Source organism: Nicotiana tabacum, chromosome 4, assembly GCF_000715075.1.
Source record: "Nicotiana tabacum cultivar K326 chromosome 4, ASM71507v2, whole genome shotgun sequence".
Taxonomy (NCBI): domain Eukaryota; kingdom Viridiplantae; phylum Streptophyta; class Magnoliopsida; order Solanales; family Solanaceae; genus Nicotiana; species Nicotiana tabacum.
In genome coordinates this window covers 16,086,891-16,158,979 of record NC_134083.1, presented here as the reverse complement: position 1 = coordinate 16,158,979, position 72,089 = coordinate 16,086,891, and the positions used below count along the sequence as shown (strand labels likewise).

Below are 72,089 nucleotides of genomic sequence, written 5' to 3'. Positions count from 1 at the left end.
CCACCTTTCTTAGGCACACATTGGACTGGGCTGATCCAGTTGCTGTCGGAAATGGAGAAAATGATCCCCGCATCTAACCACTTTATCACCTCCTTTTTTCACAACTTCCTTCATGTTGGGGTTCAACCTTCTTTGATGTTCTCTGGAAGGTTTGTGGCCATCTTCCAGTAGAATCTTATGCATGCAGAAGGGCAGGCTGATACCCTTAATGTCTGTAATGGTCTAACCAATTGCAGTTTTGCACTCACTCAATACCTGCAAAAGATGTTCTTTCTACACATCTAACAACCCAGATGAGATAATAACAGGTAAAGTCGAGTTAGGTCCCAAGACAGCATACCTGAGGTGAGGTGGTAGCGGCTTCAGTTCCAACTTTGGTGGCTCTTCTATCGATGGATTAGATGGAGGAATTTTTCTTTCTTCTAAGTGCAAAGGCTCAAATTCGAGCTCTCTTTTCCAAAACCCTTGGCCTTCAAGATCCAGCACCCACTCCGCCAAATCCTCTCCATTTACTTCATCTAAGTTCAAGAAACAGGCTGCTAGAGGGTCTTTAACATTCAAGGTCTCATCTGCCTCCTCCAAAATTACATCCACGGCTTCTATTAGAGAGCAGTTAGCAAATTTAGTTGGTCGCCGCATAGATTTCTGCATGTTGAATGTTATTTCTTCATCATTTAGTCTCATTTTGAGCTCTCCAGTTTCACAGTCAATTAAAGCTCTCCCAGTGGCCAAGAATGGTCTTCCCAAAATTATGGGAATCTCCTCGTCAACCCGGTAGTCTAGAATGACAAAATCTGTTGGGAACACAAACCTCCCAACCTGTACTAATACATCATCAAGGATACCAGAGGGCCTCTTCACTGTCTGGTCGGCTAGCTGTAGTAACATGGACATGGGTCTACCAAAGCCTAACCTTTTGTAGATAGACAAGGGCATCAAGTTTATGTTTGCCCCTAAATCACACAATGCTTTAGCAAAAGCATAGCTGCCTCTCGTGCATGGGATTGTGAAACTCTCTGGGTCTGACAACTTCTCAGCTATGAGTCTCGTCATGACTGCACTACAGGTCTGTGTCAATGTAACAGTGGACAAGTCTTGGAAGTCGAATTTGCAAGACATTAAATCTTTCATCATTTTAGCATACACATGCATCTCCCGCAACGCATCAATCAGTGGAATGTTCACCTGTATTTGTTTTAACATCTCCATTAATTTCTTATATTGCTCGTCCTTCTGATATTTGGCCAATCTCTGCGGGAATGGTGCTGGAGGTCGCTTCTTTCCTGTGATTTAAGTTTTATCTTGCTCAGGCACTGCTTCTACTGTCGTTTCTTGTGCTACCTCAGTCTCCTTCGCAATATCTTTTTCTTTTCTTGTGCTCTCTTGTGCATGTTGTACCGTCACCTCAGTTAACCCTGTTGAATCATCTATCTCAATGGGTACTGGCACAAGTATTTCTGTAGGTCGGCTTTCGCGAGCAATCTCTTGCTCCAGATCTAGGTCTCTACCATTTCGTAGACTCACTGCCATAAGTTATTTCTAGCCCTGATCTTTTGGATTGACTTGTGTGTCTGCAGGTAACGTCCCTTGGGGATGATTGTTTAGAGCCATAGAAATCTATCCTAATTGAATCTCGATACCCTTTATCGCAGATTCATGTGAGTCCACTCTCTCTTGCATTTTTCTAGTGGACCCGATCAGTTGTTGCAATATTTTGTTGTTGCTGTCCAGCATTCCCTTAAGTTCAGCAAACCCATCATCTTGTCTCATAATCTGTTGTTGTTAAGGTTGTTGATAAGCTAGTTGCTGATTTTGTTGGTTGTAACCTTGTTGCCTTTGGTAAGGCACCACTTGACTCTGTGGTCGCATAGCTCCAGGATTGTTGTTGTTATTGTACTGTTGCTGTGCTGGTCTATATTGTTGATTCTGTTGTCCCCAATTGTGACCACCTTGCCTCTATCCCCCATAGTTGGCTACATAGTTTATATCTTCCTGATAGTGCTGATTGTCACCTTCCGCACTCTACGAGCATACATAAGGTTGGTTAATGCATGGTGTACATAAGCCCCTATTAGTCGCATAAACTATGTGTACATGCTTCTTCTGGCATGATTCATCGATCTTCTTGGTGAGGATACTCATTTGTGTCATCAGAGGGGCCATATTTTTGGCTATAGAGTTGTTTGGGTCCAAAGCCACAGAGTGAACTACAGGAGTGATCGTTGAGTCTCTTGTCATCCATCCTGAGTTTTGAGCCATTTTATCGAGTAGGATCTTGTATTCTCTGAGTGATTTGCTCAAAAATGCTCCACCCGCTGAAGCATCAACATTGGACTTTAAGTTGTCTGCCAATCCTATGTAGAACCTTTGCCCCAACATTTGCTCTGGAATGCCATGATGTGAACACTTAACCAGCACACCCTTGAACCTCTCCCACGTTTCGTGTAGTGTTTCTGTTGGTCTTTGCATGAAGCTCAATATCTCATCAATTTGTTTGGCAGTCTTATTGGGTGGGTAGAACTTGTTTACAAATTACTTGACTAATTCCTCCCAAGTAGTGATAGAGTTTATGGGGAGTGAATTAAGCCAAGTCTGAGATTCTCCTGTCATCGAGAATGGAAACAATAACAACTTTATTGCTTCCGGTATCACATTAGGTTGCCTTTGTGTGACACATATCGAAAGAAAATTTTTCAGATGCTGCTGAGGATCTTCAATGTAAGACCGTGAAAATAGTCCCCTGTTCTGCAACAAATGTAGAATGTTGTTTGTGATTTGAAATGATTTCGCTTGTATTTGAGGGACTGCAATTACGGTTGCCAAATTTTTGGCGGTGGGTTGTGCCCAATCATACAAGGCTGCTTCTGGCACAAGAGGCGCTATACCCTGATTGTTTGGGTCATTCGCATTATTTCTGTTATTTGGATTTTCTATTACGTCATCATCCATGTCTGGATCGATTTGTTCTATTGAGTTCTGTTGTTGTTTTCCCTACTTGTTTGCACGATTCAGTGCCTTAAAAATTTTCTCAGGATTTGATAATGCTTCGAACAATTCATCAATTCTTGAGGAGTTTCTAGGCATGCACCTGTAGCACCCAAGACTACAAACGTCAGAATTTTAATGTATTTGGTTCAAAATGAAGAAAATTGACTACACTAAGAATTCTAGCAATTAATAACACCGTTAAATCCCCGGCAACGACGCCAAAATTTGATTACACCCAACTATGCCTTATAGAAAGGACTAAGTGGTCGTTGCAAATATATTCCGGCTAATAAGTCCGGAGTCGAATCCCACAGGGAATTAACCTATCAAACACAACTACTAGACTCGCACGAACTCACGCAATCAATCTTCAGAAATATTTAAGTAAAATTTAGATGTTTACTAACTAAATATTACGTAATGAAAATGCAACAATTAATAACTAACTACTAACGGGTTGTAGACTAGTTGTGGAATGATCTAAGGTTGTGATTTTCCCTATTGCCGGAATCTTTTTCTCTACGTTTTCTATAAATTCGCCTAAGTCTTCTCTATCGATCATGAGCACTCTGACTGTCGTAATTCTCTCTCGAGTAATTACCACAATTTACTAGACATATTCTCTCGAATTACGCTAGCTGTCATTAAGTACGGCTCACTCGGATCGTACCAAGGTTTCGTTATCCTTAATCCCACCTTTAAACCCTTCGTATTGATCCCTCATATACGCTAGGAGTGATGTTGTTCAACAACTACCTAAATATGCACTCTCTCCCGAGTAATACATACTAAATAGGCACAACCAGTTGAGGGCCCTTCAATCAACCATAATTATATTGTAGTTGAACAAATAGAGAAAATACTACGGCAAATCTATATTAACGTAACAAGAAAATCATCCTTTAATAGGTTCCATCAAAATCTTAGATTAGGAGTTTAGCTACTCATGCTCATAGTAACAATATTCACAATATTTTGCATAATTAAATTACAAAGTACGGATAAAGGGATGTAGAAATCGATGAGTCTAGCTCCCAACAGTTGTTCCACGAGCTATCCTTGCCTCCAATTGCCAAGAGTCCTTCAAAAGTGGTGTTTTAGGTCTATTTATATGTGTAGGAAAAGATCTAAATGCGTACGCCAAGTCCTAGTCAAACCAGGAGATGAAATAAGCCTTCAAAGTTCGGAATGTGCGCGCCTCAGACCTGGCATCGCGAGGCTTCACGCGAGCTGAAGCTCGCCCCATACCTAGCCTCGCCAGCCTTAACGCGAGGTGTAGCTAGCCCCAGGCCTGGCGTCGCCAGCTCCCACGCGAGCTAAAGGGCTCGCCCAGCCTGCTCTAACGCCTGGCTTCGCCAGCGTTTCATTTGTCGGCTGCTCATTTCTTTCTTTCTTCTTTTCAATTGTTTTCGAGCCCGCTTTAGACTTTACTTATTCCTTTTACTCTACTTTCATCTTCAATTCACCTACACATAAAATAGACTCCATTACGCGCAGATAAAGTGTAATTTATCATTAAAGCATATAAAATACAAGGCGAATAATGTGCTAAACTATGGAATTATAGTGACACATCAGGCAACTTAACATGACACTGTGGAGAACAACTATGGCATATTGAGTTATTCTCCACCACAACCTCACCCCCCAATATAATGAAGCCCTATTTTTTTGCTCTTCAGACATTATGACAAAATGCAAAATAACTTAACGAACAAATATTTCGGAAGACTTGAAGGATCCTGAATGGATTTTTATAAAATCCTGAAACTCTTTAAATAAGAAAAAAATCAGTCTGGGGGATACAATTATTTGATGTATAGCGCCTTAAATATGCGCGCTATACCCCTATGAATTATTGGTATGTCAGTTTTGAGCAGATGAATTATTGGTGGGCCCAACTTTTATATATAGTGCGGTTATTCACCGCGCTATACCTTAACGGACAAACGTACCGTTAAGATATAGCGCGGTGAATAACCGCGCTATATATAAAGTAATGTCCAATCTTATTTTTTTTACCTATTATGATCGCTTCGGTAAAAAAAAACCACAATTAGGTTTCGGACTCCATTATTATTACCCTTTCTTTCTCCTTTCTCCTTTCTCCTTTTTGGCTTTCAGTTTTCTATGTACTTTGAATGCTTTTTTTCCCAAAGGTGAACTGCCCTGTCATTAGTAGAGGTGTGTGTATCAGTAGGTAACATCATTGTCCGTTAACATGTTTTAGCCTACTTATACATACATTTAAGGATCACTTGGTTCGCAATACCGAAATTATAATGCCAAATTTACAATACGACATTAAACAATAACGTAATTGTTTTATTGATATACTTTTATTGTGGATATTTGATTCATTTGATTGAAAATATAGAGTATAATATAAACACATGTGTTTGCTTTTACTCTACATTTGAAAAAATAAATTATTTCAAATTTATCGTCGACTTTCTTAATAGACTTTAAGAAGTGCTTTGGAGAAAGTCAGATCAGTATGTAATTTTATTGCTTTGTTCCGAAACTATCATCTTAAATTGATTACACAAAAATAATAGAAGGGTTTCTTCCCTTAATTAGTTGTCTCACCTGTCATGTATCTCTATCTATATACATATATAAAAGAGGGCAAAAAGAAGATGACTTGGCACATATCTTCGGCCAAGGAACTCATTTATCTTTTTTCTCTTATTTTTTCAGCTTTCCCACTCTTTTTTTTTATTTATCTTATTTTTAATAGCTAAAAAACTGTCCTTAAGTACAATTACTTAACTTTTTTCCTCCTCCATAATTGTGTCTTTATTGGATACTTAATGTCTATTTATGTTCTCTTTCAAGCTTTACCCCACCATCTATCTTCCGTTCCGTTGCTATATCCTTTAATTTGGTGATTATATATGTTAATAAATCCAAATATTGTTTAATATATAATTTTTTTGCATCCTTTTGTATTCGCCATATATGCCTATATAAGCTCACTAAGTGCATTACAAATCCTAAATCATGATTTGTTGGTAAAACTACTTTCTATTCAAGAATTAATGAAGTTTCTTTTGGCTTAAATAATACTAAAATGGTACGGCCGTCACACATGCACTTGCAATTTGGTTGAATTGTAAAATCAAAGAAATTGGTTTGCGACATCAGCCGTGCATTTCAATATCGAGGCTTTGTTTGGCGTTGTGTCCAAGGAAGGTATGCGGCGCTAGAGAAGATGTTGATGAATGTATTCATACATTCGAAGTTCTCAATTTAGGTAAATTATATGGATACTATTATTTTTTAAAGTCTTTCTGCAATTTTATAAATCATGCCTGAAGTTTGACTAAAATATTTTTATTTTATATAGATTTTAGTGTTATAATGAACGGTGATTGTCACGGGCCCAAATCCATACATTGGGTAGCGGCACCAGCTCGCCCGTGCGGCGCCTGCAGTTCCCCTCGCTGCAGGCCAGCATATTTCCTTTCCCAGGATTCCCAAGCACGATCCTGTGCCTGTTGGTGGGGCGAGCCTACTTGTGCCACACGTAAGATGTCTAGGCCCTTGGCCCTAGACATGTCGTGGAGCTTCATCTTAGGATCACAATCCATGCGCGCCCTGGAGGATTGTCTTAGGACATGTCTTGTCCCTCGCCCAAGACTGAGCATCGCTCCCGCGTGCACAGCCCAATTCTCAAGCTTGACACTCGCCTAGTGCATCCGCGACTAGCTCGTGCCTCGCCCGAGTAAGGCAACCTTTAGCCCTTGGCCATTGTCATGCGCGTCTTTCGTGCCATGCCCATACATTGCCCTCGCGACACGCTTCCATCCCGAATAGTGCAGTGTCGACCCACAACTGCACCTTTAGGCCAACGGACCATTGCTTGCATGGTTGAACCCAAGCCATGCTCACAAGTCGACACATGATGCCCCTATGACAGGTGCGTCAAGTATCCAATCGGCACGGAGGTCGCGTTCCAACATTCGGCAGCCCGCGGGGCTGGCCGTCCCACACATCAAGCCTCCAGCACCACTTTGATGCCCAACGCTAGCCCGAAGGCGTTGTGTCGTCCATAGAGTTCCTAAACTCATATGGATATCTTTGACACTCCTTTGAGTCATCTAGGCAGGCCCTTGAGGTTGCCTCCAAGGTAGCTCGTTCGATACGGCTTGGTGGCAGCACGTATGGGAGAGGCAGGTCAGAGCTTTCATCACCTATATCCCCCTTATATATGCTTAAAATTAAAAAGCTCAAGTTGCCCGAGTAAACAGTTCTACGTCATACCATCAGAAGGACCTTTTCTCACCAGTTCTTAGCCAAAATCACAACTACAAAGTGCGAGTTGTGACAGTGATGGTGCAATGCAAGTATTGTCTGCTGAATTATTGTCTGAAGTAAAGTAACAGAAAGTATATACAAAAGAAAGACTTCGGGTGTTGCAGAACGGGCTCGGAACGCAGCTCACCGCTAAGCCTCGATGTATCAGAAGTGCGCGCCAAGATGATATCCAGATGCACCTGCCTCAGATCCTACACGATTAGTGCAGAAGTGTAGCGTGAGTACATAAACAACATATACCTAGTAAGTATCTAGTCTAACCTCGAAGAAGTAGTGACGAGGAGTCAACTTCGACACTTACTATGGGCTAACAATAGAATACCGAAATTCTAAATAAGCATGAGTTATGTAAACAACCATAAATCTCCATAACAAGCAGTAAATAAATATTTCTTTCACTAATAATAATAATTTCCAAGTCAATTTCCATCATTAATAATAGTAACCTCTCAAGCCAATAAAAATCGTATCAAGAAGATTAGGCTCCAAGTATTATTGCGCACGATTCATGTCGAGGTCGTACGACCCGATCCAAAATATATGTATATACTATGTGCACTGCCGAGGGTCGAACGACACGAACCATAGATCCATCTATAACATGCCGAGGAGAACGGCCCGCTCCCATGAGAGTAGAGGAAATTTACCTCGCTCGTGGAAATACTTGCGACGCGAGTGAACATAGATTTCTCAAAGTTATTATAAAATTCTTTCATTCTTCCCCACACATAAGAAATTTAAACGAGAGACTTTAAATCTTAAAATCTTTAATCTCAACTCTAGTTAAGACAATTAATATGTATGACCAACATAATAGAGCAAACAAAGCATGGTGTAAGCCTAAGACTACCCGGACATCACATAGGATATAGCTACGCACGGACTCTCGTCACCTAGTACGTACGTAGATCCGTACACATATAATTCACAACAAAAATACACCTAAGGGGAAGAGTTCCCTCTTATAAGGTTAGGCAAGAGACTTACCTCGTCTCAAAGCTCGCTTTCCGGTCTCAAATTCGCTCTAAAGCCTCAACTCGGTGCCGAAAAATCCGAAACTAGTCAAATATTGTATAAATAAATCAATATATGTTCCAAAGTTCATAATTTAACTATTAGAGTAATTATCCAACCCAAATTGGAAGATTCTTAAATTCACCCCGGGCCCACATGCCCGAATTCCGGAAATTTTTGAAGAAAAATTTTACTCATAACCTCACGAACTCAAATATATAATTTTCACTCACTCCCATAACTATTTTTTTCGTGGGTAAATCCCATTTTTATCAACACCTAGGGTTATTCATCTAAACCAATAATTTTTACAAATTTACATGTTAAAACCTACCCATAATTTATGTATTTAACTCATATTGGATATAAATCACTTACCTCAAAGTGATAGGCGAATACACCTCTCCAAAACCTCCAAAAATAGCCCAATGAATGAAAGAAAATGAGTCAAAAATAATTTAACTCCCGACTTAAATGAACCTCACTGCCTTCAGGACTTTCGCACCTGCGGTCACTGGGCCGCATCTTCGGCACCGCTTATGCGGGAAAAGGTCCGCTTCTGCAGAATTTCCCAGGCCCAGCACTGGCCGCTTCTGCGGATCGAATACCGCTTCTACGGATGATCAAGCGCGTCTGCGGCCCCATCACACCTGCGGGCTATTCCTCGCAGAAGCAAGGCCGCTTCTACGACCACTGTCCAAGTGCCCCAAAGCCGCTTCTGCGAGTTCGCACCTGCGGCCATAAGCTCGCAGGTGCAGGCACACCAGATCTTGTGCACCAGCAGCCCTTTTGAGTCCTAATTCGATCCGTGCACCGTCCGGATTGCACCTGAGGTTTCCGAGGCCTCGTCCAAACATACCAACACATTTGTAAACATAAAACAGACTCGCTCTCACCCTTGGAACACATATAACAACATTAAAACTAAGAATCATACGCCAAAACCAATAAAATCAACTTATTAACTTCAAGTTCTTCCAACTTACTCCGAACGCAGCGAATCATACTTGTACTACTCGGAATGACTTCAAATTTTGTGTGCAAGTCATAAATCACCATACATAATTATTTCCACGCTCAGAATCCCAATTTTACCTCGACAACACCAAATCCTACTTCAAACCAAATTTAAAGAACTTTAAAAACCTTTAATGTGCCAACTTTTAATATTAAGCGCCGAAACGCTCCCGGATCATCCAAAATCTGATCCGAATATATGCCCAAGTCTAAAATTATCATACGAACCTATTGGAACCATCAAACCCCAGTTCTGAGGTCATTTACTCAAAACGTCGACTCAAGTCAAACTTAGCCCTTTTAAAGTCAAACTAAGAAACCAAGTGTTCCGATTTCAACCTGAACCGTTCCAAATCCCGAACTAACCACCCATGTAGGTCATAAAATAGTAAAAACACATATGAGAGTCTTATTTAGGGAAATAGGGATCTAGAAAGTAAATGACTGGTCGGTTCGTTATAAAATATTTGCTGATTGTGGGTTTGTTTCTTTTACGTATTTTACTTCTAAATTTAATACAGACACACAATTTGTTTCCCGCTAGATACTTCTATATTTAATGTATATATTGTTGTAGTTCTAATACAACTATTGTTGTTTCTCTTCATGTTGTGAATGTGAAATTAGTAATATGAAAAGTGTTGGACCATCTGAGAAGATATTTATTGTTGTGATTTAGTTGACTTCTGCAATTAATTGTTTTATGTACATACTGTCACGACCTCAAATTTACCCTTCATAGGATGTCGTGATAGCACCTAGTCTCTAAGACTACGTAAGCTTAACAATTTTTGCAGAAATACATCAAATAAAATTGAAACCAAATTCTCAACATATGAAATAAATATAAACTGCATTCCAATAATTTCAACTCCCAAAACCCGGTAGAAATAAGTCATAAACTTCTAAGAATTTATTATGAGTGTTTCAATACATCAGAGTCTAAAGAGAAATCAAGAAAACAACATAATAAGGACAAAGGGGGACTCCGATGTCTGCGGACGCTGGCAGATGTACCGTGAAGTCTCTGTGTACAGCTAGTTCACTGATACATGGTCTGATAGGAAGTACCTGGATCTGCACAAAAAGATGTGCAGAAGCGTAGTATGAGTACACCACAACGGTACCCAGTAAGTGCCAAGCCTAACCTCGGTAGAGTAGTGACGAGATCAAGTCAGGCACTACTGAAAATAATAGAAAATAAGCCAGAAATTTATAATAGGGTAATGAAGTGACTGAGAAATAAACGAAATTTACAGAAATATAACACAACAATTAGAGGTAAACAACATACTCTCTAGGTACCGCCACGTAACCCCATAAGTAAATATGCAGTACATGGGGATCTCTCGAGGAACCGCCTTGTAGTCCCAAAAGTAAATATTCAGTACAAGGGGATCTTCCGAGGAACCGCCTCATAGTCCCAAAAGTAAATATGCAGTACAAGGGGATCTCCCGAGGAACCGCCTGGTAATCCCAAAAGTAAATATGCATTAGGTAATCAGAGGAACAACAAATTTTCAGCAAGAAATCTTACAGTTAAATATTTAAATCAAATCGAGGAAAGCAGGTAATTCAGCTAAGCATGATGCACATATTGGAAGTAAGAGTTAAGGCACGTAGACATGTGATACTAGGCTAATCATGATCACTACATATAAAAGGCAAGTCAGTTAAAGAATTTAAAAGAAGATTACTCAGCAAGAATCGATATTTCCAATTTAGCCTGTGTATGCACTCGTCACCTCGCGTACACGACGCTCACATATCACAAAATGTTACAATATTATCAAATCCTAGGGAAATTTCTCCCAAACAGAGTTAGACAAGCCACTTACCTCGAATCACGCTCAATCATTCAAGTAGAATGCTTTCCCTCGATTTTTCGACTCCAATCGGTTCGAATCTAGTCATAATTAATTCGATTGAGTCAATACAAATTATATATGAAAATACAAATTTTCTAACATAATCCAAAATTTAACTCAAAATTTTTCCGTGGAGCCCACGTCTCGAAACCCCAAAAAAGTTACAAAATCCGAAAGTCCATTCAACCACGAGTCTAACCATACCAATTTTACCAAAATTTGACATCAACTCGACCTCCAAATCTCCAAATCTTATTTTCAAATCCCCTACGTTCAAATCCCCAATTTACACCTCAAAAACATGTAATCTAGTCGGATTATTGGATGATAATTCAATATTATGGATTAGAAATGATCACAAGTAACTTACCTCAAGAATTCCTGTGAAAACCTCGCTCAAAATCGCCCAGCCCGAGCTTGAATTGCCCAAAAATAGCAAAAACTCGAAACCCATATGTTTTTTTACTGTCCAGGGGTTTCCGCTTCTGCGAGATTTTTAGCCGCATCTGCGGTCTCGTAGATACAAGAATTCCTTAGCTTCTTCACCTTCATCGCTTCTGCGGACAAGAAGCCCGCTTCTGCGGACTCGCTTATGCGAGAAGCTGTCCGCTTCTGTGAAGCCGCCTGGCCCCCCTCATTTCCGCTTCTGTGATCGAACCTTCGCAGGTGCGACGCCGCTTCTGCGGACCACCCGTCCGCACTTGCGACCAATGCCTCACCAGCCCCTCGTCCGCTTCTGCGCTTGCCATGCTCGCTTCTGTGAGCTCACACCTGCGAGCCAACTTTCGCAGGTGCGATTGCATCATATGGCAAAAACTTTCATATTTTTCTTCAAAGTTCGAATTCAATCTGTTAACCATCCGAAACTCACCCGAGGCCCCCGGGACTTCAACCAAATACACAAACAAATAAGTCCTAAAACATCATACAAACTTAGTCGAGCCTTCAAATCACGTCAAACAACGCTAAAACCACGAATGATACCCCAATTCAAGCCTAATGAACTTTGAAATTTCAACTTCTATATTCGATGCCGAAACCTATCAAATCAAGTCCGATCGACCTCAAATTTTACACACAAGTCATAAATGACATAACAGATCTATACAAATTTCCAGAATCGGATTCTGACCCCGATATCGAAAAGTAAACTCCCCGGTCAAACTTCCCAACTCAAATTTCTATTTTAGTCATTTCAAGCCTAATTTAATTACGGACCTCCAAATAATTTTTCGGACACGCTTCTAAGTCCAAAAATACCATACTAAGCTATTGGAATCATCAAAATTCTATTCTGGGGTCATTTACATAGGTTAACATTCAGCCAACCTTTTTAACTTAAGTTTTAGACTTTGGAACTAAGTGTTCCAATTCACTCCAAGACCTCACCAGACCCGAACCAATTACCCCGGCAAATCATATAACAACTGTAAAGCATAAATTGAGAAATAATTTGAAAAATAGAGTTGTAATACTCGAAACGACCGGCCAGATCGTTACACATACATGAAAATTTTATTATGTTATCTCAATTATATTTATAAAAACTGTTAAACATTTCATAAATTCATTGATTTATATAATGACCACGTGAAATGCGGATAAATTCACTAGTTAATCCATGAAGTTGAGATGAGATGTTAGACTTTTACTATTACGCGGCGCCTTCTTGAGATACATTGGAAGGGCGACGTAAGGCTAAGAAGCCGATGTTAGTGCAGTTACTATCCGCCGTACGGGAAAACCAATGTCAAGAGCAATTGAGAGAACATAAATGTGAATTGAGAATAAAAGAAAGCTTGATTGCATTAATAAAGCTATTATAGAAAAATAACACAGTGTCGAGGGGGAGAGACACCAGTACAAAGAATTATTTGCTTGCTAGAAAGTTTGATTGCTTGATCCCTCCTAATAGTGCTTAAAAAAATAAACCAAAGTTGCATGATTGACCTAACTAAGCTAGAGAGATATAGAGCCCGTTTGGATTGACTTGTTTTAAGTGCTCATGGCATTTCATCAGAAGAGTCCCGGGCCTCTGCTCTCTTGGGACCCCAATACAAAGGCGTGACTTTCTTCAAGAGTTCTGTCAACGGCAATGCAATGAGAGAGTAATTCTTCACAAATCGTCGATAAAAGTTGCATAGGCCAAGGAACGCCCTCAAGGCGTGGATATCCTTAGGTGGCAGCCAATTTGTGACAGTCTGAATCTTCTATTGGTCCATCTTTATCCGCCCTTCCTCGATGACATGTACGAGGGAGTCAATCTTCTTTTGGGCGAATGCGTACTTGGACAGCTTCGCATATAGATTGTGATCCCGCAGTCGGGCCAGGACCTTCCGCAGGTGCTCCAAGTATTCCTCCAATATTTTGCTATATATCACAATGTCATCCAAGTAGACTACTACGAACTCGTCAATATTCTCTCGGAAGACTTGGTTCATCAATGTGCAAATTTGTGGCTGGAATATTAGTCAAGCCGAATGGCATGACCAGGAAGTCGTATGACCCATATCTTGTCACATATGTCGTCTTGTCTTCATCTCCTTCAGCAATTTGGACTTGCCAGTAACCTGTCTTCAGGTCTATTTTGGTGAACACTATGGCACCATCCAACCTATCGAACAAGTCTGCCATGAGCGGGATAAGGTATTTGTTCTTCACGGTAATTTTTTAAGGGCCCGATAATCCAGACAGAGTTTTAGGGTGCCATCATGTTTCTTTTGGAATAGAACAGGGGACCCATAAGGGGACTTGAAGGGTACAATGATCCTTGTGTCTAGCATTTTCGTCAATTGTCTCCAAAGCTCGGTGATCTCGGGTTGTGACATTTCATGGTCCACAGTGAGCCTAGGCGGGAGTCGCTTTGGCATATCCTGTGGCATGACGTCTTCAAACTCCAGTAGCAACTCATTCACGGGTGCATGAATGGGACTTGAGGAGCATTCTATTTTTTCAATACAGAGAGTAGCTAGGAACGTGGGTTCATGTATTTTGACTCCCTTCTTCAACTGCAAGGCTGAGATATTCTCAACGGCCATCTTTATGGTTGTACATGGAATAATACATGTCTTAGACCCATTTGCTCCCATCGTTAGTAGCATGTCGGCATAAGGTACTGGAATGGTGTTGATGTGCCTCATGAATTCCAATCCAACTATCAGCTCGAAATCATCTATGATCACCACGCGTAAGGTAACTTTTCCTTCATAAGGGTCAAGCTTCACTAGCATTCCTTTGGCGATTCCACCCACCGGCTGAGGTGGTGAGTTAATAGCCTTGACATGACCTCTGCCCTTTCTTACAACTAGACCAAGGAGTTCTACCAGAGTTGAGGCTAAGTAGTTGTGAGTAGCGCCCGTGTCTATCATCGCCCGAATGGGCTTGCCATTAATTTTTATCTCGATGAACATAAAGGTCTTACATTGGTTAAGAGAAGGCCTTTCATCCACCTTATTTTTCCCTTTCTTGGTCATTTGGCATAAGTCCTTCTTCTTACGGATACCAGCACTGGTTCTCGCTAAGGCCTCAGAAATAGAACAAACAAGTGCGTTGAAGACACATATTGGTTCGGTCTGGTCAGCATCATCTGTGTCGTCATCAGTCCCATCATCAAAAGTTTGATAGGCGTTCATCTGTGCATGTGGGAATTCATTGTTTCAATGTGGCCCACCGCAATGACGACATCCTAAAGGGGGCTTTCTCGCCCCTCCCCCCCCCCCCCCCGAGATTGTTGTTGTTTGATGCAACACTATTGCTGCCTGAGGAATGAGCCTTAGATTTGGTTGCATTCCGATCTCCTCCACTTCTGCTAGGGCCACCATTGCTAGGTTGACCCTCTTTGTATCCCGCTCGGACAAGCGGTTGAGGCATATCCTTCCGATCTTCCACTTGGTATTCCCCAAGGCATTCCGCTGCTTGGATCGCCTTGGGTAAGGTGTCTACCCTTTGTCTTTGCAGCTCCATACGGGCATAATGTTTTAAACCTTCAAGGAATGTGAAGAGTTTATCTTTGTCCCCCATATCCCGTATGTTCAGTATGAGCACGGAGAATTCCCGCACGTAATCTCGCACTGACTTGGTCTAGCAGATCTCCCGTAGCTTTCTCCGCGTATTGTACTCAATGTTTTCGGGAAAGAACTGCAGGCTTCATATTTTACCCGCCACCAGAGTTTAGCATCACCCTGAAAATACATGGCAGCAGTTGCTACCTTTTTTGCTTCTTCTAAATCCCCCACGGCATCAAAGTACTGTTCGATGTCGAAGTTTAAGTTCTCCACTTCTTTGGCATTCCTAGATCTACTGTATGGTTTTGACTCAGGAATCTTCAGCTTTTGTGGCACAAGGGCGAGGTTCACAGCACCCCCGGTATGGTTTCCACCTCCTCGAAGTAGGCCTTGTAGTGTAGTATTGACGACATTGAGCTGGCCTGTTAAATTGTCTATAGTTTGCTGCATAACAGTCACCCTGTCTGCCTCTTGTGCCCTGTAGACTAAATCTTCGGTACGCTCATGTTGGAGGCTCTCGAATTTACCAAAAATTTTGACTGCCTCTGTGGTTGTCGTTTGTTGGTCTCCCTCAGAGTCGCGACTGATGTTCGCAATGTCACATTCGGCCTGCCGCATCCTGCGGTCTAGGTCATTCAACCGTTGCAATAGGTTCTTAGATCAGGCACCATATTCACGATGGGTCGTAATACGTCAACCGTCTCTTCACGGGCCACAATGCGGTCCCCGTGATTCACCATGGTCAGAAATGGTGGTAATGGCAATGTGTTCCCTCGTCCGATGTCGAGCCTAGTCTCTGATACCAACTGTTACGTGGCGTCTTTTTGAGATTCCTTGGAAGGGCGACGTAAGGCTAAGAAACTGATGTCAATGCAGTTACTATCCGCCAACTGAGGTCCCGTCCGTACGCTAGATGAGATTGTCAGTGTCGTACGGGAAAACCAATGTCAAGAGAAATTGAGAGAACAGAAATGAGAATTGAGAATGAAAGAAAGCTTGATTGCATTAATGAAACATATTACAGAAAAATAACATGGTGTCGAGGGGAAGAGACACCGGTACAAATAATTATTTGCTTGCTAAAAAGTTTGATTGCTTGATCCCCCCAATAGTGCTTAAAAAAATAAATCAAAGTTATAGGACTTGACCCAAATAAGCTAGAGAGACATAATGAAAATATATGAAATAAAACTGCTCTATATTTACAATGAAAATGATTAGATTTCTACAAAGTAGAAGCTAGTCAATTGGCAACAACCTTGTCTTTAGCATCAGGGTCTGCGCGCACGGCGCTATTGGCATCTGTCTGCGGCTGGGCGCTGGCGAGGACTATCGGTGGGGCGACATAGGCACATTCGCACTTGTCACTTGGCGCGACCAAGACCACGGGGCCGACCATGGCGCTAGGCATTGTGAGGCTTGCTAGGATGACATGGGGCATGTCCAAGGGATCATGGAGCATGGCCGGAAAGCCGCCCATGACATCGCTTACTCGTGTAAGGACATATTCTCTTCAAATTAAGGTGTTTCTCTTAATTAATTGCCCCATGCGTCATATATTAATAATGAGATGCGATCTTAGACCTTATGTAACGTGCTCCCCTCAGCAATGTGCAAATTTGTGGCTGGAACATTAGTCAAGCCGAATGGCATGACCAGGAATTCTTACGACCCATATCTTGTCACACAGGTCGTCTTGTCTTCATCTCCTTCAGCAATTCGGACTTGCGAGCAACCTGTCTTCAGGTCTATTTTGGTGAACACTGTGGCACCATCCAACCTATCGAACAAGTCTGCCATGAGCGGGATAAGGTATTTTTTCTTCACGGTGATTTATTTAAGGGCCCGATAATCCAGACAGAGTTGTAGGGTGCCATCATGTTTCTTTTGGAATAGCACAGGGGACCCATAAAGGGACTTAGAGAGTACAATGATCCCTGTGTCTAGCATTTTCATCAATTGTCTCCGAAGCTCGGTGAGCTTGGGTTGTGACATTTCGTAAGGTGCCCGGGCGGGTGACTTCGCACCCAGCATCAATCAATCTCATGGTCTACAGTGCGCCTAGGCGGGAGTCGCTTTGGCATATCCTGTGGCATGACGTCTTCAAACTCCAGTAACAACTCCTTCACGGGTGCAGGAATGGGACCTAAGAAGCATTCTATAATTTCAATACAAAGAGTAGCCAGGAACGTGGGTTCATGTCTTTTGACTCCCTTCTTCAACTGCAAGGCCGAGATGTTCTCAGCGGCCATCTTTATGGTTGTGATGGGAATAATGCAGGGCTTGGCCCCATTTTCTCCCATCGTTAGTAGCATGTCGGCATAAGGTACTAGAATGGTGTTGGTGTGCCTCATGAATTCTAATCCAACTATCAGCTCGAAGTCAACTATGATCACCACGCGCAAGGTAACTTTTCCTTCATAAGGGCCAAGCTTCACTAGCATTCCTTTGGCTATTTCACCTACCGATTGAGGTGGTGAGTTAATAGCCTTGACACAACCTCTACCCTTTCCCATAACTAGACCAAGGCGTTCTACCAGAGTTGAGGCTAAGTAGTTGTGAGTAGCGCCCGTGTCTGTCATCGCCCGAATAGGCTTGTCATTAATTTTTATCTCGACGAACATAAAGGTCTTCCCTTGGTTAAGATAAGGCCTTTCATCCGCCTTATTTTTCCCTTTCTTGGTCATTGGGCATAAGTCCTTCTTCTTATGGATACCAGCACTGGTTCTCGCTAAGGCCTCAGAAATAGAACAAACAAGTGCGTTGGAGGCACATATTAGTTCGGTCTGGTCAGCATCATCTGTGTCGTCATCCGTCCCATCATCAAAAGTTTGATAGGCATTCATCTGTGCATATGGGAATCCATTGTTCCAATATGGCCCGCCGCAATGACGACATCCTAAAGGGGGCTTTCTCCCCCGATCGTTGTTGTTTGATGCAACACTATTGCTGCCTGAGAAATGAGTCTTAGATTTGGTTGCACTCCGATCTCCTCCACTTCTGCTAGGGCCACCATTACTAGGTTGACCCTCTTTGTATCCCGCTCGGACAAGCGGTTGAGGCATATCCTTCCGATCTTCCACTTGGTATTCCCCAAGGCATTCCGCTGCTTGGATCGCCTTGGGTAAGGTGTCTACCCTTTGTCTTTGCAGCTCCATACGGGCATAATGTTTTAAACCTTCAAGGAATGTGAAGAGTTTATCTTTGTCCCCCATATCCCGTATGTTCAGTATGAGCACGGAGAATTCCCGCACGTAATCTCGCACTGACTTGGTCTAGCAGATCTCCCGTAGCTTTCTCCGCGCATTGTACTCAATATTTTCGGGAAAGAACTGCAGGCTTCGTATTTCACCTGCCACCAGAGTTTAGCATCACCCTGAAAATACATGGCAGCAGTTGCTACCTTTTTTGCTTCTTCTAAATCCCCCACGACATCAAAGTACTGTTCGATGTCGAAGATGAAGTTCTCCATTTCTTTGGCGTTCCTAGATCCATTGTATGGTTTTGGCTCAGGAATCCTCAGCTTTTGTGGCACAAGGGCGAGGTTCACAGCACCCCCGGTATGGTTTTCACCTCCTCGAAGTAGGCCATGTAGTGCAGCATTGACGACATTGAGCTGACCTGTTAAGTTATCTATAGTTTCCTGCATGACACACCCTGTCTGCCTCTTGTGCCCTGTAGGCTAAATATTCGGTACGCTCCTGTTGGAGGCTCTCGAATTTACCAAAAATTTTAGTTGCCTCTGTGGCTGTCGTTTGTTGGTCTCCCTCAGAGTCGCGACTGATGTTCGCAATGTCACCTTCGGCCTGCCACATCCTGCGGTCTAGGTTATTCAACCTTTGCACTAGGTTCTTAGATCAGGCACCATATTCACGATGGGTCGTAATACGACAATCGTCTCTTCAAGGGCCGCAATGTGGTCCCCATGATTCACCATGGTCAGAAATGGTAGTAATGGCAATGTGTTCCCTCGCCCGATGTCGAGCCTAGGCTTTGATACCTACTGTTACGTGGCATCTTCCTGAGATTCCTTGGAAGGGCGACGTAAGGCTAAGAAACCGAAGTCAGTGCAGTTACTATCCGCCAACTGAGGTCCCGTCCGTACGCTAGATGAGATTGTCAGTGTCGTACGGGAAAACCAATGTCAAGAGCAATTGAGAGAACAGAAATGAGAATTGAGAATGGAAGAAAGCTTGATTGCATTAATGAAACATATTACAGAAAAACAACACGGTGTCGAGGGGAAGAGACACCGGTACAAATAATTATTTGCTTGCTAGAAAGTTTGATTGCTTGATCCCCCCTAATAGTGCTTAAAAAAATAAAATAAAGTTACAGGACTTGACTTAAATAAGCTAGAGAGACATAATGGAAATATATGAAATAAAACTGCTCTATATTTACAATGAAAAGGACTAGATTCCTACAAAGTAAAAGCCAGTCAGTTGGCAGCAACCTTGTCTTTAGCATCAGGGTCTGCGCGCGCGGCACTATTAGCATCTGTCTGCGGCTAGGCGCTGGCGATGGCTATCAGTGGGGCGACATAGGCACATATGCGCTTGTCACTTGGCGCGACCAAGACCACGGGTCGATCATGGCGCTAGGCGTTGTGAGGTTTGCCAGGACGCCATGGGACGTGTCCAAGGGGTCATGGAGCATGGCCGGAAAGCCGCCCATGACATCGCTTACTCGTGTAAGGACATATTCTCTTCAAATTAAGGTGTTTCTCTTAATTAATTGCCCCATGCGTCATATATTAATAATGAGATGCGATCTTAGACCTTATGTAACGTGCTCCCCTCAATTTTGTAAAAAGGAAAAAAGCTTATATATAATAAAAAAAATCTGTTGTAAAGTACGTAGAATATTTTAGTTATAAATTGCACATATTTCAAATGCTTTAAACTGAACTTGATTGAGTAATTAGGACAACATTGTGCAGATTAACTTATTCGAATTTGTTATCAGAACTTTCTTTAGTCAGATTTAGATAGGTACTAGATTATAGGCCTTCCATCTCAAATACTATTTTACTCACTTAGGACAAAATAGTGTAGAGGTCTAAATTCAAAAGCGCAGCCAAATGAAAAAGATGAAATTTTAATGCCTTTGTTGCACCGCCCCCTCCCAGGCATCTACGCTAGGGGGACCAATCACTTTTTGCACGTTTATTTAGCAGTGGCATATGATTTATGTGTAAACTTATGAATGCTTATATTAAATTATTTTATTTTATAATAATTAAATAATAAATTAAGATAAAAATATATAGTATTATGTAATATATATTATGTATTTATTAAGTTGGTTAAATAGCATGTGCAAAAAATGTATGCACCATGACCGGCTACTATGCAACTATTACTTTTTGATTGTCACACTTTTTTTTTTACAAGGAGACCATTAGGGGCAGAAATAGCATAAACTCTGTATTTTTTATATGGAACATAAATTTATATGTAAAAACTATTAAAATTATAAATAGTATATTTGAACTCATAACTTTAATATATAATAGATTTAATGCTAAAAACTTTAAATATTAGATCAATAAAACTTAGATTGGAAGATTCTACAATATTATATAAGTTGTACACAAAATAAAAAGTTGCTCCCAACACTTTTAGAAGGAATCAATTCGGGCCCAGTCAATAGTTGCAGTGCTGTTGGTCGGTATGCACTTATCCAAAGTAGAAACCGTGCGTACTCCATAGTAGGCGCTTTTTGGATCTCATTGTAGTCGACTTTTCTTGGGAGACAAATTTATAATTTAAATTTAATGAATTTAACTTTTAAGATTATTCGGTCTGTACCCAATAGTCGACCTTGAATCAACTTAACCTTTTCCAAAGCATCCTGAACCAGGTATGTACCCAATAGTCTAGCTTCGCTCGGCTCGAACCAATCCACTGGAGACCGGCACCGCCTACCATATAAGGCCTCATACGGTGCCATCTGAATGCTTGACTGATAATTGTTGTTGTATGCGAACTACGTAAGTGGCAAGAACCGATTCCAAGCACCCCACAAAATCTAACACACATGCACGAAGCATATCCTCCAATATCTGAATAGTGCGTTCGGACTGCCCGTCTGTCTGAGGGTGAAATATTGTACTCAACTCTACCCGAGTACCCAACTCACGTTGTACGACCCTCCAGAACCGTGATGTAAATTGTGTACCCCTGTCAGAGATGATAGATACAGGTACGCCATGCAGCCTAACCATCTCGCGAATATAAACCTGAGCCAGCTACTCCGAAGAGTAAGTAGTAACCACAGGATTCAAATGAGCTGACTTGGTTAATCTATCCACAATCACCCAAAATGCATCGAACTTCCTCTGAGTCCGCGGGAGCCCAACAACGAAATCCATAGTGATCCACTCCAATTTTCATTCTGGAATTTCTAACTTCTGAAGCAATCCACCCGGTCGTTGATGCTCATACTTCACCTTCTGGAAATTTAGGCACCGAGCTACATATTCCACTATGTCTTTCTTCTCTGCCTCCACTAATAGTGCTATCTCAAGTCCTGATACATCTTTGTAGTACCCGGATGAATGGAGTACCGCGAACTGTGAGCCTTTTGGAGAATCAATTCACGCAAATTATCTACACTGGGCAGACATAGCCTGCCCTGCATCCGTAATATACCGTCATCTCCAATAGTGACTTTCTTGGCATCACCGTGCTGAACTGTGTCCTTAAGGACAAGCAGATGAGGATCATCATACTTACGCTCTCCGATGCGATCATAAAGAGACGACTGAGAAACCACACAAGCCAAAACTATGCTCGGCTCAGCTCAGAATCATACAATCTAACAAACTGGTTGGCCAAGGCCTGAACATCCAAGGCTAAAGGCCTTTCTGCTACCGGTAAGTATGCTAAGCTGCTCAAACTCTCCGCCTTACGACTCAAGGCATCGGCCACCACATTGGCATTTCCTGAATGATAGAGAATGGTGATATCATAATCTTTAAGCAACTCCAACCATCTTCGCTGCCGTAAATTAAGATCCTTCTGTTTAAACAGATGTTGTAGACTCCGGTGATCGGTATAAACCTCACAATAGACACCGTACAAATAATGCCGCCAAATCTTCAAGGCATGAACAATAGTTGCTAACTCAAGGTCGTGGACTGGATAATTCTTCTCTTGTATCTTTAATTGTCTAGACGCATTGGCAATCACCCTACCATCTTTCATCAACACTGTATCGAGACCAATACGTGACGCATCACAATACACATTATAAGATCATGGACCTGTAGGCAACACCAATACTAGGGCTATAGTCAAAGCTGTCTTGAGCTTTTGAAAGCTATCCTCACATTCCTCGGTCCACTTGAACGAAGCACCCTTCTGGGTCAATTGAATGAAGCCCTTATCAAGAAACTCCTGTAATTGCTCTTTTAATTCGTTCAACTCTGCCGTGGCCATACGATATGGTGGAATAGAAATGGGCTGAGTGCCCGGTAATAAATCAATGCCAAAGTCAATATCCCTATCGGGTGGCATACCCGGAAGATCCGCGGAAAATACATCAGGAAAATCCCTTACTACAGGAACTGACTCCACGGTAGGAGTATCAACACTAACATCTCTCACATAGGCCAGATACGCATCACATCCCTTCTCAACCATTCGTTGAGCCTTAAGAAATGAAACAACCCTGCTAGGAACATGATCCAAGGTACCTCTCCACTCTAGTCGCGGTAGACCTGGCATAGCCAACGTCACCATCTTGGCGTGACAATCAAGGATAGCGTGATAGAGTGACAACCAGTCCATGCCCAAAATAATATAAAAACCCACCATACTAAGCAATAATAAATCAGCTCTAGTCTCAAAACCAGTGATAATAATCAAACACGACCGATACACACGGTCAACAATAATAGATTCACCTACGGGTGTAGATACATAAATAGAAGAACTCAAAGAATCACTGGATACGCCCAAATACGGGGCAAAATAAGATGACACATAAGAATAAGTGGAGCCTGGATCAAATAAGACTGATGCATCTCTATGACAGACATGAACAATACCTGTGATAATAGAATCGGATACAACTGCCTCCGTCCAAGCAGGAAGGGCAAAATATCTGGCTTGGCCTCCCCCTATAGGGCAACCTCTACCTGTCCGACCTCCACCTCTAGCTGGTTGTGCAGGTGGAGTAGCAACTGGTGCAGTGATCATGACCTAAGAAGCCTGAGGGCCCTGTGGAATATGTGGGGCCTGCGAAATATGTGGAGGTGCACCCCTCCTGAATCTGGGGCAATCCCTAACCATATGACGAGTGTCACCACACTGAAAATAAGCTCTCGGAGGACGTGGTTGTTGTGAATAGCTCGGGACTGATCTACTGGACTGAACACTGGAAGTACCCCGTACATGAGGTACACTAGACACTAGCGGTGCATAATAAGAATCCTGGGGCCTAGGAATGGCCGGAGTACTACTGGCGGCTGGAAGTGCTGAATGAACAGGACGACTCCCATAACCCCTACCCTGACTAGCTGTAGATGGGGCACGAGAAATGTTATACGTGCCAGAATCTCGGGGTCTCTTAGCTTCCCTCTCTTCTCTCTCCTGGATCCGCATATCCTCCAATCTCTTAGCAATATACACCACCTGCTGGCATGCGATGTCCATTTCCAACTATCGTGCCATACTGAATCTGATACTAGGGTGGAGACCCTCAAAAAATTGACCAACCCACTTTCGAACAGTAGCAACCAAGGCTGGTGCATGCCTAGACAAATCGCTGAATCAGACCGCATATTATGACACGGTTATAGAACCCTGGCATAACTGCTCAAACTCTGCACGACAGAATCTCTAAGACTCAAAGGAACATACTCCATCAAGAACATATTTGAAAACTGAGTCCAAGTGAGTGAAGCTACCTCAGCCGGACTATCCAACTCGTATGCCCGCCACCGGTGGTAGGTCGCTCCTCTAAGCTGGAATGCCATGAAAGAAACCTACTTGAATCCACAATACCCATAGTATGAAGGACGCAGTGATATTCCGTAAGAAAACCCTGGGCATCCTCTGAAGCTAAACCGCTGAAAGTGGGAGGGTGGTACTTCTTGTACCTCTCAATCCTGAGTTGCTCCTTCTCCGAAACTACTGCCCTAGCCTCGGGCTGAACTGGGACAACTGGCTGCACTGGTATAACCTCGGGAGCATGGTCAACCTAGGCATGTGGCTCTGGGGTACGGGTGGCGGAAGTTTGTGCTCCTCCCCCATCCTGAGATGTGGCAAAAGCAAGTGGAATTAACTGTACCTGATCTAGAGTACCAAACATGCTCAAAAACTAGGGAAGAGTCTCCTGAAGTGCAGGGGTAGTAACAGGCATCTCAGGTGTCTGCCCTCTAACTGGAGCTACTGGTGGCTCTGCTGCTGTAGCTCGTGCAGGTGTTCTGGCTGCATCATGTGGTCTACCTCGGCCTCTGCCCCGACCCCGTTCTCTTACGGCTCCAACATGGGGTGTGGGTGTCTGATCATCGGATACAGTTATGCGTGTCCTCACTATCTGTGAGAGAATAGAAAGACAAGAGTTTAGAATTTTGACGTCAACAATGCGCACAATAAGGAATCAAAGAAGTGAACATTTTCCTAACAGTTCCATAGCGTCCCGAAAATAAGTACAGACGTCTCCGTACCGATCCGCAAGACTCTACTAAACCTGCTTGTGACTCATAACACCTATGAACCTAGAGCTTTGATACAAACTTGTCACGACCCCAAATTCACCCTCCGTAGGATGTCATGATGGCACCTAGTCTATAAGACTATGTAAGCCTAACAATTTTTGCAGAAATACATAAAATGAAATTGAAGCCAAATTCTCAACATATGAAATAAATATAAAACTACATTCCAATAATTTCAACTCTCAAAACCCGGTAGATATAAGTCACAAGCTTCTAAGAATTTATTCTAAGTGTTTCAATACATCAGAGTCTAAAGAGAAATCAGGAAAATAACATAATAAGGATAGAGGGGGACTCTGAGGTCTGCGGACGCTGGCAGATGTACCTTGAAGTCTCCGTGTACAGCTAGTTCACTGATACCTGATTTGATAGGAAATACCTGGATCTGCACAAAAAGATGTGCATAAACATAGTATGAGTACACCACAACGGTACCCAATAAGTGCCAAACCTAACCTCGGTAGAGTAGTGATAAGATCAGGTCAGGCCCTACTGAAAATAATAGAAAATAAGGCAAAAATTTATAATAGGGTAATGAAGTGACTGAGAAATAAATGAAATTTACAGAAAGATAACACAACAATTAGAGGTAAACAACATGGGCGCTCCCGAGGTACCGCCTCGTAACCCCAAAAGTAAATATGCAGTACATGGAAATCTCCCGAGGAACTGCCTCATAGTCCCAAAAGTAAATATGCAGTACAGGGGATCTCCCGATGAACCGCCTCGTAGTCCCAAAAGTAAATATGCAGTACACGGGGATCTCCCGAGGAACAACCTCGTAGTCCCAAAAGTAAATATGCAGTACAGGGGGATCTTCCGATGAACCGCCTCGTACTCCCAAAAGTAAATATACAGTAGGTAATCACAGGAACAACAAATTTTCAGCAAGAAATCTTACAGTTAAATATTTAAATCAAATCGAGGAAAGCAGGTAATTCAGCTAAGCATGTTGCACATATTGCAAGTAAGAGTTAAGGCACGTAGACATGTGATACTAGGCTAATCATGATCACAACATATACTAAGGCAACTCAGTTAAAGAATTTAAAAAAAGATTACTCAGCAAAAACCGATATTTCCAAATTTAGCCCGTGTACGCACTCGTCTCCTCGCGTACACGGCGCTCACATATCACAAAATGTTACAACAGTATCAAATCCTATGGAAATTTCACCAACACAGGGTTAGACAAGTCACTTACCTCGAATCACGCTCAATCAGTCAAGTAGAATGTCTTTCTCTCGATTTTTCGACTCCGATCGGCTCGAATCTAGTCATAATTAATTCGATTCAATCAATACAAATTATATATGAAAATACAATTTTTCTAACAAAATCCGAAATTTTAACTCAAAATTTGTCCTTGGGGCCCACATCTTGGAACCCAACAAAAGTTATAAAATCCGAAAGCCCATTCAACCACGAGTCTAACCATACCAATTTTACCAAAATCCGACCTAAACTATACCTCCAAATCTTCAAATCTTATTTTCAAATCCCTAAGTTCAACTCTCTGATTCACACCTCTAAATCATGTAATCTAGTCGGATTATTAGATGATAATTCAATATTATGGAGTAGAAATGATCACAAGTAATTTACCTCAAGAATTCCCATGAAAACCTCGCTTAAAATTGCCCAGCCCGAGCTTGAATTGCCCAAAAATGGCAAAAATTCGGAACCCCTCTATTTTTGTACTGTCCAGGGGTTTCCGCTTCTACGAAATTGTTAGCCACATCTGCGGTCTCGCAGATACTTGAATTCCTTCGCTTCTGCGGCTTCATCCTTTCTGCGGACAAGAAGTCTGCTTCTGCGGACTCGCTTATGTTAGAAGTTGTCCGCTTCTGCGAAGCCGCCTGGCCCCCCATTTCCGCTTTTGCAATCGAACCTTCGCAGGTGCGACGCTGCTTCTGCGGACCACCCGTCCGCACCTGCAACCAATGCCTCACTAGCCCCTCGTCTGCTTCTGCGCTTGCCATCCTCGCTTTTGGGAGCTCGCACCTGCGAGCCAATTTCCGCTGGTGCGATTGCATCATATGGCACAAACTTTCAGATTTTTCTTCAAAGTCTGAATTTGATCTGTTAACCATCCGAAACTCACCCGAGACCCCCGGGACTTCAACCAAATACAAAAACAAACAAGTCCTAAAATATCATACGAACTTATTCGAGCCTTCAAATCACGTCAAACAACGCTAAAACCACGAATGATACCCAAATTCAAGCCTAATGAACTTTGAAATTTCAACTTCTACATTCGATGCCGAAACCTATCAAATCAAGTCCGATCGGCCTCAAATTTTACACACAAGTCATAAATGACATAACAGACCTATTAAAATTTCCAGAATCGAATTTCGACCCCGATATCAAAAAGTCAACTCCCCGATCAAACTTCCCAACTCAAATTTCTATTTTAGCCATTTCAAGCCTAATTTAATTACGGACCTCCAAATAATTTTTCGGACACGCTTCTAAGTCCAAAATTACCACACAGAGCTATTGGAATCATCAAAATTCTATTCTGGGGTCGTTTACATAGGTTGACATTCAGCCAACCTTTTTAACTTAAGTTTTAGACTTTGGAACTAAGTGTTCCAATTTACTCCAAGACCTCACCGAACCCGAACCAATTACCCCGAAAAGTCATATAACAACTGTAAAGTATAAATTAAGAAATAATTTGGAAAACAGAGCTGTAATACTCGAAACGACTGGCCAGCTCATTACACATATATTAAAATTTTATTATGTTATCTCAATTATATTTATAAAAACCATTAAACATTTCATAAATTCATTGATTTATATAATGACCACGTGAAACGCGGATAAATTCACTAGTTAATCCATAAAGTTGAGATGAGATGTTAGACTTTTACTGTTACGCGGCGCCTTCTTGAGATACCTTGGAAGGGTGACGTAAGGCTAAAAAACCGATGTCAGTGCAGTTATTATCCGCCGTACCGGAAAACCAATGTCAAGAGTAATTGAGAGAATATAAATAAAAATTGAGAATGAAAGAAAGCTTGATTGCATTAATAAAGCTATTATAGAAAAACAACACAGTGTCGAGGGGGAGAGACACCAGTAAAGAGAATTATTTGCTTGTTTGATCCCTCCTAATAGTGCTTAAAAAAATAAACCAAAGTTACATGATTGGCCTAACTAAGCTAGAGAGATATAGAGCCCGTTTGGATTGACTTGTTTTAAGTGCTTTTAAGCCAAAATAACTTTTAAGCTTTTTGTAGTGTTTGGATAGAGTAAAAAAATACTTTTAAGCACTTATTTTTAAGTAAAAATGACAAAAATAAGCCAAAAGCCCAAAGTTAGAATTCCTAACTTATGACTTAAAAGCTATTTTGGCTTAAAAGTCACTTAAAATAAGCACATGAAAATGAGTTCATAATGAAAATACATGAAATAAAACTACTATATGAAAAGGACTTAGATTCCTACAAAGTAGGAGCCGGTCCGTTGGCAGCAACCTTGTCTTTAGCATCAGGGTCTGCGCACGCGTCACTGTTGGCATCGGCCTGCGGCTGAGCATTGGCGATGGCTATCGGTGGGGCGACATAGACACAAGCGCGCTTGTCGGTGGGAGGCTTGCCATGACGCCATAGGGCGTGTCCAAGGGATCATGGGGCATGGCTGGAAAGCCGCCCATGACATTCTCCCCCACTTGAGTTGGCGACGTTATCGACGCCTTACTTGCAAGATAATCACCGATCATGTTCTTGTTGGATTTGAGGTTTGTTCCCTTTTCCCAATTATTCCCTTCTATATCACAACCCTGCCATTTCAGCAAGAACTCTTGGTGATCTTTCCTTGAAGCATGAACCACTCGATCATCGAGAATAGCTTCTACCCGCCTTTTTCAGGTTGAATTACGGCCTCGAATCTTCCCGAAAAGGTTTCAGAAGACTGACATGGAAGATTGGATGAATCTTACACCAGGTTGGGGTATCCACCCGGCATGTAACTTTCCCAATGCGCTTCTTAATGGACAAAGGTCCAATGTAATTTTGCAGTAGACGAGGGTCACGGACCCCTGCAAACAAGTATCGCTTTGGAATTTTCACCATCACTATGTATCTTGCTTGGTATTCAACAAAGCGACGATTTTTATCAGCATATTTCTTCATCCGCTTTTGGGCTTTGACCAGATAGCTCCGCACTATCTCCAAATTTCGCTTCCATTCCTTCGAGAAGCTAGTAACTCGAGGAGATTTCGACATGTTTGGGACATTCACAGTGTGTAGGAGTAGCGGTTGTTGTCCGGTAACAATTTCAAAAGCACTTTTGTTTGTAATAGAGCTATTTTGTGAATTGAAACACAGTTGAGCAACATCCAGAAGTTTCACCCAATTCTTCTGTGATGCAGTAACAAAATGGCGAAGATATTCCTCCAGCATGCCATTGAACCGCTCCGTCTGACCATCAGTTTGCGGATGAAAACTTGAACTATGGCTCAATTTGGACCAGAGGCACTTAAAAAACTGAGTCCAAATATTGCTAGTGAAGCGAGAGTTGCGATCACTAACGATGTCTTTAGGCAGACCCCAATATTTGAGACCATGAGAGAAGAAGAGTTGAGTTGTATCTTCTGCTGATTTATATTGTGGGAAAGCTATAAATGTAGCATACTTGGAAAATCGATCTACCACAACTAAGATAGTTGTGAGATCTCCGACCTTGGGCAGGCCGGTGATGATATCTAGTGAAACGCTTTCCCAAGGTCTCTTTGTAACAAGCAATGGCTCCATAAGGCCCGCTTGTGTCAAGCGGTCTGACTTGTCTTTCTGGCATACTAAGCAAGTCTTCACATACTGAGCAACATCATCAGCCATTGGAGGCCAATAATAAGCACGGCGTAACAACGCCATGGTGCACTCTTCACCTGGATGGCCTGCCCACAAAGTATCATGGCATTTCATCAGAAGAGTCCTTCATATATCTCCTCCTCTAGGAACATAAAGTCGATTCCCTTTCACTTTCAGGAACCCATCTTCCATGTAGAACTGGCGAGTCTTGCCCCGTCTTACCAAATCGACCAAATACTGTGCAGCAGGATCCTTTGGGAGTAGATCTTATATCTGGTCTCTTATAGTGGTGGCCACTTTGCTACCCTTTAGGGTGGCGAGTAGGCAAACCGATGCTAAGTCGACCCTTCGACTGAGCGTATCAGCAACTTGGTTGGTCTTCCCGCTTTAGTACTCCAGGTTGAAGTGAAATTCCGCTAGGAGTTCTTGCCACTTGGCCTGTCGGCCATTCAGCTTTGGTTGGGTCATGAAATGGCTAACAGCTATGTTGTCTGTCTTGACAATTAATGGGGTTCCTAGCAGATAGTGCCTCCAAAGGCGTAAGTAATGGACAACATCCAATAATTATTTTTTGTGGGCAGCATAGCGTCGTTCTGCATCCTTCAACTTCCGGCTCTCATACGCCACTAGATGCCCCTCTTGTAGCAAGACTCCGCCCATAGCATAGTCAGGGGAATCCGTCTGTACTTCGAATGGCTTGGCAAATCAGGAAGGGCCAAGACGGGGCTACTAGACATAGACGCTTTCAATGCGTTGAAGGCCTCTGCTCGCTTGGGACCCCAATCCCAAGGCGCGACTTTCTTCAGGTGTTCTGTCAACGGCAATGCAATGAGAGAGTAATTTTTCACAAATCTCCGATAAAAGTTACATAGGCCAAGGAATGCCCTCAAGGCGTGGATATCCTTAGGCGGCGGCCAATTTGTGACAGTCTGAATCTTATGTTGGTCCATCTTTATCCGCCCTTCCTCGATGACATGTACAAGGGAGTCAATCTTCTTTTGGGCGAATGCGCACTTGGACAGCTTCACATATAGATTGTGTTCCCGTAGTTGGGCCAAGACCTTCCGCAGGTGCTCCAAGTATTCCTCCAATATTTTGCTATATATCATAATGTCGTTCAAGTACACTACTACGAACTCGTCAATGTACTCTGAGAAGACTTGGTTCATCAATGTGCAAATTTGTGGCTGGAACATTAGTCAAGCCGAATGGCATGACCAGGAATTCTTACGACCCATATCTTGTCACACAGGTCGTCTTGTCTTCATCTCCTTCAGCAATTCGGACTTGCGAGTAACCTGTCTTCAGGTCTATTTTGGTGAACACTGTGGCACCATCCAACCTATCGAACAAGTCTGCCATGAGCGGGATAAGGTATTTGTTCTTCACGGTGATTTATTTAAGGGCCCGATAATCCAGACAGAGTTGTAGGGTGCCATCATGTTTCTTTTGGAATAGCACAGGGGACCCATAAAGGGACTTGGAGGGTACAATGATCCCTGTGTCTAGCATTTTCATCAATTGTCTCCGAAGCTCGGTGAACTTGGGTTGTGACATTTCGTAAGGTGCCCGGGCGGGTGACTTCGCACCCAGCATCAATCAATCTCATGGTCTTCAGTGCGCCTAGGCGGGAGTCGCTTTGGCATATCCTATGGCATGACGTCTTCAAACTCCAGTAACAACTCCTTCACGGGTGCAGGAATGAGACCTAAGAAGCATTCTATAATTTCAATACAAAGAGTAGCCAGGAACGTGGGTTCATGTCTTTTGACTCCCTTCTTCAACTGCAAGGCCGAGATGTTCTCAGCGGCCATCTTTATGGTTGTGATGGGAATAATGCAGGGCTTGGCCCCATTTTCTCCCATCGTTAGTAGCATGTCGGCATAAGGTACTAGAATGGTGTTGGTGTGCCTCATGAATTCTAATCCAACTATCAGCTCGAAGTCAACTATGATCACCACGCGCAAGGTAACTTTTCCTTCATAAGGGCCATGCTTCACTGGCATTCCTTTGGCTATTTCACCTACCGACTGAGGTGGTGAGTTAATAGCCTTGACACAACCTCTGCCCTTTCCCATAACTAGACCAAGGCGTTCTACCAGAGTTGAGGCTAAGTAGTAGAGCCCGTGTCTATCATCGCCCGAATGGGCTTGTCATTAATTTTTATCTCGACAAACATAAAGGTCTTCCCTTGGTTAAGATAAGGCCTTTCATCCGCCTTATTTTTCCCTTTCTTGGTCATTGGGCATAAGTCCTTCTTCTTATGGATAACAGCACTGGTTCTCGCTAAGGCCTCAGAAATAGAACAAACAAGTGCGTTGGAGGCACATATTAGTTCGGTCTGGTCAGCATCATCTGTGTCGTCATCCGTCCCATCATCAAAAGTTTGATAGGCATTCATCTGTGCATATGGGAATCCATTGTTCCAATATGGCCCGCCGCAATGACGACATCCTAAAGGGGGCTTTCTCCCCCGATCATTGTTGTTTGATGCAACACTATTGCTGCCTGAGAAATGAGTCTTAGATTTGGTTGCACTCCGATCTCCTCCACTTCTGCTAGGGCCACCATTACTAGGTTGGCCCTCTTTGTATCCCGCTCGGACAAGCGGTTGAGGCATATCCTTCCGATCTTCCACTTGGTATTCCCCAAGGCATTCCGCTGCTTGGATCGCCTTGGGTAAGGTGTCTACCCTTTGTCTTTGCAGCTCCATACGGGCATAATGTTTTAAACCTTCAAGGAATGTGAAGAGTTTATCTTTGTCCCCCATATCCCGTATGTTCAGTATGAGCACGGAGAATTCCCGCACGTAATCTCGCACTGACTTGGTCTAGCAGATCTCCCGTAGCTTTCTCCGCGCATTGTACTCAATATTTTCGGGAAAGAACTGCAGGCTTCGTATTTCACCTGCCACCAGAGTTTAGCATCACCCTGAAAATACATGGCAGCAGTTGCTATCTTTTTTGCTTCTTCTAAATCCCCCACGACATCAAAGTACTGTTCGATGTCGAAGATGAAGTTCTCCATTTCTTTGGCATTTCTAGATCCATTGTATGGTTTTGGCTCAGGAATCCTCAGCTTTTGTGGCACAAGGGCGAGGTTCACAGCACCCCCGGTATGGTTTTTGCCTTCTCGAAGTAGGCCATGTAGTGCAGCATTGACGACATTGAGCTGACCTGTTAACTTATCTATAGTTTCTTGCATGACACACCCTGTCTGCCTCTTGTGCCCTGTAGGCTAAATATTCGGTACGCTCCTGTTGGAGGCTCTCGAATTTACCAAAAATTTTAGTTGCCTCTGTGGCTGTCGTTTGTTGGTCTCCCTCAGAGTCGCGACTGATGTTCGCAATGTCACCTTCGGCCTGCCACATCCTGCGGTCTAGGTCATTCAACCTTTGCACTAGGTTCTTAGATCAGGCACCATATTCATGATGGGTCGTAATACGTCAACCGTTTCTTCAAGGGCCGCAATGTGGTCCCCATGATTCACCATAGTCAGAAATGGTGGTAATGGCAATGTGTTCCCTCGTCCGATGTTAAGCCTAGGCTTTGATACCTACAGTTACGTGGCATCTTCCTGAGATTCCTTGGAAGGGCGACGTAAGGCTAAGAAACCGATGTCAGTGCAGTTACTATCTGCCAACTGAGGTCCCGTCCGTACGCTAGATGAGATTGTCAGTGTCGTACGGGAAAACCAATGTCAAGAGCAATTGAGAGAACAGAAATGAGAATTGAGAATGAAAGAAAGCTTGATTGCATTAATGAAACATATTACAGAAAAACAACACGGTGTCGAGGGGAAGAGACACTGGTACAAATAATTATTTGCTTGCTAGAAAGTTTGATTACTTGATCCCCCCTAATAGTGCTTAAAAAAATAAAACAAAGTTACAGGACTTGACTTAAATAAGCTATAGAGACATAATGGAAATATATGAAATAAAACTGCTCTATATTTACAATGAAAAAGACTAGATTCCTACAAAGTAAAAGCCAGTCAGTTGGCAGCAACCTTGTCTTTAGCATTAGGGTCTGCGCGCGCGGCGCTATTAGCATCTGTCTGCGGCTGGACGCTGGCGAGGGCTATCAGTGGGGCGACATAGGCACAGACGCACTTGTCACTTGGCGCAGCCAAGACCCCGTGGTCGTCCATGGCACTAGGCATTGGGAGGTTTGCCAGGACGCCATGGGACGTGTCCAAGGGGTCATGGAGCATGGCCGGAAAGCCGCCCATGACATCGCTTACTCGTGTAAGGACATATTCTCTTCAAATTAAGGTGTTTCTCTTAATTAATTGCCCCATGCGTCATATATTAATAATGAGATGCGATCTTAGACCTTATGTAACGTGCTCCCCTCAATTTTGTAAAAAGGAAAAAAGCTTATATATAATAAAAAAAAATCTGTTGTAAAGTACGTAGAATATTTTAGTTATAAATTGCACATATTTCAAATGCTTTAAACTGAACTTGATTGAGTAATTAGGACAACATTGTGCAGATTAACTTATTCGAATTTGTTATCAGAACTTTCTTTAGTCAGATTTAGATAGGTACTAGATTATAGGCCTTCCATCTCAAATACTATTTTACTCACTTAGGACAAAATAGTGTAGAGGTCTAAATTCAAAAGCGCAGCCAAATGAAAAAGATGAAATTTTAATGCCTTTGTTGCACCGCCCCCTCCCAGGCATCTACGCTAGGGGGACCAATCACTTTTTGCACGTTTATTTAGCAGTGGCATATGATTTATGTGTAAACTTATGAATGCTTATATTAAATTATATTATTTTATAATAATTAAATAATAAATTAAGATAAAAATATATAGTATTATGAAAATATATATTATGTATTGATTAAGTCGGTTAAATAGCATGTGCAAAAAATGTATGCACCATGACCGGCTACTATGCAACTATTACTTTTTTGATTGTCACAACTTTTTTTTTTTTTTTTTTTACGGGGAGACCATTAGGGGCGGAAGTAGCATATAATTATCGGGTTCAACTAATAAACTCTGTATTTTTTATATGGAACATAAATTTATATGTAAAAACTATTAAAATTATAAATAGTATATTTGAACTCATAACTTTAATATATAATAGATTTAATGCTAAAAACTTTAAATATTAGATCAATAAAACTTAGATTGGACAATATTATATAAGTTGTACACAAAATAAAAAGTTGCTCCAACACTTTTAGAAGGATTCAATTCGGGCCCAGTCAATAGTTGCAGTGCTATTGGTCAGTATGCACTTATCCAAGTAGAAACCGTGCGTACTCCATAGTAGGCGCTTTTTGGATCTCATTGTAGTCGACTTTTGTTGGGAGGCAAATTTATAATTTAAATTTAATGAATTTAATTTTTAAGATTATCAGTATTGACTTTATTATCTCACACAGTGGTTTCGTGGGGATTGCGGATATATCTAATCTTATGCGTGCGTGACACAGACATGTTCCTTGTGCAGCTTGTCTACGTTTGAGGTTATCATATTGAGCACTTATTTGAATTGTCTATGTCCACGTCGTTGCCACCTTGCCATGATTTAGCAGGGACCCACTCAACCAACAACTCAAATTATATACACACCCCTACGGTTCAGGGGTGTTAAAACCCGAATCGAAATCGAAAATCGAATCAAAACTGAAGCTTAATGGCTTATTCGTATCGGGTTAACGGTTTAACGGACGAGGAACAGATTGAATTTTTTTTATTAAGGGCTTATCGGTTTGGGTACGGATTATTCAATTTTCTTAACGGATAATCCGTTAACCCGTTAAGTCCACTTCTTCCCGCACTCTACTTCTAAGTTCTAACGCCTAATTCCTAAATAATCAGAACCCTTACGTACTATGCATCAGAAGATCCCGGGCTTGGCTTAGCTTATCTTATTCTCCCACCCTACAACAAGATTGTTTCAACTGCTGTCTATGGTTCACCTCTACTTTTATTTTTTTAAACTAATGCATGTTGTCAATGTGTAATTTCCTATTCTGAATTTGTATGTTAGGCGGTCAGCAAACAGTTATTGCACGTAATATGGATTGAATTAGGCCGATAAACCGCCCGATAAGAGCTAAATCGATACTAATCTGTCCGATATCTTATCGGGTGGCTAGCGGATTAATACATTTAAAAACCGATAACCGTTAAGCCAAACCGTTAAGAGTAATTAACCGCCCAATCCGCCCGATAAGCAGCCCTACTACAGCTCACGAGAACAAAGACAAACACTGACCCATTTTGGTGCTCCAAATTTCCCCATTTAATCCGCTATAAAATAAGGATCCGTTTTATCATAGATTTTGCCAAAATAAATTTGGATTTTATTTGTTAAACACATGTTTGGCCATAGATTTTGCCTATATTTTGGCAAAATCCCAAAACTAGCTCAATAGCTGGGTTTGGGCTAAAATATCACTATTATATTTTTTAAAAATTGCCCCAAACTTTTATATTTTATAAAAAAGCCCACCATTTATTATTTTGTAACAATGTTGCTTCGTCTTCTCGGTCACTTGATAGCGTATCATGTAGTTCATTATAAAAATGATAATTTTGTATCAAATTTATTTATGTTCAGGATTATAGTTTGCGATAATATAATGAATGTTATTGATAATGGTATTGTTGGGTATTTGTGATAGTTTTTAGAACTTGTGGATATAAGTCATGTTTCATATTTTTCCAAAATAAATTTGGGAAATATCTTTTGAAAACTGATCTTCAAACATATTTTCATTTTTAAATCAAACTTCACCCAAATCAAATTTTTCAAAATAAATTTGAAAATCTATGCCAAACGCCAGCTAAGAAACGTGGTTGTCACCCAATTTTTTCTCTGAAGATCATGCCAAATGAAAAAACTTCATGTCTAAAAAAAGAGAAAGGGAAAGAGGAACCATCAAGCATGGGTTAAAGTTACCAATAAATGGTCCTCGAGGCTCGTCTGAAGTCAAGCCAAAGCAAAGTTAAAAGGAAAATAACAACACCAACAACAATAATAACAATCCAATAAAAATTACTAAAATAATTGCTTTAGGCCCGCTAGAATTGAAGGCTCCAAAATTTTCAAATTGTATACTATTACATATTAAAAATTAGTAATAAAAGATACTAGCTAGATTTTATACCTTATTGTTTGAAATGTAATAGAGATTATTCAAATGAATAACTTGAGTTAATAAATATGTTATATATGAAAATAAATAATTTGATGACGACTTTGTTAATTAAAGAACGAAATCTCTTGCGATATCTTTTAGAGTTTATTATTTCTTATAAAGAATGGATTAAGCTATTTATTTTTTCGAAATAGGCTTGAACTATTTTAAATGTATGAAATTATATTGACATCTATCTAGTATTATAAAATTGAGATTATTAGATTACGAGAATTTATAAAAATATTATCTTAATCGTCATTATATGTTTCTTATAAAATATTATGTAAGTCTTAGGGAGTAGAATTACCAAATATTTGCAATAATAAAAGCTAGCGGCAAATGAATGAATGATCAAAATACGTACAAGATGGTCGGTGTACCGCCATTACAAACTAATAAAAATAAAATAATATGTTAAATCTCTCTCTCTCTCTCTCTCTCTCTCTCTCTCTCTCTATATATATATATATATATATATATATATATATATATATATATATATATATATAATGAAAAATGTGATGTGACACCTCTCATAACTCAAGGAAGTCATTTATCTTTTTTCTCAATTTTTGAGTTTTATCTCTTATTTGATGTCTAGAAAATGTGCAGAAAATTAAATGTAGATCATATTTATGTCATTCCTTATTATTGCCATTAACTCTTATTTGATGTCTAGCAAATGTGCAGAAAATTAAATAGATCATATTTATGTCATTCCTTATTATTTTCATTAATTTTTTTTATTACACCCACGCTCCCTTTTTATCAAAGCATCTTTACACTCCCGACCCTTATTTTTGTAATAAAGTTAATACATAAATGGGATTAAAATAAAATTTAATGTTTACCTGTAACTGTAAAATTAATGTTAATAAGGAGAACAAAGAATTATGAATGCAATAAAGAATTGCATTAAATGAGGGTAATAGAGAGTCATATAACTTCTCTGTCACTAAGGGGACTGGTTCAAACATTTCATTTCTAATTCAAGTGAACCACTTTTTTGGGATATGAAAATTGTTCTATTAACTTTTGACTTTTCATTTGAGGTGTAGATGGTACAGTATTAGATCATCAGAGCTATAAAAGACAACACTATTGGGCCACTGAAAAATGATATTGATAATGTTTAGATTTTTTTTTTTTGGAAAAGGCCCAAAAATGATTTTGTGATATTCGAAATGGATCAATTATAACCTCCGTTTAAATTTGAATCCAAAAATGACCCTGCCGTTATAAAATGGGTCTAATAATGCCCTTGTGTTATTCAAAATGGATCAATAATGCCCTGAATTTTTTTTTTAAAATACTTTTAAAAATTAAAAAATATATATTCTGTAAAAACTAGAAAAAGAAAGGAATTTGCAAAATATATATTTTTAAGTCTTTTCAGTTTTTTTAAAGTATTTGTTTTGTAAAAACTGGAAAAAAAAATTTAAAAAACTGAAAAAAAAACTCTCCTAAAGCAGTGGACTACATATGCATTACAACAACAACAACAACCCAGTATAATCCCACTAGTGGGGTCTGGGGAGGGTATTGTGTACGCAGACCTTACCCCTACCCTGGGGTAGAGAGGCTGTTTCCAAATGACCCTCGACATCCTTCCCTCCAAGAACTCCCCACCTTGCTCTTGGGATGACTCGAACATATGCATTAGTTTTAAAAAAATAAAAATATTTTGCAAAATCTTTTTTTTTTTCAATTTGACGGTTCAATATTTTTTCGATTTATTTTTATAAAATAAAAAATCTACCATAATTATCGGTACAGTTATAGATTTATATAAAAATATACGATTTTATTTAAAAAAAACTAAAAATCGGTTCGGCACGGTACGATTATGTCGGTTTAGTCGGTTTTTAAATATTCATTTACAGTTATATGTCGGTTTTTTTTTAATAAATTTCTAGTTTTTTATTTTTTTTCAATAAATTTCTAGTTTTTTTTTTTTTTTTTTAAAAATTCAGTTTTTACAAAACAAATACTTTAAAAAAACTGAAAAGACTTAAAAATATATATTTTGCAAATTCCTTTCTTTTTCTTGATTTTACAGAATATATATATATTTCAGTTTTTAAAAGCATTTTTAGAAAAAAAAAAATTCTAGGGCATTATTGATCCATTTTGAATAACATAAGGGCATTATTAGACCCATTTTATAACGGCAGAGTCATTTTTGGATTCAAATTTAAACGGGGATTATAATTGATCCATTTCGAATACCACAAGGTCATTTTTGGGCCTTTTTTCCTTTTTTTTTAAACGGACGGTAAGGTTCAGATCTTTGCTTTCCTTGAAAATTGAATTACACATATATTGGTCTTCTAATGTTGAATACGTTGTTTCTTTGAGCACAAATCTGGACATAGCAAAAGAAACTGATTTCTTATTTATGTGACAACTGATTGAAGCTTATTTTTTCGTCTGAGGATGTTATTGCAGAAACTGTTTCAAAAAGTGCAATATCCTGTAAGATAAAAAATTTAAAGGTATACATCTGTTGTATTTTCTCATGCTTTTGTCACAAAGTTGTGCTCAAACTTTATTTGTATTCCTATATATATGAAGCTATTTTTTGTTTAATTTTGTGAAACTTTTAGTACAGTGTAACCGAGAAGTTAAACATATATGTGTGAATACCCATTTGGACTTAAAAATGTATTAAGTAGTTAAATCGCGGGATTGATTTTGTTTCCTCAATGTATTTATCAAAAACATAATCTTGAAGCATTCCAACTAAAAGTATATTTTACATTTTATTAGATTTTGAAAAAAATCTGAAAATATATTATCAAATAGAATATTATTTATTCTTCTAGATTTTCCTGGAAGAAAATCTTAGAAATAATGTAGAGGGAATTACTGACTTCTACTTCTTTCTCTTTCACTTCGAAAAATGATAGGTCTTGTAGTTTGCTCTCAAATAGTGTAAGTTTTAGAATGAATAGTTTATTTTTTGATGTTTTCGCCTTGATTGTCTGAGATTTGTCATATTTTATATTATAAAAATTAAGAAATACCATAGAAAAAATATGTCGAACTTTTGTTTTCAAAAGTAATATTTTCTCAATTATTAATTAATATCTTAAAGGTTATATTTCTCTCATTTTCCTTTTATCGTATACCTTATTCTGGAAATCCAAAAACTGTATACATATTTTTTTAAAAAGAAAAGAAAGAAGGATGATACAAAGATTTTACAAAAATCTAAAACTAAACCTTGTGTTGGATTTTTTATATTTATTCTTCTTGATATTAATATTATATCAGGGAAATTTACAAAAAATTATGACAATAATACATAAAGAGCTAAATGTTTTGCTGGATTTAACTCAGTACCTAATTATATAAAACATTATATTTATTTTTTAGCTCATTTTATTCTAATAATATTATCATATTATGGCCAATGGTGCAACATGGAGCAATGTCAATAGTTAGTACTTCATTATTTATCAAATAAATGTTGTCTTACTTTCCAATTTTATTTCCTCAAATCAAGAAATATATTGTAACCTTTATATTTGTCGATCGATAAGATTTGTGAGGAAGAATATAATGTATGTTATGAATTTGAAGGCTCAATGCTATATATGCAAAAATGCGGGGTTGGAAGAATATATAACCAAAAGAGAAATTATTTGACAATACAATAGCAACAATGAACAATCGGTAGTGTTAGAATATAAAAAAAAGATAAAATTGATGAATGACATAGAATTGATTCTTTTGTTATAACATTAAGAATAATAATTATTTGGTCATATCTTAAGAAATGCGCGAAGCGCGAACATATTTACTAGTTTTATTATATAAATTTAAGGCCTCTAATTGAGGTTTGGCTTTAGGCCACCAATATTGTTGAATCGCCTTTGGGTTTATGAAGGATAGTGTGTATGAAGACCTTGCCCTTCTCCTATGAGTTAGATAGATTATTTCCGATAGACCTGATTAGCACAAAAAAGACAAAGGAAAATAAAATAAAAGACAGATAGAAATTATAATTTGGGAATAGGATCATGTCAAGATAATAGTATACTACTTGGTTGCACTCTGCACCACCTTGAATTAAATGTTTGATGCCTGGCAATGTCAGAAAAAAAGGTAAAAAGATAAAGGAATGCAAAAAAGAAAGCACTAAAATATGTGACTATGATTGATGAAATTGGAATAAAGATTATAAAAATTTACAATTGAAATTTTGTAAAGGTACAAAAAGTTAGATGATTATCTACATAAATCCAAGCTTTGTTGGATAAAATTTATTGGTGATTTCTCTCTTTAGTCCGAAGGTAGCAAGTGAACTGATCCAACAATAACTTATAAGTATAGAAATTGCTAAAAGGAAGGTGTAAATAGTTGATTTAATTGTGCATAGTACTGTAATTTTTCTTTGGAGTGGTATTGACACTTAGCAAGTGAGACTATTTAAATTAACGTTTGGATTCGATTTAAATATTTCTATTTCCTCTCCGAACGGGAACAGGACATCCGCGTATTTATTGTTTCTAAATTAGACCCTGACACATGAAATAAAGAAGCCATCAACTTGGACACTTTCTTTATACAAGTATACCAACCCAAACGCATTCCACGCAAAAAAACTCTATATTTTTTTAGGTGTTACACAAGTAATTACTCGCAAAAACATCATAGGTTTCGCAGTTTACTCTGTTTCTCTGCTTCAGTAATGGCTACGCATAGTGTAATTGGGTTCGTCGGCTTGGACGACATCAGCTTGGAATTAGCTACTTCTCTTCTTCGTTCTGGTTGTTCTGTCCAGGCATTCGAGGTTTGTTTCCTTTGGTAATCATTATGATTCGTTTTAATTCTTCTTGATCATGTTGTCACGTTTCTTGATCATGTTTAATTCTGATTTTTTTTTTAAAGGGTTTTCTTCTGATTCCACTTTTTTGATTTGGATATTTCTAGTACTGAGGGTTGGATAAAGTATATTGGACTTTTTTGACTTAGGGAGAAATTGTAATAATACGTGATGATCTACAAGAACTGGTATGAGTAAAAAAGAAAAGAAAAGTTGAGAAATCCAAGTAAATGTATTTCATCAAGATCATTACCGAATATTCAGACAATGATTTATCAATATCTTGAATTAAAATTTAAGAATTTTAAATACAGTATTTAGTTTAACGGTTTGAATGATTTAATTTTTTTTTTTTAATCTTTTGCTGGGGTGGGGAGGGAGGAGGAGGATGCATGTTCATTATGCAGTGCCTTCAGGTTTCTAATAGCAAGTTCCAGTTGGTGGTTTTTTTTATGTTGTCACATATATATTTCTCCTAGTTATGACACTAAGGATAAATTTGAGTTATTCTCCCCCTGCAATTTTGACTGTGCTTACTGTTTGTGACTATGTGGACTGCCTCTGCAGCCATTAGCCTGTAATATATGATATATAAGAGAGAAGCATTCTTGCAAAAGAAGCAGATTTTGAACAATGTAGTTTAGGAAACATATCAAACAGAGTTAAAGTGGATATTTCAACTTTGAGAATTTATAAAATTTTAATGTTAAATTTAGCAGTAACTCAACTGTCAGACAAGAAAAGACTATGTTTCCTGCTTACATTATGTAGACATTACAAGTACATTGCATAAGATTGTCTTATTCAGTTTGTCTTTCAATTTGATATGCTCCGCCTTTCTCTTCCATTCAGGGAGAAATGGTTGCTCAAAAAATGTTTGAAATTATTTAGTTTTACGTTTGAGTTGTTAAATACTTACTGCATTTCTGTGCTTCATCTATTGTTTTGGTCTAGAGAGAAAACTAACCAAAGATTTTTGACCCAAGGAAGCCCCCCATTATTTTAATGTAATCTCAGAAAGAAATAGCTAGTTCTGATATAAGAAAAAATGTTTTAAGAAAAGCATTTTCAGTTTTCAATACCTGATAGTGGCCGGTGTAAGTAAAGAATTGCTTTGAATTCTTCTCCACTTACTATCAGTTTGTTTGAAAATTGGTTTACTTCCCTGCCAGAACTGTAGATAATTTGTTTTGTCACAGAATTATAGAATGTCAAGATGTTAAATTTTCTTTCTACTTATAAAAAAGGACATGAAACTTTTTTTCTTTGATCTCTAAAGCTGGGGCTAGGATGATTTCGTAGTGTCTCTTCATCATGTGACATATAAAGTATCTATAATCATCCTGAAGGAAAATGGAATCTTCTACTGAATTCTCAAAGCTACACTCATCTACTTCTTTTTCTACTGAATTCTGCTTAAGATTGGTAATCTCCTTTATGATCTGTGGTTTTGATATGTTGTATCAACAGGCAGGCAGTCCTTTGGTTGATAAGTTCTCAAAGCTAGGTGGTAAAGTATGTAATAACTCTATTGAGGCGGGGAAAGGTCAGATCTGAATTCACATTTTCTTTAGGTTTCCTATCCCCAGCTTTCTATTTCAGATTTTTGTTTTAATGTTTGGTTAAATTGTAGTTTCCAGTTGAAACTACGTCCAGAGCATTGATAAGTTCCTGAAAACTTGGTTTAGACCAAAGTTTTTCTTATGTGTGATCTGTTCTTGTTTTGCGCCCTCCTCTTGTTTTTGTTCTTCCTGCTTTAATTTTCTTCCCAACAGTTTAAACTGCCATCACCATCATGTACTTAACTCTTGTCTTTCTCTGACCTAATATATCGATTTATTTCTTCTGTGAACCTCGAATTTAAATTGATTTTCCTTCATAAGTCAAATTTATGTTAAGATACTCAAAACTTACCAGAAATGCGGATTTTCCTGCTGGTCCTGTCCTTACAAATTGTCAGCTTTTGTCTTTCTATACGGAGTCTGCCACTTTTCTTGTCTGTTTTGTCTTCATATAGCTGGTCTTTCTTTCCCTTTTTCTTATCGAAAGATCTTCTTTGGCGCGCTATTGCTATAACACCATGTTTTAGAAGAAAGCAAAGAAGAATGCTGATATAAGGGAACCTTGAAAGTTAGATATTTCTATTAGTAGCATCCCAAAAAAATTTCAACCAATATAATCTCGTATTTTTCCTCTCATGATATCTAAAGACCTAATAAAGGTGATGTCGCCTAGGTTCTCCTTCTGTCTAATAATTCTTTTAAAAATGAATGGCTTGAGGTCATCATTTAAACAAGCTGCAGTCCCCAGTAAGTATGATGGAGAGAAGCAACAGTCTTTATAGCTTATCTTTCTTGACATTGTATGGTGAAAGTTCTGTACAGTTTCTCCTGGCATCTTGCTGCGTACTGAAATACTTCTGTTATTACTTCTCCTTTTTCAGGTGTAGCTGCACTGGTCATATTGCTGTCTCATGCTGACCAAATAAATGATTTAATTCTGGGTGACAAGGGTGTTTTAAAAGGTAAATGTCTATGTGCAGAGTATATATCCCAGATTGCTCTCCAATCAGTTTGATGAAGGTGCAATGTCTTTGCCTTTTCTTTCGTTCCTATTTATGTTTTTTTCTTGCTTTACAGGATTAAGCAAAGACACGGTCATCATTTTCCATTCAAATGTGTTACCTTCACAGATTCAGAAGCTGGAGTTGACTCTAAGAGGCAACATCTTGATCTGCCTAATTTTCATACTTCATTGCAGTATTTAGTTAGATGGAAGCGATAAATGTTTCATTTTTGCGGCCCCTTTTTATTGTGTCTCTTGTAGTCTATGCAGAATCTTTCTGACTTCTTGCTATATACTGCTTTTATGGTTTGCTCTCTATTGTTCTTGTTCCAATTGAGCTTGACTTGCATTTTACTGCACGTAGTCTTAATAGATTTGATGATTCGTTAGACATATGAGATAGAACAAAGTAGGACCTCGAGATGAATATATCTGTGATAAGACATATCAAACTAAAGAAGATATTTTTGTTGTATGTAACTCTATATCTGTGATAAGACATATCAAACTAAAGAAGATATTTTTGTTGTATGTAACTCTATAAGATGAACTAGCATTAGTGATAAGAATTCGATGTAGATATGATTGCCCACTAGTGCATAAGCTATGATTTGCAGGGCATTATGATTCGTGATTTCTCATGTTTACTCTTTGTGGGTGAAGTGTCAAGGTGAACTGGGCACATGCCTATGATTGTTTATGCATGTGACATCTTATGTTTAGTTGAAATGAATTATTTGTTTTGTGAGGTTACATCTATTACATATTTCAAAGTGAAAACTGAGTTATACATCTTCGCGGCGATGATAAAATAGAGGAAGATAGAAATATAGGGATTGTGTAACTGTCAGTAAAAAATCAACAGACTTCTGCTAATCGTGAAACTATTTTTCTTTTGACTAATGTAGATTGTTATGGAACAAACGTCGTTGTTGATATATATGTTTCAAGGGCAGTATCTGAGGATCTAAATGATAAAACTATGGTAAGACAAAAATCCTGTGATTTCCACTTCAGAGAAGTTCATTAGAATTTATCTTGTACTTTTATCCTTTGCTGATGCCTGGAATTCTTGTTCTTTCTTTTCAATGATGGTTAGATTATTTCCTCTGGAAGTTCAGAGTCCATTGCTAGAGCACAGCCCATTCTTTCTGGTGCAGTATATTTGTCTTGCTAGTCTGTAATTTTTATGCTTTTTATAACATGAGAGAATTAGTTACTCTCATGTTTCTTTGCTTTACTGAGTCATCTTTTTTCTGTGGACAGCTATGTGCGCAAAGCTATACACCTTTGAGGGCGAACTTGGTGCCGGAAGGTACATTATGTCTATCTCTCTTGTCTACAAACTTTTGGCAATCTATTTATCTGTTACAAATATTCTTGCAGCAAAGCTAAAATGGTGATTGAGCTCCTTGAAGGAATTCATTCTGTTGCTTCGGTGGAGGCCATCTGTCTTGGTGCTCAAGCTGGGATTCATCCATGGATACTTTATGACATAATATCCAATGCTGCTGGAAATTCTTGGTGACTGCATTTTCGTTATCATTTTCATTTTTCTCCCATTTGATAGATAAGCACCTCAGGGATTTTCTGAAGGTGTTTTATGTAATATCTTAAATTAGATAGTTTACTATTCCAACAACAACAACAACAAACCCAGTAGTTTCCAAAAAGAATATAACAATAGCATACCACTGTTGTCTCTCAATCTTATACTCAGTTGCTAAAGTCTATCTTGCACTTGTTCACTTAGTTTCCAGGTACTATCGCTGCAGGAAAATGTCATGGAAAAAAGGACTTTAAGGGATAGTTAGTTAATACGTCTTAATGTCTTAACTTTTTTGTTCAAGTTCAAAACTACTGCTGCATGCTCATGCTCGATTCTGTTTTTAAGTTTATAAATGATTACAGTTGGGAGTTTGATTAATTGTTGTCAACTCGAGCAGTTCAGTTTGGCATCTTACACTAAAAGCTCGATGAGTAGGTGTACGCATGGTCATGTCATTGGGGTCTGTTTATGTTTTCAAGGAGTCACGAGAAGTTAATTGTTTTTGAAAGATTTATTGTTCGTCATTTGTAAAAGTTTTGATATTTTAGTTATAATTGACTCGGCTCTGATACTATGCCCTTTCTTTCTCCTGTCCTCAGTTGACTTTACATAACTATTTACACATGCTGTCATGCACTGATTTTCCTAATATTCATATTTGCAGGGTTTTCAAGAATTCTCTTCCCCAGCTTTTGAGGGGCAACCAAACCAAACATCTCTTTCTCAACATTTTCATTCAAAATTTGGTAAGATTCTTGCCATAGTTCTTTTCTTTTGAGAGATAACATTACCCTTCAGATTCTGCTGTAAGATGAAATGCTCTTTCTTATCCGAGGTCAATAATATCTTTATGGTTTATAGTAGGTTACAGCAGATGATGCGATCTTCAGAAGGAAAAACCTTGAGCCTTAAATGCACATTCTTTCAGAAAGGCACTTCTCAGTGTTGCTTTACCATTAATAGTTTCCCTTAATTATTTACTATCTCTGAGATTGGCTCATTTTGGGCTGGTCTGAAGTTCAAGACTAGAAGCTTGAAAAAAGATTTCTATATATATTTGGTAACAATTGCTTAAAATGATACTTTGGAATGTGAAAACGCAACATGGTTAGTTAAAAGGATGTCACATCTAGTTTGAAATAATATGAAGTGATAATTGTTCATATTAGTTTGAAGAGTTGGAAGGGAGAAAAAGTTTCCAATAAAGGATAGGTCAAACTTTTTAAAACCTGCCAAAAAGAAAATAACATATAATTTAATGGGTCAAAGGGAATAACTTGAAATATTCTGCTTGACTTTTCTCTTTTCATGGTGTAGCCACTGTATAGTGTATACAGCTTGAAAATTCTTACTAAGTCTGTATCGTGGTCTCTTTGACTGCTGCAGAGTTCCTGTTTCCTGATTCTTTTTTTTGGTGCACTTCAGGGTAACGTACTGGACATGGCGAAAGCACATAAATTCCCCGTTCCACTCTTAACGGTTGCTTATCAGCAACTTATAGCAGGCATAGTACACATTCCTTCATTTTTTAGTTTCGTGGAGGACAATAGTATCATTCAGATGTGATCTCAGTTGCTTTGCATTTTATTTACAGGATCGTCACATCCCCAAGCACAGAGCGATGATGATTCTACATTGCTCAAGGTCAGGTTTGAGTGCATGGGTCAATTTTTAAGGTTTTCCCACTCTAATGTAGCATGAGCTTTTTTTCTCTGCTGCTAACAGGGTGTTCTACAGGTTTGGGAAAGTTTACTTGGGGTAAATATAGCTGATGCAGTCATTTCTAAAAGTTACAACCCTGAGGAACTGGCCAGTCAAATTACTTCTCAATCTGATACCGTGAAGCGAATTGGTTTCATTGGCCTTGGTGCTATGGGATTTGGCATGGCAACTCAACTGCTGAAATCAAATTTCTGCGTCCTTGGTTTTGATGTAATGCCTTGCATCTTTTATGTTTGGTGCTGGACTAGTTCCATGTCAAAATATAATTTTGGAGTAGATATCCTACCTAATTCAATGAATAGTTTTTTCTTTCCACCAACTTTCATAGGAAAATAATACATTTTCCATTTAAAAGAGATTTTGAATGTTCTGGAGAGTGAATCTTTTTACATACACACTACTCAGTCCAAAGCTGATTTTCAGGTAGTGCATCAGAACAACTGTAGATTTCAGTTTGGGGTAAAATGTATAAACCTATACAATATCTGCAGATAAAGCAATGTCAAAGTTTAGGATAATGGCTTTCGAGGAACATCTTTTTTCCCTTTGAAAAGCTAACTTTGATGTTCTTGCCCTTCCTGTCCACTGTTACGTCCACAGAGACACTTGGAATGATAAAACTTTAAGTATTGGTGGAACAAAACTTTCAATATTGTACAATATCTAAGATTTTGTCTGCGCTGGTGGCTGTTTGTCTCTGATTCTTCACAAGAATTCCCACAAGAAAATGGAAGCTAAAAATGACTTTACAAGACAGATTTTTGTTGACCTAATGAAAATATTGGTTTCCTTCATTTTTTTCACTGGGACATTTTGTGCATTTGCCATAATGATAAGCATCTTCACTTACAAAACATCTTGAAGTGTATCCACTTGCTTACGTGTTGTGTATTGTCCTCTATTTGCTGACTTCAGAAGTTTGTTGTGATTTATTTAAAGCTAATAATTAAGTGAAAGTGATGGTCCTTTTCTTATGAAATTGTAGGTTTATCCACCATCACTATCTCGATTTGCAGATGCAGGTGGCTTGACTGGAAGTACTCCTGCAGAAGTATCTCAAGGTAAATTAAGATGCTTTTTGAAACGTGCGGCATGCATAACAAACTGCAAGAATCTTCAGGTCTGGTTTTATCTGAAAATCTTGTCTGTTTGGGAAAGAGCTTTAAGTTCTAGTTTTTGTATATTTTCTTAATCTTATTGAAGAGGAGGTTGTATGAGTACTGCCTGGACGAGACTAAGCAAGAACAAGGTTGACTAGCAATCTTGTAAAATCCAAGGCCACCCCGTCTCCCTGGGGTCAAGAAAATGAGAAGGGAGTTGGTTAGCGTAACTCAGATAATGCTTTGTTTTCTGCTCAACAAGTCCAGCGTAAAAAGTAGTTTACCAACAAGATCATCTGTCTCTAATATGTGATTGAAAGTTGCTGCTTTACTTTTTGACGAGTAGTATGCCTTGCAAAAGTTTGATGCTATGGGTTATATGCTACTTGCTGTTTACTGATCACCTTAAGTGTTTGTTTTGCCGCCTTAATTGTTTCAGATGTAGATGTACTCGTAGTAATGGTCACAAATGAACTACAAGCTGAGAGTGTTCTTTATGGTGATCAAGGCGCTGTGTCAGGTAAATGCTACGCTCTCACTTCTGCATCTATGGACAGGACTAACCATCTTTCTTTTTGTTTATAGCCCTTCCATCTGGAGCATCTATTATCCTCTCATCAACAGTTTCTCCATCATTTGTTAGCCAGCTCGAGAAACGCTTGCAGAGTAAGTTTTTCCTTTCAAACTCCACAAGTTTGCTTTTCATTTCTGTAATACATTTCCTGGCATTTGCTAGTTCATTCTTTTTGAGGTCCATCTATTCCTAAGTATACTAGTTCAAGGAGTTTATATACGACTCAGAAAAACAGCTACATTCAAGCCAAAGTGACTTTTGTTATGCGTGTGCACCCACACCCACATTTTTTTATTTTTAAGTATAATTTTAGGGATAATATCCTTCCGATAATATGACACTATTTTTTATTTAGAGTAGACTGCAGTACGAGTCCTATCGATTGGATATACATCCACTTTCCACATGTGACTGCCAATTTCAAGAGAACTAAGTTTAATTTAATGATCCGTTGATGCTTCACGTGCACTCTCTCGCAACATTTGTTGTGTGCGTGCGCCTGCGACCACTTGTTTTTTATTTTTAAGTTTAATTTTGGGGATGGTATCTTTTCATATAATATGATACCGTTTTTACTTAAGAGTAGATTGCAGTGTGAGGCCTATCACTTGGATTCCACATGTAACTGCCAATTTCAAGAGAACTAAGTTTAATTTAACAATCTGTTGATGCTTCAGTTGCACTCTCTCATCAGCTGTAATCCAAGATTATGAAAGCTTCAGTTTTCTCCAATTTTATGATAATTACGGCCTTTTCTTTTATTTCGAGCCTAATCCTCATATCCTTCACATATTAGCATTCCTGTCACTCACAGATGCTTCTCCTTTATCATTAACATAGGTGACTTGAAGAAATTGAAGTTAGTTGATGCTCCTGTTTCTGGTGGGGTTAAAAGGGCTGCTAACGGAACCCTTACGGTGCGCATATGGAATTTACCTTTCAAAGCTCCGCTTTGGTCATTATTATAAATATTTCAAAAGCATTTATATTTCGCTGAACTTGTCTGGTAACTTACTGAAGCTATAACATCAATGCTAGATAATGGCATCAGGTACAGATGAAGCTCTCAAGCACACCGGTTCAGTTCTTTCTGGTAAGAAGTGGAATCTTTATCTGCTATTACAAATATTTTAGAGTTTTGACTATGAGATTTTCCTTTCAAATGTTTCCATTAAGGTACTGATCCTTGTGTGCTTCACTAAACAGCATTGAGTGAGAAGCTTTATGTTATAAAAGGAAGTTGTGGAGCTGCCAGGTAATTTTAATCTGAGTACCATCTTTCTTGGCATCACTGTATCACTTGATTTCATTGTAGTTAGCTCATTTGAGCATGCAAATACTTCTCCAATCATTTTTCACCTTATCAATGAATTTGTTGCTTCTTCAATGAGTTTATTCTGGAACTAATCCATCAGTTGTTGATTTCATATGTATGCCGGATCCAACAGTGTTGTAAAGATGGTCAATCAACTTCTTGCTGGAGTTCATATAGCATCAGCTGCTGAGGCAATGGCATTTGGTGCTCGATTGGGTCTTAATACACGACTATTGTTTGATGTCATTGCAAATAGTGGGGGAACATCTTGGTAGGTAACCCTATAAATAGAGAGATCGGGTATCGGGACTCCGTTTTTTTTTTCTTTTTTTCCCATATTGGTCCTTATGCCTGTGAGTATCATCTTGAGAAGCTCACTCATGGTTGATTTTTATCCAACCATGAAAAACTTTTATTCTTCAAGGAATCATCTCAGCATCTTGTGCATGTGTTGTTGTTTGGTTCTTTGCATGGGTAGAAATAGTTGTTGATTTGTACTTACCACCTCATCTAAAAGTTTAAATTAGTTAAAAAGATACTTCATTTAATTATATCTTTAACAGATGTGAGACTCAAATCAAGACTTTGCTTGTTCTATACTCTGTTGAAATATGTGCATCATGTCATCTAAATATACATTGTTAGAGTGGACACTTGTATTTGTGTAATTATTTTTTCATCAATAATTGATGGCCAAATAGGTGTACGACCCCTTAAACTTGGCTCCAGTTTCCATTTTGATACTTTAACTTAGCGTTTTTCCTATTGAACACTTTAATATTATATAAAATGATCTATTGAACACTTTACCCATAACCAGTAAAAACAATAAGGTGCGTGTAATTCACACATGAATGACTTAGCAAAAATGACAAATAAGAGGGAGACACGTGGCATTTGGGCCCAAATAGTCAAAAAGAAGTTTTGAAAACAAAAAAGATTTATTCTAAACACCCCCTCCCACCGTCATCTTCTTCCCAACCACCCCCTTTCTTTTTTCATTCCATGGAATCCCACCGGCCTAAGTGCATCATTGTCCAGCACCCCAGCAAGCGTTGGGGGTAGCTTTCGGATATCAGCTTCATGGGCCTCTTGAGCCTTTGATTATTTACTACTTCAGTGAAGCTTAGATCTGTTAAAAATGAGGTGTCATCTGATATTCACTGCCTACCTGAAATAGGTTATTTTGACCAGAGGGACGGGAATATTATACTGGGCTCAACTGTGTTCAAACTTTTCTGCCCGCAGCTGAAATCAGTAATTCTTAGGCAGTATTAGGGAGATTAGTTGCTGAAATTATGTATACGTGATGAAGAAGTTTAATTGGATTCATCGTTGGATGTTGCATCGGAAGTTGAATCCACAGAAGGTGTGTACTAAAAGGCCAAGTAGATCTAAGCTTCATGGGCCTCTTGTTACCTTCTTGAAGTATTTACACGCATTCTTTGATGCAAAATTCTGTCCATACCTTTCGCTGATATAGGATTGAATGTCTTTGGCGGCTTCATCTGAAATGTGCAACCCATCTGTTCTGGTCTTCCATCGTTGTGGTATCGGAGATTCGTTCGTGTTTTGTCTATTATTGATTTCGTGGTTGGTGTGTAAATGTTAAAACCTTGATAAAATTTATTCCGGCAATAAAATTTATTAATTCCGGCGATCTCCATTAATTCCGGCAATAAAATTTATTGCCGTTCTTCTTCTGCTTTTAAAAAAGTCAATTTTGATTTAAACAAAAAAAAAAAAAAAATTATTATCTCAAACCCATTAAATTCACGCGCGTAAGAGGGGGTGAAATACAGCTCTCTTGCCATGTCAGCTTTTGTGTTTAATAGGCATACATTGATTTAGGTTGAAGTGTTCAATAGGTAATGAGTTTAGTTAAGGTGTCAAAATGGAAACTGGAGCCAAGTTTAAGGGGCCGTACACCTATTTGGCCATAATTGATTGATTGATGCCTTCAACAATAGTTTTTTCAGAGATGCTAGGAAATATTTCACCACTTTTATCTTATTGTAACCTATTTTACCAGTAAAGTTGGACTTTTTTAAAAAGAAAATTGTGAATATGCATATCTTGAGTATCTCTTATTTTTTTTCCCGAGGGAGGTTGGTGTCTCCTGTGCTTGAATGGTGATAGAGTTTACAGATATATTGGGTTGTCCCATGGTGTTGGGCAGTAAATCATATTGTTTAATTCATCTGCGAGTGGAAATGGGGCAATGCTAGAAAGATTAACCTCAGCTTTATTTGCTTTAATACCAGCAGACTTGCTTAACTTATATGGTGTCTTCTAATTCTCAAAAATGAGGTTCTGAGCTCCTGTAATGTTCTAGTTCAAACATGATGTGCCAATGTTTGGGTGCTCTAAAAATGTTAACTGATGCCTGAGAAATTTCTGGTTTGCCTCCTGCTTTACACTTCTTTCTAGAAATTTTTCTTTAATCTGTGACATGAGATTTGTGTAATTGTGTGGACAGTAGAATTTATTTGATTTTGTGTTTTGCTGCAGGATGTTTGAGAATCGCGGGCCACACATGATAGAAAATAATTATACACCGTTGTCTGCACTTGATATCTTCATGAAGGATCTGGTGAGACTGATAAGCATTGAATATATTCATATTGCAGCTGCATTAACATTGGTTTTTTATTTCCTTATGGCTATTTGTATGGTTTTAACAGGGCATTGTTTCTCGCGAAGGCTCATCACGCAGAGTACCGCTTCATATTGCAAACATTGCACACCAATTATTCCTGTCAGGTGCGGTTAAGAGATTTTTTCCTTTCTATTTTAACTGTATGCATCATGTACTGCACTACATTTCATTTTCATCCCCTAATCGTCTCAATCATATTCAATCTTAGTACCAATTATCCATATCTGGTAAGCTCTGAAAGAAAGTGATATAGATAGATTTAGTTTTTTTTTCCAACATGGTTGTATTTGGTGATTGAAGTGGCTTTCACGAATTCCAAATGCTGTTTCATTGATGGCAGCAATATAGGCAAAGAGTTTTGTTTTACCTGAAAGTATTACAACAATAAGATATTGGTACTGTCTAGGATTGCTTATTATTATTGTCGCTAGGGGTGTACAAATGAAACCGACAAACTGCACCAACCTGATAATCCGAGTCAAACCGAGAAAAAAAACCCGACTATGGTTTGGTGTTGGAAAAAAAAAACCTGACCATATTTGGTTTGGTTTGGTTTTAACTAAAAAAAGTCAAACCGAAACCAAACCAACCCGACATTATATGTATAAAAGTTTTAAATATATTCAATACATAAAAATATTTATTGTAGTGTAGTTTATAAATATTTTTTAAGCTTTTTCATAGTTTTACCTTTTAACGTATTATTTCAAGTTTGGGCTTATAATTTTTGGATGCTCCAATAAGTTTTATAGTCCATAAATGTTAGTAATTCAAATAAATCCTAAACCAAAATCAAATCAATACTAATGCTAATAAAAGACATTCAATTCAATTGTACTATGAATGAAAATAGTGTTGGATATCTATTTTTTAGTTTTTCCATGGTTTAAATAAAATATATAACTTATTTTTCTTTTACTGGTTAGTCATGTAAATAATAGTAGTACTTATTAGTCGTAATTTTAAATTATGTTTGTTTTCATTATGGCTTATTAATAATATTTATTTTATGCGATTTTATTATCTTTATTGTTGAATATTTTAGTACAATGCCATGACTCATCTCATATTTATGTTATTTTATTGAAAATCACCTTATATAGTTCTATCTTACTAGGATTAAAGAAATATTTGGAGCACAAATTTTACGTTTTGTGCTATGAAGACTTTATGAAAAAAAAAACCCGAAAACCCGAAAAATCCGAGAAAAGCTGAGATTAAAAAACCCGAGTTTTATTAGTTTGGTTTGGTATTTAGATTTAATAACCCGATACAATTGGTTTGGTTTGGTAATTAGAAAATCCGAACCAACCCGACCTATGTACACTCCTAATTGTCGCTATAACATTTGGTTTCTCTGTTGAGTCAGTCTTCCGGAAAGAAGAAAATTCTTGATGCATGGAGATTATTGTCATATGGTAGAACCTTAATAATTTATGGTCAAAAGGCTGCGAGTTTACTGGTGCTAATTAAAAAGAAGAAAACATTAAGTGCAATAAAGCTGGGTTTCTCATTATTTGCCTTATGGTCTTATGGACATTCCATTTCAGCTCACTTTCTTCAGCATTTTGTTCTCCAAATATCTTTGAACATCATCCCTGAATAGCATGCTAAACTAGTTCAGGGTGGGCCCTGTTGAAAAGATCTTTGTGTCGCTTTTTTTTTTTGGTGAAAAATTGGACGAAATAAACATTCTCCCAGTCATATTTTCCTTTAGCTTTTCAATGTCATGATATTGAGGGGCCCAATGCTTGTAGTATATGAACATGAACTAGAAAATGTGGTCAAACAGCTGAATAGGTGGTCTCCTTATGCCAGCCAATATTAATCCTGGATTCCAATAAAGCATTTAAATAGAGTTCAATGGCTTAGATTTTGTCTGTTCTGTGCCATCTCAGCCATAGGTTTAACCAGATGAAGTTTTGGACCTTTGACTCATCATAAACCCATTTTTAACCAACACAAATTACTCCTTTTTCTAATTTACCTATGTTTGACTTAATAGAGCTTGAGCATGTAGTTGCACTGCTGTACTGCAGAAACACTCTTCTTTCATGTTTTGTAATCTGTATTCATACTTTTTATAATGTCTCATGGATTAGGTTCTGCTGCTGGATGGGGCAGATTGGATGATGCTGCTGTAGTGAAGGTACAAACAGCTGTATATTTAATAAGAGACTTCATGTTAATTAGGTTTGAATTTGTGAAATATGCTCAAATAATCATTCAGTTTATTGGGTAGACAATTTTGATTTTCTCTGTTAAATATACTGCAGCATGAAAAGTTATTTGATGGGGCATAAACTGTTGGACAGGAAAATGGTTCAGCTAATTGTTACCATCTACTCTTTCTCAAACGTATGCAGGTCTATGAGACACTAAGTGGAGTCAAAGTTGAAGGCAAACTTCCTGTTCTCAGTAAAGAATCTGTATTTCAGTCCCTTCCTCCTGAGTGGCCAGTGGATCCCATCAGTGAAATTCGTACACTAACAGAGAATAGTTTGAAGACTTTAATTGTTCTAGATGATGATCCAACTGGGACTCAAACTGTTCATGATATTGAGGTCCTGACGGAATGGTAAGTTCCATCTATAAAATTTGATAAGTTTTTTAGTACATTTAAAAAAAAATTCTCTCTAGATTCATAAGACAGTTCAAAATGGTACAGTGTGGGAACTCATGATGCTTACATGTTGAAAAGATGTACAGGGCAGGGGTTGGTGCCTTTTCTAGTTGCGCTTAACTGGTCTACTGAGTTATATGCTGCTTGATAGGAACAAGCAGAACATAAATTGCGGCAGTGTGCTAGTGAGTAGTGACCGAGTCAATGAAGTGGGTTAAGATCTATTGCAAATGGGGAAAAAAGAGATTACAGCCTTGGTTTCTTTTGCATCATTCTATAACTGAAGCAATTTAGCCACATGAAAATCCTGTGAACATATCATAGATTCAATAGGAACTGTGAGGTGAAGTTCAAGCATGCCTTCATTCAATTATTAGAAACTTGAAGGATGTTATGTTACTTGGGACAGTAGAAGGATTTGTGGCTCAAACTTGAGGGATGAATATGATAAAAAAAACTTAAAAGTAAGAGCCAAGGGGTTGGAAACTGAGCTCTGCTTGGAAGGGCTGAAGATCTCTCTGACGAATGAAAAGATGGAAAAGATAAGTAAAGAAATGAATAAATATATTTCATTTAGAAAGGAGAAATTAACATCCTGCTCATGTCTGATAATATGGAGCTAGTCCTAGATATGAAGATTGAGTTTCAGAGTGTACTGTCTTCTTCTTTCCTTCCTTGTTTATTACAGGTATGACAGACCAAACCAATGAAAAGTAGAATCCAGCTGTTTGTGAAACTAGATTATTGAATCGTTAACCTTAATAATAATTGAACCAAGTGCAGATTACCCAGTTCCTATATCCTTCATTCTATTATCCATAAACCCAACAAAGAGAGATGAAATTTTTCTCGTTTAATAAACTGAATCACAAATATAGAAGGACGACAAGAATAAAATTACCCTACCTTGTTAGCTTAAATTCTCGTCATTCTCTCTTCTACATCTTGCTTCATCAGTCATCATTCTCTCTTCTCTATCTTGCTTCATCAGCGATCTTGGTAAAAAGGGTCCTCTTTCACTGAGATGAAACTTTGGTATTCAAACCTTATAGAGATGAAAACTTCTAAACTATTATCAGTGATGAACTTGTTTATTTTTTCAGGAGTGTTGAGTCACTCGTTGAAGAGTTCAAAAAGAGGCCAAAATGCTTTTTCATTTTAACCAATTCCCGAGCATTGACTTCTGAGAAGGTAAAAGAGTTATGTTGAAAAAGAATTTGACTGTACATCGAACTCCCTCAAAGAATTTTTCTATAAATTCTAACACATGTTGACAAAATAACTTGTTTTATTGATTATGAGATCATTCACTGAAACTTCTTAGTGCAGGCTAGTGCATTGATAGCAGATATCTGCAGGAACATCGATGCTGCTGCCAAGTCAGTGGAGAAAGCAGACTATACGGTCGTTCTGAGGGGTGATTCAACTTTACGAGGCCATTTCCCTGAGGTAAGGATATAGACCAGCCTACATAAATTAAGTTTTTTAATTGTCCTTTCTTGACACACTTTACAACATATCTTTATGCAACCTAGGAAGCAGATGCAGCTGTTTCAGTGCTGGGTGAGATGGATGCATGGATTATCTTGCCCTTTTTCCTCCAAGGAGGCCGTTATACCATTGGAGATATACATTATGTTGCAGATTCTGATAGGTATTCTCTTCTAATTCGTCACATATTAGCTGTTTGGACTTGCCGGTCATCACTAATTATGTTTCCTTCTTATCTATAGGCTTGTTCCAGCAGGTGAAACTGAATTTGCTAAAGATGCTGCTTTTGGATACAAATCTTCCAACCTCCGTGAGGTCAAGCCTTGTCTTTTTCTGAGTAAAACACATTATATTCTGTTTCACCACTAAATTGATTTAGTTGTTATTCTATATTTTAATTTGATATTTAGTGGGTAGAAGAAAAAACAAAGGGCCGGGTACCTGCTAGCGGCGTTTCATCTATCTCCATCCAGCTTTTAAGAAAAGGTGGACCAGATGCTGTTTGTGAACACCTCTGCAATTTGCGGAAGGTACATAAGCCTCATCGCCACTAAACTCTGTGGTTACCTAATTGTTTTTTTCCCCTTCATTTTACGCTAATTCATTAGCATCCATCTGCCTTTATCTGACTGTGTATGCCCCTAACACACCTAGCTTATACTTAGAAGTTATTTCCTCCTTTGGCTGTATACTATTCTTTAATATTACAGCTTTAACATTATTTTGGAGGTTGCTAGAGAATAGACTTTGTTAAGTAGTTAGTCATGTATAGTGTCCCACATCGGGAAGTAGATATCTATTATTATGTAATCACTGTATATAAATAGGGCGTTGTACAACACTTTAGATAATTAATAATATTTTCTCCCGTGCATTCTCACATGGTATTAGAACCACTCCGCGTGCAACCTTTAACGGTGGTGGGGCAAACCTCAACGAGGACGCTGACTCCTTAAGGGGGGTGTATGTGACACCCTAAGCGAATCCCACATCGACAAAAAACACGGAGAGATGTTGGGTATATAAGTAAACATGCCTTAGACCCTGGTGACGCGTTTTAAAGTCGTACGGGCCTAGGCCCAAAGCGAACAATATCGCTAGTGGGATGGGCTGTTACATATGGTATCACAACAACTAGTGAGAAATCCCCGATGTGCAGTTAACCAGCGAGTCCGGGACAGTCACCGTGCCTTTTTCCGGTGACTTTCAGGCTGTTTTTTTTTTTTACGAAATCCCTTCTTCGGTGACCAAACCCCAGAAAACCACACCGGCAGAACCCCGTCCACGCGCTCTCACGCGCCTCCAGAGCTTCTGACGCCGGCGGCGTGTCAGACTGTGTTCCGACCATTATTTGGAAAAGTTTCTTCAGGACGGCCTTATCTTCTAGTAATTACGACCATGCCCATACTGTTTTCTTTTTATTCCGAGCACTTTTAGATTTCTCCGGTGACTACAGTAATTTTCCGGCGTGAACAGTGAGTTCCGGCGAGAACAGTAATTCCCAGAAAATTTATGCTTTTTCCGGCACAATATTTTAATGGCATTCGTATCAGAAGCCTTTAACTCGCAATCCGTTGGATCCAACGCATTGAATCCAATCCAATCCAATCCTTCAGTACAAAGCATGTAAACATACATCTTCAGGGATAGCTTCCGTTGTTCAAACAGATAGTAGCGTGACTTGTGTCTCCCAATCTTCAACCTCTGAGTCTTGGGTCATTGATTCAGGTGCATTTGATCATATTTCTGGTAACAGATTTTTTTTCACTACTATTTCATGTTCTCAATCTCTCCAACAGTCACAATGGCCAACGCGTCTCAAACCATGGCAACTGGAATAGGTCAAGCAAGTCCACTTCCTTCCTTACCTTTAGATTCAGTTCTTTATGTTTCCGGTAGTCCTTTTAATCTCATAGCCATTAGTCGCTTAGCCAAATCACTTAAATGCTCTGTTTTATTTCTTGATGACCTTGTTTTTATACAGGAACGCAGTACAAGGCGGATCATTGGTATCGGGCGTGAATCAGATGGACTTTATAGCCTTATCCTTGCAAAATCACATGGACTCACATATTGTCTTCCTTCAACAACTTGTCCTGTTACCGATTCACCAGATTTATTATATAAACGGTTGAGACATCCCAGTTTGTCAAAACTTCAAAAAATGGTACATGGTTTACCTCACTTGTCCACTCTAGAGTGTGAGTCATGTCAGCTCGGTAAGCATAGCCGCTCCCATTTCCCTCGGCGTCTTGATAATCAAGTAGAGTCACATTTTACATTAGTCCATTCAGATGTTTGGGGTCCTAGTCGGGTCAGTTCTACCTTGGGATTCCGATACTTTGTCAGTTTCATTGATGATTATTCCAGGTGCACATGGATATTTTTGATGAAAAATTAATCTGAGTTGTTTTCTATTTTCCAAACCTTTTAGGCTGAAATTCAAAATCAATTTGGGATTTCTATCCGCACATTTCGTAGTGATAATGCCCTAGAGTATTTGTGTTCCCCATTTCAGCAGTTTATGAACTCTCATGGGATTATTCATCAAACATCTTGTCCGTACACATCTCAACAAAATGGGCTAGCTGAAAGAAACAATAGACATCTTCTTGAAACTGCTCGTACCCTACTCATACAATCTCATGTTCTGTTGCGTTTTTGGGGGGATGCAATTCTTACATCTTGCTATCTTATTAATCGTATGCCATCTTCAACTATCCAGAATCAAGTTCCATTCTTTGTCCTGTTTCCCCATTTACCTTTGTTCTCTCTTCCACTCCGTGTCTTTGGAAGTACGTGTTTTGTTCATAACCTTACTCCAGGAAAAGATTAGTTAGCTTCTCGTGCTCTTAAGCTTCTAGGTTACTCGAGAACGCAAAAGGGGTATCGATGCTATTCCCTTGACCTCCAGCGGTACCTTATGTCTGTTGATGTTACCTTTTTGAATCCCAATCATACTTCACAGGTCCAGGTAATCACTTAGATATTTCTGAGGTGCTACTAGTTTTATCTTTTGGAGATTCACTCACTATCTCCCATTCATCTTCCTCTACAACTCCAGCTCCACCACCTATTACTCCAGTTCTACCACCTAGTCCAGTTCAACCTTCTGCAGCTCCATCACTCTTGATTTATCATCTTCGTCCATGTCCAACATCAGGCCCAGGTGATTCACGTCCTGCATCAGATTCTGCACCTACTGCGGACCTGTCTCCTCTTAGTCAACCAATTGCATTCCGCAAAGGTGTACGATCCATACTTAATCCTAATTCCCATTATGTCGGTTTAAGTTATCATCGTCTGTCATCACCTCATTATGCTTTTATATCATCTTTGTCCACTGTTTCTATCCCTAAATCTATAGGTGAGGCACTATCTCATCCAGGATGGCGACAGGCTATGATTGACGAGATGTCTGCTTTACATGCGAGTGACACTTGGGAGCTTGTTCCTCTTCCTTCAGGTAAGTCTACCGTTGGTTGTCGTTGGGTTTATGCAGTCAAAGTCGGCCCGGATGGCCAGGTTGATCGGCTTAAGGCTCGTTTTGTTGCAAAAGGATACACTCAGATTTTTGGGCTTAATTATAGTGACACTTTCTCTCCCGTGGCTAAAGTAGCATATGTTCGTCTCTTTTTGTCCATGGCTGTTGTACGTCATGGGCCTCTTTATCAGTTAGACATTAAAAATGCTTTTCTCTACGATGATCTTGAGGAAGAAGTTTATATGGAGCAACCACCTGTTTTTGTTGCTCAGGGGGAGTCTAGTGGTCTTGTATGCGGATTGCGCATGTCACTATATGGTTTGAAACAGTCCCTCGAGCTTGGTTTGGTAAGTTCAACACAGTTATTCAGGAGTTCGGCATGACTCGTAGTGAAGCTGATCACTCTGTGTTTTATCGGCATTCTGCTCCTAATCTATGTATTTATTTGGTGGTTTATGTTGATGATATTGTTATTACTGGCAATGATCAGGATGGTATTACTAATCTGAAGCAACATCTCTTTCAGCACTTCCAGACTAAGGATCTGGGCAGATTGAAGTATTTTCTAGGTATTGAGGTCGCTCGGTCTAGCTCAGGTATTGTTATTTCACAGCGGAAGTATGCCTTAGACATTCTTGAGAAGACTGGAATGATGGGCTGCAGACCTGTTGAGACTCTTATGGATCCGAATGCTAAGCTTCTGCCTGGACGAGGAGTGCCTCTTAGAGATCCCTACGAGATATAGGAGGTTGGTTGGCAAATTGAATTACCTCACAGTGACTAGACCTGGCATTTCTTTTCCGGTGAGTGTTGTAAGTCAGTTTATGGATTCTCCCTAGGATGCAGTTATTCGCATTCTTCGGTATATAAAGTCAGCTCCAGGCAAAGGATTACTATTCGAGGATCGAGGCCACGAGCAAATTGTTGGGTACACGGATGCTGCATGGGCAGGATCACCTTCTGATAGACGTTCTACGTCTGGATATTGTGTTCTAGTAGGAGGTAGTTTGGTCTCTTGGAAGAGCAAGAAACAGAATGTCGTTGTTCGATCTAGCGCCGGAGCCGAATATCGGGCCATGGCTATGGCAACGTGTGAGCTAGTTTGGGTCAAGCAGTTGCTCAAGGAGTTAAAGTTCGAAGAAATCAGCAAGATGGAATTGGTGTGTGATAATCAAGCTGCTCTTCATATTGCATCAAATCCGGTATTCCATGAGAGGACTAAACACATTGAGATCGAGTCTCACTTTGTCAGAGAAAAGATACTCTCAGGAGATATTGTTACAAAGTTTGTGAAGTCGAATTAGCTAACAGATATTTTCACTAAGTCTCTTACTAGTTCTCGTATTAGTTACATCTGTAACAAGCTCGGTACATATGATTTATATACACCGGTTTTGAGGGGGAGTGTTAAGTAGTTAGTCATGTATAGTGTCCCGCATCGGGAAGTAGATACCTATTATTATGTAATCACCCTATATAAATAGGGCGTTGTACAGCACTTTAGATAATTAATAATATTTTCTCCGGTGCATTCTCACAGACTTGTTAGAAGTTTACTTTTCGCGTGTTTTGTTTGGAGTGATGATATTCTACATCTGGAGATTTGCATGGTATTTTGGTTCACACACATGAGAAAATACAGCCAAGACCTTGCTCAGTTTTGTGGAAATATGCAAATAGTGATCATCTTTTTTTTACCCTCTTCCATATAATTACTCTGGTGTGCACAGAGTCTAATAGTAGAAGTTTGTTGATAGGTTCCAATGTATAGTGAAACCTTGTTTTTCACTGTATTAATGCAGCAAGAAATCCATTTGATAATTGGGAACATACAGAGGAAGGGAAACAGATTTTCTTGATAGTATAGAATATGAAAAGAAGTATCAGTAACAAAAAGGTGAGTGGAAAGATGAATTATAGAAATGAGGTCACAGGAGAGTAAATAAGACAAATCCAAGTTCCACAGTTTAGGATCTATACTTCAACTTGCTTGACAACCCTAAATCTCCAGCAGTAGAAATCCAAACAAGTCAAGGTCACTCTATAGAGTTCACGTAGATTACTCTGAAGGATTTTATTTGGGCTCATACTATGTGCAACGAACTGCATTGTGCATTGGGAAGCTTCATGTCTGCTTGATTTTTTGCTTCCTTGACGAAATCTTGACCTTAGTTCTATGGTGCTCCTGACTGCATTTCCTCTATAAACAGGGTTCAACATGTATAGTCAATGCAGCTAGTGAAAGAGACATGGCTGTATTTGCCGCTGGAATGATACAGGTTTTGTAGCATTCTTGTTACAGTTGATATTATCTTTTTGTCATGTCCAGTAGATGTAAATTGGTTTTTTATTTCTTTGCCCTAAATGCAGGCAGAATTAAAAGGAAAGCACTTCTTATGCCGTACTGCTGCCAGTTTCGTTTCTGCTCGAGTTGGAATCGTCCAAAAATCTCCAATTTTGCCAAATGATATTGGAATAAACAGAGAAAGAAATGGTGGACTTATTGTCGTGGGATCGTACGTTCCAAAAACAACAAAGCAGGTCAAAATTTAACAAGAGATATTTTTATTAGTAATTGTCTATATTTATTGGCCTTTCCTTCACACTACTTTTATAAAATTCACTGCAGGTTGAAGAGCTAAAACTGCAATATGGTCATGTTTTGAAGACTATAGAGGTAATTCTGAATACTGTATACAATATGCTTTTGCTGAAAATATGTGGCAGCGTTTTAATTTTTTGTTTCTTGAAAAGTAGATTTCTGTGAATAAAGTTGCGATGGAGTCATCAGAAACAAGGGAGGAAGAAATCAATCGAGCAGCTGAACTGGCAGACGTATACCTTAGAAATAATAAGGACACTCTTATAATGACCAGTAGAGAGCTAATCACAGGCAAAAGTGAGTTTTCTTATTATCGATGATGAATACTAATTCCTTGCCCTGATTTTGTTTGCCTTCTCTTTTTTATGCTTCTAATATGTTGTACTTAGAAAAAGTAAATTTTTCCTTTACAATACCCAGCTCCTTCTGAGAGTTTAGAGATCAATTTCAAGGTAAGCTCAGCACTGGTGGAGATAGTTAGGCGGATAACCACGAGGCCTCGTTATATTCTTGCAAAGGTATTTCTCTCGTCCATTGTATGCTTGTATCACTTTCTTCGATTATGCATGGTAATGGAAGGGCCATTTCTCACGTTCTTTACTTTTGTTAGTTTGTTCTTTCCCACACTTGGCTTTTCTGCTGGGAGGTGTCACATTAAGGGAGAGAGTTTGAGGGATTTGTCAGTCAAATTGACTGGTTATTGGTATATTTATGTCAAAATCCGGGTTTAGGGTTCTACAATTGTAATGATAATACTGCCCTTATTGTTAAGTCTAAAGGCATGTGTACACTGGCCTAATTCAAATATAGGGCTGGGGTTCATGCTCCTCCATCTCCAGTATGGAACTTTTTTTAAGATTTGAATTTTTTTTAAAGGAACTATGCCCATATGTGATCAGGATTTTTTTCTCCTCTTTGTCCTTGATGCACTTGCTTAAGGGGAATCCATACTGCTTTTGTTGAACCCTTTTACTCGACAGCATGTGTTTAGGCTTCAGAACAGCTCTATGTTGCTTCGTTATCTTGACATATTCTCTGAACATGTTTGGAGAACATTTATATAAACATAAAATGTTGTAGTTTTTTACTAATAGAGTGAGTTCTTCTTTCATAGGGAGGAATTACCTCATCAGATCTTGCCACAAAAGCTTTAGAGGCAAGACGTGCCAAAATAGTGGGACAAGCTCTTGCGGGTATTCCATTGTGGCAGCTTGGTCCTGAGAGCAGACATCCAGAAGTTCCATATATTGTCTTCCCAGGTAATTATGGCGGTTTCTTTTTGTTGTTGAATGCCTCTACCTTGGATCCCTAATATTTAGCTGTCAATGTGACCATCAGGTAATGTTGGTGACAGTAAAGCTCTGGCAGATGTTGTGAAAAGCTGGGCTTATCCAGGCAGATTATCAACTAAGGAACTGCTTCTGGTGAGATGGCTTTGCTTTAATGATTTTCCCGTTTCCTTTTACATCTGGCATTAAACTCTCTGTTCCGGCAATAGGAGGCTGAGAGGGGAAGATATGCTGTTGGTGCTTTTAACGTCTACAATTTGGAAGGAGTTGAGGCAGTAGTTGCTGCCGCAGAGGAGGAAAATAGTCCTGCTATCTTACAGGTTTAAATCATTACTAGCCCTGACAAGTTCACTTTGGAAAAGATTAAAGATTACATATTTACTAATTCTGAATACACTTTTGCATGTACTAAAGAATGATAACATTTTTCTTAAATTTATATTAATGTTAAATACCAGAGAACATGGCATACAGTGTGTTTCCTCTGATTCTTATTTTCTTATTACTGGCCTGTTTTATTATTTCACTTTAGAAAACATGATTTCATAGTATCTAACTTTCTTATATAAAAAAAATAAGAAACATGAAATGTGACCTTAGACATTCTTTTTGTGGTTCCTTCCATTGAGGGCTCAATCTTAATTTACTCACTTTGTCTAGGTTAGTACTTTCTTTGAGTTTTCCACTTTCCCATTTCTTTTTCCATCTTCGTTTATGCAATCGTGAGTGCTTAATATGTTGATTGGGGAAACAAGTGAAGGTATGCCTATTTGAACTTAATGACTTGTTCATGTGCTACAATAAAGATTTTTTGCTTCTTTTGTTCTCCAGATCCATCCTAGTGCGTTAAAGGAAGGAGGAGTGCCACTCGTTGCATGTTGCATATCAGCTGCAGAACAAGCATCTGTAAGTGATATTCAAGATACTGAGTTAAATTTTAACAACCTTAAAATAAAGAATAAAAGATGGATAAAAATTAAACTAGATTTAACCGTGCATACAGCTGTTCCTACTGGACAAGAAACATGGATTTGCACTACAATGACAAAATGAAACTGTTCTCTGCCTGCATAATTTTCATGGCCAAGTGAGGAATCAATATCAGCAGCGATGAATTAAAGGATAATAGAGCTAACATGTTCCTTTGCTAATTATATGGTATCTGAAATCTTTCGATAGGATAGAACAGCATAAAAAGGAAAAAAAAATATATTACTTAGAGACTATTGAGTTGCTCAAGTATTTTTTGCCATAACTTGCAAAGACTTTTGAAGCGGTAAAACATCAAGTGACCATTATATTATAGATTGGGTCAGTGTCTGTCTGTGATCAAAAGGGGTTTTCCTCTCTTAATGTGCATTCTGTTGGATTAACAATTTCAGTGTTTGAAATCTTGAGCTCAGATGTAGGCTTTTAGTAATTACTTTCTATTAGGTCATATCCAAAGTATCATAAGTATGTTAAAACAGGTCTCTTTGGATGGACGAAGATTTAACTTGGAAGATCTGAGTAGTGATCATTGTGCCTCTATGGTTTCTTCATCTTGCTTCTCCTTCGAGAGCATTAACCGTATGCATTATGACAGGTTGCTATAACAGTTCACTTTGACCATGGAAATTCCAAGCAAGAGCTGTTGGAAGTTCTTGAGATGGTTAGTTTTATTTGCTACTAGTGAGGCATATTTATTATGCTCTCCGCTTTAATTAAACTTTTTGCCTGACTAAATGAGCTCAAAGTAATCTTATGTCAGTGTGCTAACTCGTAAATTCAACCACTGCAGGGATTTGACTCACTCATGGTAGATGGGTCACACCTTCCTTGCAAGGATAATATTTCCTATACGAAGTACATTTCTTCATTGGCACACTCAAAAAAGATGTTGGTAGAAGCTGAATTGGGAAGATTGTCAGGTACTGAAGATGATTTGACTGTAGAAGATTATGAAGCAAAGCTGACTGATATTAATCAGGTCCTCTCACTCACTCTCTTTCTCTCCCCCCTCTGCGCCCTGGTTAAAATCAAGTTTTTCCTCCAATTTCAAACTTGATTTCATATAATTTTCAGGCAGATGAATTCATTGATGCGACTGCCATAGATGCTTTGGCAGTGTGCATTGGAAATGTTCATGGAAAATATCCTGCAAGCGGTCCAAATATTAGGCTTGATTTGCTGAAGGTCTAATTCCTATTCTCTCTCCCTCTTTTCATTTCCTTTCAATCTTCTTAAGCAGGTTAGCTGATCGGGGAAATTTTAGAATATGCCATCATTAAAGAACACACGAGGGAGGAAAATATTTGGTTAAGAACGCTTCATCTATCCGACTTCTGCTATTTCTATTAGAAAATGATCACTTGCGTAGTTATGCAGGGCGCTAAACATTTCTGTGACCTATGTTTTTACTTAACAAAAACAGATTAGCAGCAACATTTCGAACTTATAGTGCATTGAAATTGATTTATAAAACTGTTCTGCTCCTGATACATGCTCTGAAGAAAATCAACCTTTTCTTTTTCCTTTATGGTGCATATTTAGTTTTGCCTGTCGAATCCAAATCACTCTCAGTGATTACTTTTTGATCATGTTTCAGTTGGAAACGAATATTAACAAAAATAACAGATAAGTTCTTTGTGAAATAGCGTCTATTGAAAGATTGTTTTGAATCGGTATTTATGTGCCGAGTAAAGCTAACTCCCCTGTTTTTGGGTCCAGGACCTCTATGGCTTGTGTTCAAAGAAAGGAGTTCATCTTGTTCTTCACGGAGCTTCTGGGCTGTCAAAGGAAATAATAGAGGTATACGAGATTCTAATAATTTTGTACTGATTTATTTTTAATTGTATAGATAAGGGGGAAGTCGAACAGGCTGAGTACAAATAAAAGGATGGAACTGGAATTCCTTAGATGGTGAGGCCACTTGAATTTAAAAGGGGTTATGGTGGATATCTCTTGGTGTTGAAGTTCTTATCATAAGTGTCAAGAGGCAGATCCACGATTTGAGCTTTATGAGCTCGGGGTGCCACTGGTCCCACTTACCATTTGAGTTATTGGGCTCGAAATTTAATATCTGTACCTGATTTATTATATTTCTTAGCACATGTACGGGGTCTTAGCCAAAGCTACTGAGTTCGGCTGAATCCATAGCTTATACTATGCATCTGCCCCTGATTAATGTCTTAACAAGTTAAGTCTAAGGTGGTAATCCAGGGTTGGGGATAGTCCTTACATGATTTGAGACGGCTCAGAGCAATGCAAGAATACAACGTCTCAGAGCAATGCAAGAATACAACTACCCCTTAATCCATAGTTGGGATCCGTATATCGATCCTCAAATATTCATTCTCCATCAATGCTCTTTCATTTCAACACTTAAATTCAGTTATCACTTATTTTGAAGATATCATTTTGGTAGACTAGCTACTAGTGAAAAAAATGTTATTTTTAGTGCTAGAATTGGATGATAGGCAATCTGAGATTAATGTTTCAGTTTACTCTCACTGTAATGCACAGGAATGTATAAAGCTAGGTGTCAGAAAGTTCAACGTTAATACTGAAGTGCGCAAGGCTTATATGGATGCATTGAGTAGCCCGAAAAAGGATCTCATTCATGTCATGGCTTCTGCAAAAGAAGCCATGAAAACAGTGGTTGCTGAAAAGATGCGTCTGTTTGGCTCAGCTGGGAAATCTTGTTAACATTCTTTGCCCCCACCCTAAACTAAGGTAAAACTCCTTATTAAGCGGGCTAGTTGCCAAAAATGCAGGCTGTCTATCGTTATCACAAATTGAATATCCTGTTGACGGGCTTGCCAATCTTAGCCCGTACGTATAATAAAGGTGCAAGTTGTAACACCACCTGCCTACTCAAACTAGTGGCGGTTGCAGGTTTGTGAAGTAATAATCATTCTTTCGTTTTCCCTTATCATTATGGTTTAAGTTTGCTTGCGTCTTTGGTGTTTATGATACATTCAATGTAAATGACACTAATAATCTTGTAATAAAAAGACGATAATATTCTTCATGTTCACCATCGTATCTGATTTTAGTCTACTTTCCTACTGAATTAAAAAGTCCCTAGGAAACTTCTCCAAGGAAGCTTTGTCAATGTTCCTGCTTTATTTTCTTTCTTTTTTGTTTTGGTTGGCTTTTTGCATTTTGCTCCCCAAACGTTTGTCTTATTTTGCAATTTACATCCTATTTTTGTTATTTATACCAACTTTACATTGAAATATAGATTATTTCTTGCAAGAGACAAAATTTTAACTTCTAACTCAAGGTTCTCTCACGTGGTTGTACGACGGTAACTTGGAACACAACAACGAAACGACTGTATTTATCGAACCCCTGACCTTGCGCATTCTTTCTTAAAAATAAAAAAAGTATGATAAATCCACTTGATAATGCTGTGTCTTAAATATTAATTTTTGAAAAAATGTTTACTTTAAGTTTAATGTAGTTGACTCCGCAAAAGGTGACAAAACAGGGTATTCATTGTCCATATATTTCATTGACTCCGAGGTTTTGAGAGGAGATTGAGGAAGCAGTTTCTTTTTTCTTTTTTCTTTTTCTTTTTCTTTTTGATAGTCCAAAATTAAACACTCTTATGAGAGAATCTTGAATAAACAACTAGGAAATAGAAAGTATAAACCAACAAGTTCCATATAAAAGAAAAAACTATCTGTTATAAGAAATATCAAATTATGGTGGATGTCCACTCTTCCTTCATGATATTCATCTCAAATGCTTAATGACATATTCAATGACATATTTTCTTCACTTTTCATGCCTATATAAAGGTTTTGTAATAGATAGAAAAATACACACAATTGAAGAAGAAATAAGAATCTCTTCTCTCTTTCTCTATATATCTCTTAGCTTATTTTTTCATGTTCCATATTGTTACTTTGAGTTATATTTTATAACACGTTATCAGCACGAAGTTCTAGCTAACTGAGTTGTTATTATGTTGCCAGTGCCGGTAGCATCATTTAATGTTAATAATATGGTAAGAACGATGACAGTATAAGGTGTACAACGCCAGCATATATTCGGCCATCACAGTTAGCCTTTTCTAACTAGTTTTCAAGTTTCTTTACACTTTGCTATTTATGTTTCCATACATGAACAAACTTGCTTTACGGAAAAGTTTTTCTTGAAAGTTCATCAAATCATGTAAGGATTTTTGGTATAAAGAACGATAAATATTTTTCCTATAACAAGTATTATGTTCCTATGTGTTAATATTAAAAAACACGAAATGAAGACTTTTTAGAGAGCACTTATTTTTCCTTTCTATTTTATCACATATCTCTTCCATCTTAAAGTGGGATAATTATCACAAAGGACACATAGATTTTAATTGATTATGTATTTTTCTATATTTGCTTGATACTTTTTATTTGATTGAGTTCAGTTAATGAAAGTTCGCATATGCAAATTAAATTCAATCGCCACCAATAGTGAAAACCCGTCTCATAAGTCTAAAATAAGACATGATGTTACCGTGGAGGTATGAATGGATATGGACGTGGTAATGGACAAAATTATAATCGTCATCATTACGGTAATGAGAACAATAATGTTTCTCAAAATAATCCTTCACTTTGTGAAAGTGATGTTTGCCATTGATATGACATGAGATTTTATAAAGCACGCATGGATTATTATGTTTCATTCCTGAAGTGAATGTGAAAACAATGTGATAATCATTATGAATACATATTTATTCTTGGAAGATGCTAGTGGTAGTAAATATACCACTCACCTCGAGAAGGGGGTTTGAGATGAAATAAGAAAATAATGTCATTATTATGGCATGGATGGTCATTGGTCACGTACCTATTGTGCACCAAAATATTTTGACAATGTGATTATTAAAGGACAACAATAATGCAAGAAACAGATCTTGCATCTAATTTTGACCATGACCATAATGGTATAACTTTCTCTTTAAAAGAGATATTCACCATATAGATGTTGATGAATATATGGTAGTAGAAAATTAATTGAAGGCTCTCGAAGAGCTACTTTAACTCTGCCTAAGGGAATAATACTTATAATAGAGAATGCAATGTTCTCCTCCAAGTCCAAGAGTAACTTGTTGAGTTTTAAATATATCCGCCGAAATGGATTTCATATTGAGACAATAGATGAGAATAATCTCGAATATCTTATCGTTACCAAGAATGTCTCTGCCCAGAAAAGGGTTATTGAGAAATTCCCATCTTTATCTTGTGGCATGTATTGGACACGAATTAGTGCAATTGAGGCACATTCTATCGTAAACTAAAAGGTTACTAATTCCAATACTTTTGTACTTTGGCATGATCGATTAGGACATCCCGGATCAATTATGATGAGACGAATTATAGAGAACTCAAATGGTCATTCATTAAAGAATTTAAAGATTCTTTTAAATAATGAATTTTCTTGCACTTCTTGTTATCAAGACAAGTTGATTATTAGACCATCACCAACAAAGGTTGGGATTGAGTCCCCTGCGTTTTTGGAACGTATATAAGGGGATATTTGTGGACCTATTTACCCACCTAATGGGTCGTTTAGATATTTTATGGTCTTAATAGACGCATCTTGTAGATGTTCTCACGTATGTCTATTGTCATCTCGCAACTAGGTATTTACAAAATTAATGGCACAAATAATCCAATTACGGGCACAATTTCCCGATAATCTAATTAAATCTATTAGACTTGATAATGCTACTGAGTTTTCATCCCAAACATTTAATGATTATTGCTTATCAATTGGATAAAAGTGGAACATTTGGTAGCTCATGTTTACACTCAAAATGGCCTTGCAGAATATTTGATTAAACGTGCCATGACCCAATTTTACCTGTAGGTCGTGATGGCGCCCAACACTACAGCTAGGCAAGCCAACTAATAAATTAAGCATATATTGATAAAATTTAAAACCAAAAAAATATAAACCCAAACTCTACCAATGTGTGTGTGCCAAGACCTGGTGTCACAAGTGCATGAGCATCTAGTAGATTATACAAAACTCCAAATATTGTCTGAAATGAAATAGACAGAATGTAATTATAAGAAGAGACACTGGTAGCTGCAGAACGGCTCAGAAAAGCAGTTCACCACTATGCCTCGGGATGACGTGGGTATGTGATGATAGGTCCTCCACTAGTACCTGTCTCAGATCCTGCACAAAACGTGCAGCAAGTGTAGTATGAGTACGTATACAACGTGTACCCAGTAAGTATCAAGCCTAATCTCGAAGTGGTAGAGACGAGATGACCGACTTTGACACTCACTATGGGTCAATAATAATAACTGAAATAAAACTAGGATATTTAAATCAGCATGATTTAGAGAA

At 38.6% G+C, this 72,089-nt stretch overlaps 1 protein-coding gene and 1 non-coding gene across 3 annotated transcripts; both read left to right on the top strand.

The window, feature by feature from the left end:
* Positions 1 to 2,389: 2,389 nt before the first annotated feature.
* LOC142180468 (small nucleolar RNA R71) lies at positions 2,390 to 2,496 on the top strand. The gene has a single exon (XR_012709091.1). It is a non-coding gene; the product is annotated as a small nucleolar RNA R71 (small nucleolar RNA).
* A 38,932-nt stretch (positions 2,497 to 41,428) lies between these two features.
* LOC107813285 (uncharacterized) lies at positions 41,429 to 68,766 on the top strand. 2 transcript variants are annotated; one of them, XM_016638534.2, is made up of 42 exons: positions 41,429 to 41,742; positions 43,246 to 43,321; positions 44,219 to 44,299; positions 44,415 to 44,495; positions 45,249 to 45,325; positions 45,440 to 45,494; positions 45,607 to 45,655; positions 45,727 to 45,864; positions 46,554 to 46,635; positions 47,315 to 47,393; positions 47,484 to 47,533; positions 47,627 to 47,821; positions 48,597 to 48,672; positions 49,151 to 49,231; positions 49,297 to 49,377; positions 50,126 to 50,202; positions 50,324 to 50,378; positions 50,492 to 50,540; positions 50,734 to 50,871; positions 53,112 to 53,193; positions 53,285 to 53,363; positions 55,362 to 55,408; positions 55,626 to 55,837; positions 56,986 to 57,073; positions 57,212 to 57,331; positions 57,418 to 57,536; positions 57,616 to 57,688; positions 57,784 to 57,903; positions 63,068 to 63,136; positions 63,228 to 63,398; positions 63,487 to 63,534; positions 63,615 to 63,756; positions 63,880 to 63,977; positions 64,574 to 64,718; positions 64,798 to 64,883; positions 64,958 to 65,068; positions 65,580 to 65,654; positions 66,334 to 66,399; positions 66,529 to 66,717; positions 66,813 to 66,923; positions 67,458 to 67,538; positions 68,253 to 68,766. In XM_016638534.2, exons 1-42 carry the CDS (start codon positions 41,641 to 41,643, stop codon positions 68,433 to 68,435), a joined length of 4,137 nt encoding a protein of 1,378 aa, XP_016494020.2. In that variant the 5' UTR covers positions 41,429 to 41,640; the 3' UTR covers positions 68,436 to 68,766. The 2 variants fall into 2 exon arrangements, with proteins under 2 accessions (XP_016494020.2, XP_075107543.1); XM_075251442.1 differs by having other exon boundaries at positions 41,433 to 41,742; positions 47,615 to 47,821.
* Positions 68,767 to 72,089: the final 3,323 nt, after the last annotated feature.

Bases quoted from the DNA above. Each gene is read 5' to 3' on its own strand.
- LOC107813285 (XM_075251442.1), top strand. From the start codon at position 41,641: ATGGCTACGCATAGTGTAATTGGGTTCGTCGGCTTGGACGACATCAGC. The intron at 45,865-46,553 runs GTGACTGCATTT...TCATATTTGCAG, and splicing joins AATGCTGCTGGAAATTCTTG to GGTTTTCAAGAATTCTCTTC. The intron at 64,884-64,957 runs GTGAGATGGCTT...TTCCGGCAATAG, and splicing joins CAACTAAGGAACTGCTTCTG to GAGGCTGAGAGGGGAAGATA.